The sequence below is a fragment of the Dromiciops gliroides genome, chromosome 4, assembly GCF_019393635.1.
Source record: "Dromiciops gliroides isolate mDroGli1 chromosome 4, mDroGli1.pri, whole genome shotgun sequence".
NCBI classification, from domain to species: domain Eukaryota; kingdom Metazoa; phylum Chordata; class Mammalia; order Microbiotheria; family Microbiotheriidae; genus Dromiciops; species Dromiciops gliroides.
The window spans coordinates 206,055,354-206,127,442 of NC_057864.1; the positions used below are offsets into that span (position 1 = coordinate 206,055,354).

The 72,089-nt window shown below is 37.1% G+C and overlaps 1 protein-coding gene and 1 pseudogene across 2 annotated transcripts; one reads left to right on the plus strand and one right to left on the minus strand.

The window, feature by feature from the left end:
* Positions 1-1,774: 1,774 nt before the first annotated feature.
* On the plus strand, positions 1,775-2,516 carry LOC122756002 (annotated as a pseudogene).
* Positions 2,517-36,308: 33,792 nt separating this feature from the next.
* KCNJ2 (potassium inwardly rectifying channel subfamily J member 2) lies at positions 36,309-47,466 on the minus strand. Of its 2 annotated transcripts, none has more exons than XM_043964048.1 (2): positions 47,304-47,466; positions 36,309-41,709 (listed from the first exon to the last, which is right to left on the minus strand). In XM_043964048.1, exon 2 carries the CDS (start codon positions 41,493-41,495, stop codon positions 40,212-40,214), a length of 1,284 nt encoding a protein of 427 aa, XP_043819983.1. In that variant the 5' UTR covers positions 41,496-41,709; positions 47,304-47,466; the 3' UTR covers positions 36,309-40,211. The 2 variants fall into 2 exon arrangements, with proteins under 2 accessions (XP_043819983.1, XP_043819984.1); XM_043964049.1 differs by lacking the exon at positions 47,304-47,466 and adding an exon at positions 46,646-46,719.
* Positions 47,467-72,089: the final 24,623 nt, after the last annotated feature.

Below are 72,089 nucleotides of genomic sequence, written 5' to 3' on the forward strand. Positions count from 1 at the left end.
TGAATTGGATATAAGTGAGGGAGGGCTATGAAAGGTCACCAATCTCTCTCTTCCAGAACCATCTGGATCTAGTGGCAAGATATATATCAGCATGACTGAAGATGGCCCCAGGTGTTTTAAGGAAATTTGGGTTAAGTGTCTGAGGTGAGATTTAAACTCAGGCCCTTTATACTCCAGTGCCATTGCACCACTTAGCCACTCCATTTTTTTTTTAATAAGAATGCTAAAATGTTCTATATAGTAATATGCCTTTTCCTTTCCAAGATAATATTCATTGTTGAAATGTATAATTTTTTGATGTAATGCTTTATATTTTTCATTTTGAAATATTATATTTCAAGATTTGTTTTTCCTCTCCAGTAGTTGATGAAAAGTCTTGTGTGATTCTGTGGGATTATTGAACTCTTTCTTTCTGACTGTATGCAGTAATTTTTCTTGTTGACTTGGCACCACTAGACTGTGGTTATATCATACCTCAGGGTTTTCACTTAGGGGTTTATTTCAGTAGTAATTGTTGGATTATTTCCATTTTAATGTCCTTTCTAAAAGATCTAGGCAAATTGCTTTCACAGCTTATTGATTTTCATTTAGTGATTTTTTTCTACTACTTGGATAAGGTTTTCAATTATTTGTTTGGCTTTTTTTTTTTTTTACATTTTCAACAGTCATACAAACAACTTTCTATAATATTTCACGGTGAATCAATCAAGATGTTACAATTTCTCTCTTCTCTCTGTCTCTCTCTCTCTGCCTGTTTCCCTCTCTCCTTTTCTTTTTTTTTTGAAAAATATTTTTCCTTTTCCAACATGCCAGACAAGAATACTTTTCTCATATTTTCTTTATTAAAATGTATTATTAATACATTTTGTTCTTATACCAAAATTATTTCAATATGTACTCTTCCCCACAATAATCCCTCCCATTATAAAACCAATAGTAAAAAATAAATTTAAAATATATAAATTAATTAATATTTTAAAAATAAAAATAACAATAATATTTGAGCAAAAATGACAGGTCAAATGGCCTTATCTATATATCTATTTCTATAGCTATCTATCTATTCATTTGATCATCCCAACATCTCTCTGAGGTTTTATTACCATCCCAATCTTATGATGAGGAAACTGAGAGAGGCTAAGTGACTTGTCCAAGGTCATACAACCAAAGAGTGTCTGAGTCAGGATTTAAATTGCAGGCTTCCTAACTCCATGTCTAATCCTCCACTCTCACACCATATGCAATATTTTGTATCTGTAGTCTACCTTTCTTCTACTCAAAGCAGTGAAATGCTCCTTTCTTGGTGTTTTTTTTTTAATCACCTTTTTTCTGGGGGATTTGACTCTCAGTACATGGAGGTTGTGCCACGGCAAGCTCTAATAGGTCCTACCAAGCTGATAAGGTTTTGAGTATAAGTCTGGCAATGGGTTATGTATTTGTCATCTGAAGACTAGCACAGCTGAATTTTACAAAGCTCATCATCAAAAAGTTGGCTACAAGGGGGATGACTTTTTTTTTTCAGGACAAGAACTCATTAAAATACCTGCAAAAATGGGATTTGGTCTGGTAAGTGGAGGCTGTTCCCACTATAATAAAACTATGGATACTTGAAAATTTAAAGAAGCAGGCCAATATCATGGGAACCCTGATTAAAGTCATAAGTATTGGTTGTCTAAGGATATAAGGGAAACATGGTTTATTGAAATTGTGTGTGTTCATGCTCTACTGCTGACCTTCAATCTCCTCCCCAGTCACTGCCCTTTACTGGTGAGCCATGGTGTCAAGGAAGGTCTTCATCGGAGGCAATTGAAAGATGAATGGTGACAAGAAGTGTCCGGGGGAGCTCATCACTTCGATCAGTGGGGCCAAGTTGCCGCCAACAAAGAAGTGGTATGTGGAGCCCCTTCCATCTACCTTGACTTTGTCATAAATGGGATGCAAAAATTGGTGTAGCTGCTCAGAACTGATACAAAGTGGCCAAGGGTGCATTTACTGGGGAGATCAGTCCAGCCATGATTAAGGACTGTGGGGCCAACTGGGTGATCCTGGGACACTCTGAAAGAAGACATATCTTTGGGGAGTCTGATGAGCTCATTGGACAGAAGGTAGCCCCTGCTCTGTCAGAAGGCCTGGGAGTGATCACTTGTATTGGTGAGAAGTTGGATGAGAGGGAAGCTGGAATCACTGAAAAGGTGGTTTTTGATCAGACTAAGGCCATTGCAGATAATGTGAATGACTGGAGCAAATTTGTCCTAGCCTATGAACCAGTCTGGGCTATTGGTACTGGCAAGACAGCCACACCCCAGCAGGCCCAGGAGGTACATGAGAAGTCTCCATGCTGGCTTAAGACCCACATCTCAGAACCTGTATCACAGTCTACCAGGATCATTTGTGGAGGCTCTGTGACAGGAGCCAACTGTAAGGACCTGGCATGCCAGGTTGATGTAGATGGCTTCCTGGTGGGTGGAGCTTCCCTTAAGCCTGAATTCCTGGACATCATCCAAGCCAAAAACTGAGCTCGTTGGGCAGTATTCTCACTCCCTCATGTATAAAGCTCAGACAAGGCTCCACAAGTCCAGTTTACCCTTCCCCCTCATGTGATTGTGATGTGGATTCCCCTCCCACCCTGGTCCCATTCAAGCTACCCCTTTCTCCATTGGGTAGATTGTATCCACCAGTTCTCAGCTCCTCAGCCTTTCTCCAATGGACCAGGCCTTTCTCCATTTACTGTAAATTTGAAGGAAGCAAAAAAAAAATTGTGTGTGTTCAAGCATTTTATTTCTCTTTTTGTCAGTTTTTTAAAAAATTCATTGTTCTTGAGTTGCAATAATATGTAATTTACTAATTCCTAGAATTTTTATGTTGTCTTCAAAAGAGTTCTCCCTTAAATGCATTGTTCCTCTTAAGATTTAAATAAATGTCTGACAATTGTCTAACTATTAAATGAAAACTTATATCAAGAGGAAATAAGGAATAGCAGGGAGAATACCCAAGTATCAAGTAAATGCAAAGGGACTTCACAAATTGAAGTCCAGAGCTTTGGAAGAAAATGAAAAGGAAGCATATTGCTGATTACAGGAATATTAGTACATAAGTTATCATTCAGGTGAGGAAGGACTGTGATAAATGTGACTATAGCATAGCTTGATCTAAAATTATCATAAAGCAAAGAGATACTTTGGAAGCAAGGCAGAAAACCTCATCCCTCTGTTTCTGAGTGTAGGTTAAGTGGAATTCATCTGAAGTGGGCCACCCGAAGGAAGAAGCTCATACATTCTAGGATGATTCTAAACCCATCAGAATTTTAGCACACTAGAACAAAGCCTACTACTATAGATCTGATATTTTACATTACAAACAATGGTCTTATATCAGTGTTGACTCTGCAAAGAAGAGAGATAAAATAGGTTATTAAAAGGTCAAGATCAAATAAAGCAATAAAAAGATTGTTAAAGATTACATAATTTTAGAGTCCCTTATTTCAACATTCAGTTCAAACTACAAAAACAACTAGAATCTAAAGTTTGATTTATTTTTATTTTTATTTTTTTGGTGAGGCAATTGGGGTTAAGTGACTTGCCCAAGGTCACACAGCTAGTAAGTGTTAAGTGTCTGAGGCTGGATTTGCACTCAGGTATTCCCGAATCCAGGGCTGGTGCTCTATCCACTGTGCCATCTAGCTGCCCCTATTTTTTTACTGACCTGTCAGATGTAATAGACTATTTCAAATCCTAGTTGGAGGATAACAGTAAAATAAACTCAGTGATGATTAATTGTCTCTGGATCTTTATAGTTATATAAATGCTGTACTTAGGGGTTGTGTAAAAAATTATTAAGTTCATTTTTACAGTATGTAATACATTAAGGAGAGCTAGAGATGGTCAAAATAATCTTCCTTCCATTGAGTGAATTTCACCATTTCTTGGTATTCCTTTTCAGAAGTGATATTTTATAAAGGTTTGAACAAGTTGCAAGGTTGTCCAGAGAGATGTCAACAATTTAAATTTTCCTGCCATTCTTAAAAAGGAAGACTAAAGTTAACATCAAGGCTGCCAAAAACTGGGCCAATAGCCTTGGAAATTTGGGTTTCTTGCCATAAAAAATATTTTTCTTCTGCTACTTACACTAACTCATGTTCTGATAACCTGAGAGGTGTGGGGGGAAGCCTATTTAGTCAACCACATTTCACTCCGAGGGACCATAAATCCTGACAAATTAGGTACCTTGGACTCACGTACTTTGATTCATGTAAGGTACGACCCTACCTGGAGGGAGGATGCATTGTTAGAAGGCTACTACAGTGGCAAACTTGTATTTATCCACTAATACCTCATTACCTACTAGCTGTCTAAATTGAGGGAGAGATATCAAGTCCTACCCCATCCCAACTTTAGCCAGAAAAAAAAAAATGATACATTGCCAGGCAGGAACACTGGATCAGGAAAATGGTTCCTGGAGTTTCACAGTACAGTGTTTTCCGTATTGCCTTTCGTAAGGGCATTTTAAATAGCACTAGACTTGGGGCATGGGGAGCAAATATGGACTCAGTCACAACCTCTAGAGAATACCCAGAGTGGGTATCTTCTGAACACTTTGAGAGAAGGAAGAAGATATTTTTGTTGGATTCCCTTATTAGGGGCCTTTGGCTAGATTACAAGTAGTAGGAAAGATACAGGTCAAACTTAAGCAAACACTTCCTCTCTTCCTCCTGGGCTATTTGCCAGATCAAGGAAGCAATTGTCAGTTTGAGATCAGAGAAGAAAGGCAGGTGGCCAGTCCTTTAAGGCTCCTTCTTTCTTCCTGTGATCTCTCTGTCTCTCTCTCTGTCTCTCTGTCTCTCTCTGTCTCTGTCTCTCTGTCTCTCTCTCTCTCTCTCTCTCTCTCTCTCTCTCTCTCTCTTTTTCTCTCTCCTCTTTCTCTTTTTTCACATCAATTCTGAGACAGTTAAGTCGCAGCATCATATTTCAACTTAGGGTTAATGGTCTAGGAAACAGTACTATTTTTTTGTTTAGTACATCTTCCCTTTCTAAATTTGCATGTCCGGATGTTTTGGAAGTACTGTTAAAGAAGGTAGTTTCTACTTACAGATCCTATTTTGAGATGAATTTATGTGTTTTATTGAGTTAAAATTTCATCTGTATTCTATTGCTATGTGATTTATAAGGGGCATTTATTTCTCAAGGATATTTGTGTACATTTTAACCTAAAGTTCAGTTCACAAATTGTTACCTATTAAGCAAATGCCAAAAGATCTCAGGAAGAAGTGGACTATAGAAGGAATTAGAGAACAGGGTCCTGAATCATGAATTATGGAATCTTTTAATAATAAAATAGATGGGGGCAGCTAAGTGATCCAGTGGATAAAACACTGGCCCTGCATTCAAATCCAGCCTCAGATACTTGACACTTACTAGCAGTGTGACCCTGGGCAACTCACTTAACCCTCTAATAATAATAATAATAATAATAATAATAATAATAATAATAATAAACTATAGGATCTTAGGGGGAAAGAAGCCAAATCCTTCATTTTACAGATGAGAAAACTGAGACAAAGAGGGGTTAAAGTGACTTGTCAATGGCCAAATACTTAATAAATATCAGAAGCAAGATTTGAATCCAGGTCTTCCTGACTTCAAGTCCAGTGAACTACCCACTACATACTTTTCTAGCACTAATTTCTGTTTATTTCATGATTCTTTAAGCCATCAACTTTAAAGTTCCTAGGGTAAATTGCCTATTATTTACTGACCCTGAATGCTACTAACTATAAGACAGTATACATTTAAACCTTTTGAAATCCTGCTAAAATTTTCAAACAAGTGTTTTCTTTACTCCAAGGGATAGGATATGTGCTACTATGCATAAATGGTGCTTAAATGGATCAACATACATAATAGGAAGAAGAAGGGAATTGGCAACTCTTCATTTCAAAAGCATTGTGGAAAAAATGATTTAAAATTAAGTCCATTTCACTATATATCTAAAGCAAATAATTATGGTAATTGACTAGAACAACTTGACTAAAATGACTATTAATTTCTCAAGGACACCAGTACACATCTCAATCATGGTAGCCACTTTTGACAGTCTCTGAATCATGATATTCAGCAGGTACTAAAAACCACAAGTGCTTCTTGGAAGAAACCCAAGGGCTTAGGGATGCCATGTTTTCCCCCTTTAATCTGAAAAGTCAATGGAAATGGTATAATTCTCTCACAGAGTTTGAAGGCATCACTGTCTAAAAAGACGCCCCAGGTTAGCACACCAAAAGAAACAGGGCAGAAATTCTGCCTGTGTCTTGCTTCTGGATTTAGTCACACCAATGAGATCTCCTGGAGAATTCCTTCTTTCAGATCCTTAAGAAACTAATTGAGTGCATGTGACATTCTATGATCCTTTCCCAAATTATCTCATCTGACTATGAGTTGTATAGTGTATATATTGGTACTATTCATTGGTGAAAAGGGAGGCTATTAAAGGTGTGTTTAAATAAATAAATATTCAGCCAGATGGGGTAGGAAAGTTAATCCTTCCATATAATTTTTAGAATCCATATTCATCATGGAGTCATGAGATCATAATTTTAGAGCTAGAAGGAAAATTTGAGGAAATCTAGTTTGACTCTACTTTTGAGAGGAAGAAACTGAGGCTGAAGAAAGTGAAGTGACTTACCAAAGGTCACATAGAATACATAGTGGACCCAGGTGCTCTGACACAAAATGAAACACTTTTTCCTTAATATAACTTAACCTCATTTAGTCCTCTTCTCACACTTCCTTGAGAATACTTTTCTTCTTTCGATAGACAGAATTTCAAAACTATTTTCCACTGAGCAATGGCAAGTGTAAGTGGTTAAAAAATGAAGTAACTCAAGATTATCTTTGACAACCCCTCTCAATCCGTCACAGCTACACCTTTCAGTACCCTCCCCCACCCCTCCCTACCCGATGCACTTTTTTTGTACTCACTTCCCAAGATCCCACATAGTCAACTTCAAGTCTTCACAGGTCTGCCTTCTTTGAAATTAATTTATATTCTAAGTTCTTCTCACTTTATTCCAAACTCACTGCATCAGAAATTAACTCTACTTTACCTAACTCTTTAAGGCCCTGTTCTCTGCTTTCTGATTTGATATTTAGCTTATATAATTGACTAATGTATCTGACATATCAAATGACACAAATATTTCCCTCGGAGAGTGCCAACTTATGACTTTCTTCCCTTTCCAGAGGACCATTTTGTCAGTGGATTTGAAGGCAATGACAACTTAAAAAGATTGATTCTAATAATAGGAATTTTAGGCACTGTGGCAAGCTGATGGAAAAAATAATGATTTGGCCTGACAGGAGCCTCATAGCTCCTTTCAAATCTCACTGAGTAGTAAATTACCTATTATATCCATTCACAGGCTTGCACCTTCATATTAGAATCATTAATGTTTTGGAAACATAGATAAGGGCCAAGTGGAAAACAACTAGTTTTATCTAATAGCCCTATTGTCAGAAATATCCAACCTGACACACAGTAGGCACTTAATAAATGTTTAGTGAATAACTGAAGGACTGTATCATTCACTCTATGTGTTCATTCAGTGCACACAGTGGAAAATAGAAACCCAAGAAATATTGGAAAATACATTGACTAGGACAAGAACAGACAGTTTTCAGACATAAACTATTTTCAGACCAAAGCTATCTATATGGATATGAAAAAATGCTCTAAATCACTATTGATCAGAGAAATGCAAATTAAAACCACTTTGAGGTATCACTTCACAACCATCAGAGTGGCAAACATAACAAAAAAGGAAAATGTTGGATGTTGGAGGGGATATGGGAAAACTCCATTGTTGGTGGAATTGTGAATTGATACAACCATTATGTAGAGCAATTTGGAACTATATACAAAGGGCTATAAAACTGTGCATACCCTTTAATCCAGCAATACCACTGTTAGGTTTATATCCCAAAGACATCCCTCCCAAAAGAGAAAAAAAACAATTTGTACATTTATAGCAGCTCTTTTTGTAGTGGGTAAGAATTGGAAATCAAAGGAATGCCCAGCAATTAGGGAATGACTAAACAAGTTGCAGTATATGATGGTGATGGAATAGTATTGTGCTATAAGAAATGAAAAGCAAGATGATTTCAGAAAACCCTGGAAAAACTTATATGAACTGATATATAGTGAAGTAAGCAGAACCAGGAAGTTGTTGTACACAGTGAGAACAATGTTGTTAAATTAAGAATTGTGAATGAACTTAAATCTTGTCAGCAATGCAATGATCCAAGACAATCCCACAGGACTAATGATGAAGCATACCATATACCTCCAAACAAAGAACTGATATTGATTAAACACAAAAGGAAGCATGATATTTTTCACTTTCTTTCTTTCATTTTTTTATTCAAGTTTCGTTATACAAAATGGCTAGTATGTTAATGTTTTATGTATTTGCAGATGTACAACCTGTATTCAATTCCTTACTGCCTCAGGGAACAAACGGGGGAGGAAGGGAAGGGGGGATAGAATTTGGAATTTGAACCCTTAAATAAAATGTTTATTATCCAAAAAAAGAAAACAAAAAGAAATCGCCCCCAAACTACAACCCTACTTTTTACATTCTTGTTGCACTTGGTCTCTTTTTATCAGGAAACATCTAATTGTAGAGAAAAGAATACAATATTAGATGTCATAAGATCTGCGTTCTAGTTATGGCACCAATACTGATAAGCTGTATAAACTGAAGCAAGTCAATTCTCTCTGGTCCTTTATTTTCCTTTCTGTAACATGAGGGTATTAAGCTAAACACTTTTTATAGAGAGGGGAAACAAAAAGACAGAGAAGACAATGGCTTTGTTCATGTTGTATTGTCCACTGAAAATATCTGACTACCAAGAGTTGATGTTTTGGCAAATCTGTCCATAAACCATGGACAGTGATTGATTCCTGGCCTGGTATCACTCTTCTGATGCCTCCTGGGAAGGATCCTTAGCAGCTGGAAAAAGATAGATGAACCAAATTTGGCAAACAAGACATTGTAGGTCAAGTTGCTGCAAGAGCTATGGAAAACAGAGGAGAATGAGTCAACATAGGATTAAAACAAAGAATGCAATTCATGGGAAACTCTGGAGTATACATGTTGGGATGTGCTGAGGAATCAATGTGCATGGATTTGTAACATCATAAGAGCATCATTTACATGAGTGAACTAAAACCCAAAAAACAAATATGACTTGCAGATTTTCAACTCTGAAAGGGTTGGAAAAGTCCCATAAATTCAGATCTGTTTGCTAAAGAAATTCCTCTCTATTATTGAATATGGAAGGAACACCAACAATGTACTTAAATACTATATAGGTGAATGAGGGATGAGCACTATACTTACATGTTGAATCATTTAAAAGTTAAACATACCCATGTGGGAAATGATGGTAGCACAATGAGAAAGAAGGGAAATAATTTTGATTCAACAGAACATGTAGAGTTCAGGAATCTATAATGAACATTAAGCCTATGGGGAGCTATGCTCCAGAGGTCTGACAGAATTTCCAAAGCTCTCTTTTTTTTCTAACTCAGACTTTTTGCTGTGGTAGCTTCTGGGGCATAGAGGAGCATCATCTATTTTGATCAATAATTGTTTAGTTTGTAATCTTTTATTCTAAATAAATTTATGTCATTATATTTTATGATCCATGAGTGTCTCATTATGCTCAAATCATGAGACTGAGTAACTGGACTAGTCTAAGCTAGGCTTCAACTGGAATACATGATCAAACTTAAGTTTTAGGAAAATCACTGATTGATGTGTGGGGTTAAAATTGGAGAAGGGAAAGACCTGAGGCAGAGACCTTTTAAGGAGTTTATTGTAATTGTCCAGAAAAGAGATAATAAAGACTTGACTAGAGTAGAGGACATATAGGAGAGAAGATACATGCAAGGGTTGATGTGAAGTTAGAACTGAGACATGGCAAGTTACCAGATACTTGAGGGACAGAGAGGAGTTGACAGCTACTTCAAGGATACAAGCCTGGGTGCCTAGAAAGATAGTGACTACAAGTTGGTATCATCTACAAAAAGAAATTTGAAAGAAAGGTGACTTTGAGAAGGAAAGATGATGAATTATTTATTATACCCATAACAGCTATAATGTAATAGAAGAGAAATAAAATGTAGCCACAGAGTCAAATAATTTAAGCTTATCACTTTCAAAATGCCTCATTTTATGGGATGAGTTAAACTGAGGCCTCAATTGATTATGTGACTTTTTCAAGATAACATCATCTATTAATGGCAGAGCCTTGGGAAAATCAGATTAAGTTTTACAGATTGCCTAACTATTGCTTAGGTCAGGATACAATAAGTAGTTTTCCTTGACTACTCAAGAGCACACCTTGAATAATTCTTGTCCTTTCTTTTTCATGATAATAAAATAGTCTCATCTGATTCTTTCTTTATCCCTATTAATTTGGTACAGTAGTAGACCTGTAATTAAAAATAAAGATATGAAAGGACTACTTAGAACCTTTAGTCTTCTAGTAACATAGACTTGGCAAGGACCTTGAGAGCTTATCTATACCAAATCTTTGCCTTAGGGCAGGTGATTTCTAAACCAAACAGATAGTTGTTTGAGCCTGTTTTTGATGGCTTATTCCAGGAAATTGGTGTAACATATGATAATTTATTACTTTACTTCAGTGTGACATGGAAGACAAAAAAAAAAAATAGCTATCACAATCCTATGCTGTGTTAAAACAAAAAGAGACGCCAAGATGAGGGATGCGATGGTCTAGCTGTACTCTGACCTGGTCAAACCACATTTAGATTGCTGTTTTTAGTTGCAGGTGTCATATTTTAGGAAATATATTGATAAGCGGTAGAGTATGCAGAGTAGGTTGGCCAGGATGCCAAAAGACCTTGAGTTTATGTCATAGGGGTATCAGTTGAAGGAACTAAGGATGTTTAGCCTGGAGCAGAGCAGGAGGGTGTGGTGGGAATATGATAGCTCTCTGATATTTGACATCTGGAAGAAGAATAGTCCTTATTCTGCATGGACCCATGACGAGAAGCAATGGCGGGGGGGGGGGGGGGGGAGTTGCAAAGAAATACTTGAAGCAAGGGATATGTTCCTAGTGGAACAATCATCAAGCAGACTGTCTCAACAGGTAGCTCACACATTCTTACTGGAAGTCTTCAAGCAAAGCCTGAATTCAGGGTATATTTTAGATGATCTTTTTCTGGTATAAATTCAACAAGATGATACCCCATCCATCTCTGTGGTTCTGTGATGTGATAGCTGTGTCAAGTGTTTGAAAGATTATGAGGAAGAATAATTACATCAATTTTTCTAAGCCTTAGAATTTGCAAATAGGAATAATGGGTCACCAATGCAATGATGTAGATTTCAGCTCAATAAAGTAAAACATTTATTATTATGATTGTTCAAAAGTAGAATTTTGACTCCTCAGTTTCTCATATGGAAGTGGATGAACTGGAGATGGTGAATGAACTGGAGTTGGATGAACACTTTTGAGGGATGTTGTATAGGGAATTCCTAAATAAATATGGGATGGACTAGAAGATATCCAGTCCTTCCACAAAGTCTGTGTAGTTTCAAGGACAGAGCTTCGGACTTAATACCAGGAAACTTGGGTTCATGACCTACCTCAGACACTTACTGGTTGCCAGTTTATCAGAGATTATATATATATACACACACACACACACACACAGAGTGCATCAAAAGTGCTTATGGCATACTTAAAGAATGTAAAAAAGGTGGTTGGAAATGTGGATCACAGAGAAGAAGTCAGGACTAGAGAACTAGATTTAGATAAGGATGGCAAAGATTTAATTATGCCAAGGGAGAGAATTTAGGGTGAGAAGATGAAATAAAGACAGATTATTGATGAGTGTTATGGAGTAAAGGATAGGATAAGAATTCAGGAAAGATGATAGAGGAGTAGTTATATAGGTAGAGACCCATATGAGAAGGGTGTATATGAGGGCAAGGGATAAAACGCAAAAACATCTGGTAAATGTGTATAGACAAAATTGTCAAAGGTTACAAAGTCAAGAAATATAGGGACTAAAACACTACTGAATTTTGAGACCAAGAGGGCAATTATGATTTATGAGAGGAAAGTTTCATTAGCAAATATCAGAGTAGAATCTAAATAGAAAAGGAGAGTGGGTTGTGAGAAAATGAAAGCATTGGGTGTAGCCCATGGTATGAAACTCAAATAGAAACATATCCCTGAAGCCATATATTGACTTAAGAAACCACAAATTAGCATCATCTATATTTGATTTTTATGTATTTTGTGAAACATTTTCCAATTACATTTTAGCATGATTCAGCTGGAGGTGGCTACCTGCAGGTTGAGAGTTTGATACTTCTCATTTAAACAAAATATTTGTCAAAAATTTTAAAGGTAAAGTATAAGTGTAGTGCTACACAGGGTGATGATGAATGGAAAGTCTTTTAAAGATGATATGGGAAGATGTTTATAGTTTTTTGTTTTGTTTTGTATTGTTTTGTTTAAGAAAGAGCCAATGGACAGGCAAAGTCTGAAGAGAAAATGAGTATCGAAGCAAAGTCTTAACAATAACAATAGCTAGAATTACTAATAGTACTTTAAGGTTTGAAAAGCACTTTACAATATTCTATCATTTGATCCTTACAATACCTTCAGGTGGTAAATGTTATTATTCTGTTTTGCATATGAGGAAACTGAGGTGGACAGAGCTTAAGTGACAGATAAGGTCACAGAGCTAACAAGTTTCTGAGGCAAACCACTCCAGTATCTTTGCTTTAAAGAAACCAAAATAGGTTCATGAAGAGTCAGACACAATTGAAAAATGATACAACAAAACAAAAATCAGCATAATTGACCATATCAATTATAAAACCAACAGAAATCATACAATCATCTTTACAAAAGCAGAAAAAGCTTTTGACAAAATGCATCACCCATTCCTTTTAAAAACACTAGAATGGGGGGCAGCTAGGTGGCACAGTAGATAGATCACCAGCCCTGGATTCAGGAGGACCTGAGTTCAAATCTGACCTCAGACACTTAACAATTACTAGCTGTGTGACCCTGGGCAAGTCACTTAACCCCAATTGCCTCACTAAAAAATAAAAATAAATAAATAAATAAATAAAAATAATATGAATAAAGGGAGTGTTCCTTAAAATGATAGGTAGTATATATCTAAAACCATCAGCAAGCATTATCTGTCATGGGGACAAAATAAAAGCCTTCCCAATAAAATCAGGGGTGAATCAAGGATGACAATTATTGCCACTGTTATTCAATATAGTACTAGAACAGTTATCCAAAGCAATAAAACAAGAAAAAGAAATCAAAGGAATTAGAATAAGCAATGAGGAAACAAAAGTATCCCTCCTTACAGATAATATGATGGTATATTTCGAGAACCCTAGAGATCAATTAAAAAATTAATTGAAATAATTAAGAACTTCAGCAAAGTTGCAAGAGATTACACACACACACATATATATATTATATATATGTTGCAGGATATAAAATGAAGCCACATAAATCATTAGCATTTCTACATACTACCAAAAAAGTCCAACATCATGAGGTAGAAAGAGAAATTCCATTTAAAATGACTGCAAACAATATAAGATACTTGGGAGTCTACCTGCTAAGACAAGCATAGGAACTATATGAACACAATTACAAAATACTTTTCACAGAAACAAAGTCAGATCTAAACAATTGGGAAAATACTAACTTCTTCTGGGTAAGCTATAATATAATAAAAATGTGAATTCTACCTTAACTAATTAATTAATTAATTCCGTGTGATACCAATCAAATTTCCAAACGAACCTCCACTACTTTATAGAGCGATAAAGTATAGTAGCAAAATTCATCTAGAAGAACAAAAGGTCAAGAATATCAAGGGAATCAATGAAAAATAAAATATAAAGGGAGGTGGCCTAGCAGTATGAGATCTCAAACTCTATTACAAAGTGGTAATATTCAAAACAATCTGGGTCTGGCTAAGAAATAGAAGGATAGATCAGTGGAATAGATAAGGTATATAATATACATTAGAAAATAACTATAGTAATCTAGTGTTTGATGAATGTAAAGATCCAATATTTTGGTACAAGAACTCACTATTTGACAAAAATTGCTGGGGAAACTGGAAAGCAGTTTGGCTAGGTATAGACCAACATCTCACACCATATACCAAGATAAGGTCCAAATGGTTATGTGATTCAGACAGAAAGGGTGATACAATAAGCAAATTAGGGAGCATGGCAATATTTTACCTGTCAGATTAAAATAGATAATTTTGATTACATCAAATTAAAAAGTTTTTTACACAAGCAAAACCAATGCAGCCAAGTTTAGAAAAAGTGGAAAAATGGGCAGGGGGGCGGCAGATTTATACCAAGTTTTTCTGATGAAGCCCTCATTTCTCAAACCTAGACAACTGAGTCAAATTTATGAGAGTACGAGTTATTCCCCAATAGATAAATGGTGGATTGATATGAACAGGCAGTTTTAAGAAGAAATAATCAGAGTCATCAAAGATGCATGAAAAAAATACTCTAAATCACTATTGATTAGAGAAAGGCAAATTAAAACAACTCTGAGGTATGACTTAAGATTTATCAGACTAGCTAATATGACAGAAAATAAAAATGACTAATACCCTGTTGATGGGGTTATGAACTGATCCAACGATTTTATAGAATAATTTGCAACTATGTCCAAAGGGCTGTAAAAGTTCATACCCTTTGCCTAAGCAATATCACTACTAGGTTTGTATCTAAAAGAGGTCAAAGAATAGGGGAAATTACCTACATGTACAAAATTATTCATAGCAGCTCTTTTTGTGGAAGCAAAGAATTAGAATTTGAGAGGATACCCATCAATTGGGGAATATGATTGTGATAGAATAAGAAGTGACAAGCAGGATGGTTTCAGAAAAACCTTGTAAGATTTATATGAACTAATTAGAAGTGACCCAAGAGACCCCTTTATATGGTAACAGCAATATTGTACAATGATCAATTGTAAACAATTTAATTATTATCTGCAATAGAATGATCCAAGACAATGCTGAAGGACTTATGGGGAAAAAATGCAATTCACCTCCCCAGAATGAACTAATGAGTCTGAATTTAGATTGAATCTTACTTTTTATTGTCTTTATTTTACTTGAGTTTTTGTCTGTTTTCTTTTGCATTATGGCTAATATGGAAATATATTTTACATGACTATACATTTATAATCACTATCTAATTGGTTGCAGTCCCAAGGAGGGAGGAAGCAAGAGACTTTGGGGCTCAAAATTTTAAAAAATGAAAGTTAAAATTGTTTTTACATGTCATTTAAAAAAAATAAGATACTAACTGAAAAAAATATATTTTTGGACTTCCAGGGTGGAGCCAAGATGGGGGAGGAAAGACAGTGAGTTCCCAAACTCATGACATGATCGCTCCAAAAAACATCCAAATAAGGTCATAGGAAAATGCCCAGAGCAGCAAAACTCACAGAAGAATGTGCTGAAATCATCTTCTAACCAAGAACGGCTTGGAAGGTAAGAAGGAGGGAGCTGTTGTGCTGATACAGGAGTCAGACCCAACCCCACAGTCACCCTGACACAGATCCAGTCTCAGGAAGTCCTCACCAGAGAAGGAGACCCCCAGAGCCTCTGAATCAGCTGAAGCACCAGTGTTGTCTGGAACTAAGCTCACAGTCTGGTGAGTGGGCTGAGCCCTGGGCAGGGGAGAGACTACAGGGGTCTATGCTGGTGCTAAGGCAGAACTTGGATTTTACACCCCTGCTGAGAACCAGGTAGTAGGCCCGAGTAGAAGTGGCCCAGGTGGGGGAGGGGCACAGGCTCATTGGAGCTAACAACCACAACACACAAAGCTGGTCTAGGGTCATCTAGGACCAGAAAACAGGCTGGGCGAGGGAAGAACCTGATTCTCTTTAAATCATACCACCTGGGACTTCTTAAGCTCGGGATACTGCTTTCTAGAAATAGTGCCCCACTTTAAAGAGCTAAAAGTCTAGTAAAAGAAAGGCAAGATGAGCCAATAGAGAAAGGTGAGGACCATAGAAAGTTTCTTCAGTAACAAGGAAGACCAAGGGGCACCCTCAGAGGAAGATGTCAACATCAGGGCCCCTATATCTAAAGCTTCCAAGAAAAATACAAATTGGTCTCAGGTCATAGAAGTGCTCAAAAAGGACTTTGAAGATAAAATTAGAGAGGTAGAGGAAAAGATGGAAAGAGAAATGAGGGTGATGCAGGAAAGACGTGAGAAAAAATCAACAGCTTGAAAAGTCAAATGGAAAAGGAGGTACAAAAGCTCTCTAATGAAAATAATTGCCTAAGAATTAGGATTGAACAAATGGAAGCCAGTGATTTTATGAGAAACCAAGATACAATAAGGGAAATCCACATGAATAAAAAAATAGAGGACAATGTGAAATATCTTCTGGGAAAAACTGCCGACCTGGAAAATAGGTCCAGGAGAGATAATTTAAAAATTATTGGTCTCCCTGAAAACCATGATCAAGGAAAGAGCTTAGACACCATCTTCCAAGATATTCTCAGGGAAAATTGCCCTGAAATTCTAGAAGAAGAAGCTAAAATAGAAATTGAAAGAATCCACCAATCACCTCCAGAAAGAGATCCCAAAAGGAAAACTCCTAAGAATATTATAGCCAAATTCCAGAGCTCTCAGGTCAATGAGAAAATATTGCAAGCTGCCAAAAAGAAAGAATTCAAGTACTGTGGAGCCCCAGAAGATCTAGCAGGTTCTACATTAAAGGACTGGAGGGCATGGAATATGATATTCCAAAGGGCAAAGGAAATGGGATTACAACCAAGAATCAGCTACCCAGCAAAACTCAGCATTATCTTTCTGCAGAAACAATGGGACTTTAATGAAAAAGAAGACTTTCAAATATTTGTGATGAAAAGACCTGAACTGAATGGCAAATTTGACTTTCAAATACAAGACCCTAGAGAATCATAAAAAAAAAAAATTGGAGCTGGGGGACATACCTGGGGTCGTACAGTAGGCGACTGTCTTGTGTCTGAGGCCATGTTTTGGCTGGAATCCCCCTGGGTCCAGGGGTGATGATTTGTCCACTGTGTCACTTAGAGCTAGATGATAACATCTTTAGGGTTAAATTGAGGGGTGAGGGGAATTCATTTGGGGAGGGGCAAGGGCAGAAGTGAAATCCTACATGAAAGAAACAGGAAAAGGCTTATGCAGTGGGGGAAGAGATGGGAGGGTATCAGGGCGGTAAATGAATTTTACATTCATCAGAAAAGGCTCAAAGATCTTAAACTCATCAGAGCTGCCTCAAGGAGGGACTAACTGGGTGGAGTAATCTATTTAATCTGGGCAGTAAATGAGCCTAACACTCATCAAAATTGGCTCAAAGACCTCAATCTCATTAGAATTGGTTTAAGGAGGGAATAATGTACACACTCAATTGTTTGGAGTAATCTCTATAACCCTGCAGGAAAATAGAAGGGGAAAAGGATAAAGAGAGAGGGGCAAAAGAAGGAAGGGCAGAGTGGGGGAGGGGACAGACAGAAGCAAATCCATTTTGAAGAGTGATAGGATGAAAGAAGATGGATAATAGAATAGATATCATGGGGAATGGAATAGGATGGAAGGGAAATAGTTAACAACAGTAATCTTAAAAAAGAGAAAAGGGGGAAAATTGTACAAAAAAATATAGCAACTGGGAGACAGGAATCATATACTTATATTGTTAAAGGGATCACCAACATTACAACTTAAGACCCCAAAGGATGATAACAGTTAATCAGGTGGAGAAACCAGACATAAAGATTTTGAGAAAAGCTAGGTAGATGACCACTCCCACTTACCCACTCCCCCATCCACCCCCACCCCCCTCACACAGACACCTTATAATTGTGGGGAAGGGTAAGTGGCTTCTGGTGGTGAGGTTTATAAGAAAGGAGATTACTAAGCTCTCCTCTCTTGGCTTCCATGACACTGTGGTTTTTTATTTGGTTTTGCTTCTACTATGATGATTAGTAAGTCTCTGATTTGCTCATTCCTTATCCTGTTCCTACCCCTTAAGAATAGATACCCCTAAATTACATCCCATGCTCTTTCTTCATCCAATCTCAACATACTCTCAGTTGTTAAGTCCTTTCATGTCTGTCTCTACATATCTCTTAAATCCTGTCTTTCCTCTTCACTTTAGTCTAAGCCTTCACATATTCTCTCTTGGATTAGTAGTTTTTGATGAACTAAACTTCATTAATTATTTGTCTCCATCAGTTGAAAAATAATGACCAAGTAACTTGATAAATGTTTACTTATATGTTTACATACACACTCTCTCTCTCTATGTGTGTGTGTGTATGTGTGTATATATATGTATACATATATATATATGTATGTATGTATATCTGTATATATATATATATATATATATATATATATATATATATATATATATATATATATATATATATATATATATATATATGCAAGTAGTGGTTTTCAAAATGTGGTCTGGAGACCTCCCCCCACCTCCTACAGAGGTCTGCAAGAAAAAAATCAGTTTCATAATAATACTAACAAAATTGTTGGCCTATTATGATTTTCCTCCTTTTCCAAAGTACATTTCTTTATGAGCGTGTTTTCTTTCATATTCCTTAACAAAAGTAATATATCTCAATAGTTGGAAAACAGTAGTATATAGGAGTATTAAGTTGGTTGATCACATACCTCTTTAATAGTTTTTTTAATTTTTTCCAATTACATGTAAAGGTAATTTCTAACATTTAAAAAATTAGGAACAATTTTTCTCCCTCCCTTCCTCCTCTCTCCCCTCTCTAAGATGGTAAGCAATTTGATATAGTTTATATATGTACAATCATGTAAAACATATTTCCCTATTAGTTATGTTGTGAAAGAAGAAACAAATCAAAAGAAAAAAACATACACACAAAATAAAGTGAGTGTTTCAGACCCCATTAGTTTGTTTTTCCCCCCTCTGGATGTGGATAACATTTTCCTTCTTGAGTCCCTTGGAATTGTCTTGGATCATTGGATTGCTGAGTCAAGACATGGGCCAAGAACTATCATTGCAAAACCATGGTGACGTTAATAAAGTATATTTGACAATCCCCAGAACTTTTTTATGTTTGATGAGATTTAAGTATTAACTTCCTAAGGGAGAATAACTATAATAATTGTCACTTGGTGAAGTTTATTTGTGTTGAATGTGAATTTGCGTCTTTTTGTGTTAAGCATCTCTTTGAGCATAGGAAAAAAAATCCGTCCCACACTGGATTCATATTGAACAGAGTACTCTTATAACCCACATTTTTGGAAACTTGTACCTGCATAATTATATTATATATTAATATGTTTATACAAAAGTATATGTATGTCTATAAATTCTTCTTACAAAAGAATCAGATAAACTTCTATAAATTTCCCATAGCCGTTTAACTAGGTCTCCTTTCTGCCTATGCATTCTAGTTGTTATTATGGATTTTTAAATAATAGCTAGCATTTGTAATATTTATGAAATACTTTCCAAATATTATTTTATTTTATTTTCACAATATCCCTGGGATGCAGGTGCTATGTTATCTCGATTTCACAGATGAGGAACCTAAGTCTCTGAGCATTTAAATGATTTGTCCAAGCATCTGAGGCTGGGTTTGAATTCTGTTCTTCCTGACTTCATGGCCACTGCTCTATTCATTGTTATATGTTACATCTTACATCTATAACCTGTGTACATGTTGTAACTCCCAATTAGACTGGAAGAAGCTGAGAAGTAGATCATTGAAAAGCTCAGTGAGGGATTCAGCAGGAGGTAAGTTTCTGTTTTGACAAAAATCTATAAGTACTGCAATAGTCACTTGTTGAATATCTTGATCATATTATGTCTTCAGGTTGACCTAGCTCTTGCCACTTGTTATAACAGTTGTCTTCTGATATGACTTCATCATATTTTCACAGCCTAAACAAGAAATAAAATAGAAGCATGGAGATCAGAAATGAGGGATGGGGAGGAATTACATTTTATAGATATATCCAAAAGTTTTAGCGAATAAAGAATAAAAAATACAAATGTTTTATTCTGTATCCTCAATTTTCTGATTATAATCAACTAGAGTTCTGGGATAATTCCCAATCATACTATTATTATTTCATTTTACTGCTTGTGCACGTGGATAAAATGGCTGATGTTTTTGTAATAAAATAAAAGCATTGCAATGTCAGCTTATCATCTGTAGAATTGCAAGAGGCAACTAAGTGATCCAGTGGATAGCGCACTAGATACAAGTTCAAAATAGTCTTCAGACAGTTATTAGCTGTGCACCCATAGACAAGTCACTTAAACCTCTTTGCTTTTATTACCTCAACTGTCAAAAGGGGATAACAGAAGCACCTACTTCTCATGGTTGTTGTGAGTTTAGATGAATTAATATTTGGAAAGTGCCTAGCAAAATACCCGGCACATAGTAGGAACTTTGTAACTGGTTATTTTCTCCTTCCTTCTTTCCCTGAAAATATCTTTGAGACAGAGAGGTGAAATGTACCCATGTTCCCACATGGTTTCTACTTCTTCTTCTGGCTGACCATATTTTGAAAGCTTTTAATTTCATATTGTTTGGAGCATATGAATACTGATTATAATGATGTGATTAAAATGCTCTTAACTTTTTATAGAACAATGTTATGTCTGAGCAATTGTGAGCAATGGCTTTTCCTCCTCTAATCATGTTCTAATTATTTCTATTACATTACAATTTACTTGTTGCATTCTTAAATATAATTAATTATTAGTAGTAGCATTAGTTATAATTAATAATTGTTATTATTATTGTTGTAGGACCTGAACAATTATTTTCTTGGTAGGAGTGGCCATTGTTGTTGTTGTTATTATCACCAGTATTTCATTCTTCTTATCTTTCTGACATAATTAATTTAGAACTAGGCTAAGTACAAGGTGCTATTTTGCTATGATTCTTGTACAGTTAATGTTCTGCTAACTACTAAACAAATGAATAGAATGTTTTCCTTTTATAATTCAGTAAGAGTATTGGGGTGCAAGCATAATATCTGTTTACTCCCTGAAAATTTCTCCAGGGTAAATCAAGTAGCTGACAGGATGACCAAGATGATGTGTATGTTTGTCCCATTCTCACATGGCTTTCATTTTTCTACCAAGTCTTTATTTTGAAAACTTTTATTGCATGTGATTTTAGTGAGTATATTACAATATCTATTAAAAATATCATCCTGAAAAGTTTTATGGATCAACATTGCGTTCAGACACTTGTGAAAAGCAATTCTTTCTGTACTGATCCTGTGGTTCCAGGTTTAAATTTCAAGGACAAGGTGTGCATTTTCATTTGTTATTTGGGAACTTGTCACTTATTAGTTTATAAAGGAGAGCAATCAGCTATAGAAATAAGAAAAAGAAATTGAAGGAATTGGAGTAGGCAATGAGGAAACAAAACTATCACTCATCACAGATGATATGATGTTATACTTAGAGAATCTGAGAGATCAACTAAAAAAATAGTTGAAATAATTAACAACTCCAGTCAAGTTGCAAGATATAATATGAACCCACATAAAATATCAACATTTCTATATAGTATCAACAAAGTCTAGCATCATGAGATAGAGAAATAAAATGATTACAAAAAATATAAAATATTTGGACTCTACCTGCCAAGACAGTCATAGGAACTATGTGAATGCATTTACAAAACAGAAATAAAGTCAGACATAAACAATTGGAAAATATTCATTCCTCTTAGGTAGGCTGAGACAATATGATAAAATGATAATTCTACCTCAATTAATTTACTTATTCAGTGTCAAACCAATAAAATTACCCAAATATTGTATAAAGCTAGAAAAAGAACATAAGAAAATTCATCTGGAATAACAAAATATCAAGAATATCGAGAGAATTAATAAAAAAAATGTAAAGGAAGATGGCTTATAAATACCAGATCTCAAAGTGTATTGCAAAATGGTAATAATATGGTAATGCTTAAATAATAAAAGGATTGATCAGTGGAATAGATTAGGTATACAATACATATTAGCAAATGGCCATAGCAATCTGGTGTTTGATAAATTCAAAGATCCAAGATTTTGGGACAAGAACTCACTATTTGACAAATAAAAATGCTGGGAAAAATGGAAATCAGTTTAACACAAACCAGATATAGACTAACATCTCATACTACATGCCAAAATAAGATCAAAATGGGTAAATGATGTAGACATAAAGGATGATACCATAACCAAATTAGGAGAGCATGGAATATATTACCTTCCAGATTTATCAATAAGGGAGGAATTTGTAAGTAAATAAAACATAGAGTACTGTAGGATGTAAAATAGATAATTTTGATAACATCAAATTTAAAATGTTCTGTACAATCAAAACCAATGCAGCCAAGATTAGAAGAAAAACAGGATGCTGAGGGGAAAATTATACTGTTTTTCTCTGATAAAGGCATCATTTCTCAAATATATAGAGAACTGAGTCAAATTTATAAGAATACAAGCCATTCCCAAATTGATAAATGGTCAAAGGATATCAACAGGTAGTTTTCAGAAGAAAAAAATCAAAGTTTCTCAGTCATATGAAAAAAAATGCTTCAAAACACTATTGATTAGAGAAATAGAAATTTAAACAACTCTGAAGTACCACATAACAACTATTATGTTGTTTAATGTGACAGAAAAGGGACATGACAAGTGTTGGACAGGATATGGAAAAAAATGAAACACTAATACACTATTGATGAAGGTATAGACTTATCCACCCATTCTGGAGAGGAGTTTGGAACTATGACCAAAAGGTTATAAAACTGACCTTTTTTGTTGTTTGTCCTTCATTCTCAAAGAGGACCATGACATTCTGTGATGCCATGAGTTGCAGTGAATTAGATTTAAATGAGGGAGGGTTATGAAAGGTCACCAACCTCACCCTCTCCTTCAGAGTCAGCTGGGTCCAATAGCAAGATATTTATCGGGTGAACAGTAAGTTTTCAGACAGAAATCAAAGCTGTCTATAGTCATATGAAAAAATTACCTAAATCACTATTGATCAGAGAAATGCAAATTAAAACAACTTTGAGGCATCACCTCACACCTATCTGAGTGTCAAATATAACAAAAAAAGGAAAAGGTTGGATGTTAGAAGGGATGTGGGAAAACTCCATTGTTGGTGGAGTTGTGAATTGATCCAACCATTCTTGGGACCAATTGAAAACTATACCCAAAGTGCTAGAAAACTATGTATACCCTTTTGTCCAGCAATACCACTGCTAGTTTTATATCCCCAAAACATCACCAAAAAGAGAAAAAGACCAATTTGTACAAAAATTTTATAGCAGCTCATTTTGTGGTGTGTAAGAACTGGAAATCACAGGAATGACCATGAATTGGGGAATGGATAAAAAAGCTGTGGTATATGATGGTGATAGAATATTATTGTGCTATAATAAATGACAAGCAGAATGATTTCAGAAAGGCCTGGAAATACTTATATGAAGTGATGCATAGTGCAGTAAGAAGAATAAGAAGAATGTTGTGCACAGTGACAGGAATATTGTTTGATGAAGAAGTGTGAATGAATAAACTATTCTCAGCAATACAATGATCCAAGGCAATCTCAAAAGACTAAGGATGAAGTATACTATCCATCTCCAAAGAAAGAACTGATATTGATTGAACACAGACTGAAGCATGGCATTTTTACTTTATTTCTTTCATTTTTCTTTTATTCAAGTTTTCTTATACAAAATGACTAATAAGTAATTGGTTTACATAATAACACATGTATAACCTGTATCTGATTGCTTACTGCCTCAGAGAGAAAGGAGGGAAGGGAGGGAAGGAGAGATAGAATATGGAACTGAAAACTTTAAATAAAAATATTTACTAATATTAAGAAAAGCTTAATATGTGGATGACTAGAGATGGCCCCAAATGTTTGAAGCAAGTGGGCTGAAGTGACTTGCCCAGAGTCACACAGCTAGAGTAAGCATCTGAGGTCAAGTTTGAACTCAGCTCTTCCCAACTTTAGAGTCAGTGTTATCTACTGTACCACCTCACTACCCCAAAACTAAGCAGACCCTTTCACCCAGCAATACCACTACAAAGTCTGCTTACCAAAGAGATTAAAGAAAAGGGGAAAGGGCCTAAACATAGAAAAATATTTATAGCAACTCTTTGTGGTGGCCAAAAAAAATTGGAAACTGAAGGGATGTTTATTAATTGGGGAATAGTTGAGCAATTTGTGTTGTGTGAAAGTGATGGATTACTATTATGCTATAAGAAATGACAAGCAGGATGATTTAAACAAAACCTGGGAAGACTTATATGAACTGATACAAAGTTAAATGAGCACAACCAGGAGAACACTGTAAACAGTAACAACTATATTGTACAATGATCAGCTGTGGATGATTTAGCTATTCTCCACAATAAAGTAATCTAAAACAATCTGAAAGAACTTATGATGAAAAAAGCTATCCACCTCTAGAGAAAGAAATGATGGAGTCTGAATGCAGATTGAACCATACTTTAAAATTTTTCTTTATTACTCTTTTTTGTCTGTGTTGTCTTTTGCAATGTGGCTAAAATGGAAATGTTTCACATAACTGCACATGTAAAATATATATCAAATTGTTTGCCTTCTCAATGGGGTGGGAAGGCAGTGAAGGATAGAATTTAAAGCTAAAACTGTTTAAAAAATAAATATTAAAAAGTTTTTATTCTTATGTAATTGTTTTTTTTTGTTTTTTTGTTTTTTGCAGGGCAATGGGTGTTAAGTGACTTGCCTAGAGTCACACAGCTAGTAAGTGTCAAGTGTCTGAGGCTGGATTTGAACTCAGGTCTTTCTGAATCCAGGGCCAGTGCTTTATACACTGCACCACCTAGCTGCCCCCATATGTAATTGTTAAAAATGAATATCTCTTACCTTAAAAATAAAATTAAGGATAGCTCTCTTTGACATGAAGTTATAGCTACCTGATTATGTCTTTCTAAGTAGCGAAGGGAGTACACATTTGTATAGTGTTTGCTGCATGCCAAGAATTATCTCATTTGATCTTCACAACATCGTTGGGAGGTAGGTGCTGTTATTATCCCCATTTTACAATTGTATTTATTTTGTAAAAACATATATAAGGCATTCAACCCCTTGTAATTAAGGAAAACATTTTTTTTAATAGGACCAAGTCATTATTGAAGAACTGAGTGAAAGACATTAAGGAAATAAACAAAGGCAAGATAAAAGTTGTGATGTTATGAGGAAGCTTAAGGGTCACACAGCTAGTAAGTGTTAAGTGTCTGAGGCTGGATTTGAACTCAGGTACTCCTGACTCCAGGGCTGGTGCTTTATCCACTGCACCACCTAGCTGCCCCACTCAATGCTAATTTTTAAGCAAGGATTTTATTCAGAAAGCTTTTTTACCTCCTCTTCCATTTGGCCAATTTGGCTTTTCAAGCTGTTGACTTTTTTCCATATAGCTTTGGATTCTTCATCAGAAAACTGCCTGTTCATATCCTTTGACCATTTCTCAATTGGGGAGTGACTTGGATTCTTATAAATTTGATTTAGTTCCCTATATATTTTAGAGATGAGGCCTTTATCAGAGGTACTGGCCTCAAAAATTGTTTCCCAGCTTTCTGCCTCCCTTCTAATTCTGGATGCATTGCTTCTGTTTATACAGAAATTTTTTAATTTAATATAATCAAAATCATCCATTTTGCATTTTATAATATACTCTATCTCTTGTTTGGTCAAAAACTGTTTTCCTTTCCAAAGATCTGATAGGTAGACTATTCCTTTCTCTCCTAATTTACCTATGGTATCACCTCTTATGTCTAAATTGTGCATCCATTTTGACCTTATTTTAGTATAAGGTGTAAGATGTTGGTCTATGCCTAATTTTTGCCATACTATCTTCCAGGGGTACTACCATTTGTAAGCATTTAGGGGCCTGGACTGTTTCTATTAGGGTCTTTGGCTAGTAGCTACATGATGCCTTCTTTTAAGAAAGATAAGACTTGGGGCAGCTAGGTGGTGCAGTGGATAGAGCACTGGCCCTGGAGTCAGGAGTACCTGAGTTCAAATCTGGCCTCAGACACTTAACAATTATTGGCTGTGTGACCCTAGGCAAGTCACTTAACCCCGATTGCCTCACTAAAAAAAATTTTTTTTAAATTAAAAAAAAAAAAGAAAGATAAGACTTTACCAGAGAGGAAGCTTGTAAACCCAAATAATTCATGCATCACTATGAAACACACGAGCTAAAGATTTTGGACCTTATCTGTCTTCAACACTTTCTAGTTTTGCAGAGAAGCTCATTTCTGTCACTCTTTTTAACATATTAATTCTGTCATTCAGAATTTCTGTTGGGTATGATCTAACCATTCCTATGAAATTATATCTTATTTCTATGTAGTTATTTGCATGCTGTCTCCCCTACTAGAACATGTCCTTGAGAAGAGCGCTTATGGGTGGAGCCAAGATGGCAGAGGAAAGATATTAAACACACAGAGCTCCTGATACAATACCCCCAAAACAGCAATAAAAGAACCCCTGGAGCATAAAAACCCACAAAAATAAGGCCTGAGATTATTTTCCAGCTATAGATAGATTAAAGGGGGCCATGCTGGTAGTCCAACCCCGTGATTGCACTGACAGAGACCCCAGGCACGCTGTACCAAAGGAACTTAAACCTCAAGCCTCCTAATCAGCTGTAGCACCAGTGTCTTCTGGAACAGAGCTTGTGGTCTGGTTCATTCAACTAAACCATAAAATTAATTATTGCAATTTTAAAAAAAGAGAGAAGAGTGCTTATGGTTTTGCTATCCTTTGCTAACCCAGTGCTTAACAAGGTGCTTAGAACACAATGAAAATCTTTCACTCAGCTGCCTATATAATTTTCCTAAAACACATTAGTAATGCTCATTGACTAATGGAATAATCCTCAATTTCTGCCTATCTATTGGTTCCTTCCCCACTGCCTTAAAACATGGTGATCATGGTGACTTTTAAAAAGAGAAAAGAAAAAAAAAATCACCAAAGACTATGATCTTCTCAAGCAATCGTCCTATTTGTCCTATTTGTCTCCTATTTTTCTCAGTTCAACTAAAAAAAAAATCCCTGTCTATATTGCTAGGTTCATGGCATCCACTTTTCTAATCATTCATTCCTTAACTGGTATCTAATCTCATTGCTCAATTGAGATATTTCCAAAAGTGGAAATGGCTCTCTTAATTACCCAAAGTGATGTTCTTTTCTTAGTCTTCATCCTTCTCTGTCTGCTGTGTTTGACAATACTGATCACCTTCTTTGCCTGCATATGCTCTCCTTTTTAGATATTTGTATGTCTTCATTCTCCTGTTTCCCTTTTTACCCTTGGACTGCAGTTTCTCAGTCTCTTTTGTTGGCTCATCATCAATATCATACCTTTTAACTATGTATGTTCCCTGGGATGTTTTCTCAGCCCTCTTCTCTTTACATATTTTCTCTTGACTCTCTCATAAAGTCCTATGGATTTCATTATAATCTCTATGGAGATGAATCATAGAATGAATGATTAATCATATACCTGTCTAGCCCTAATCTTTGTCCTGAGTTTCATTCCCACATCATCAGTCACCTATTAGACAAACTGTATATTTGAGAGACATCTCAAAATCAACATGTCTAAAACAGAACTCATTATCTTTTTCCAAAATACACTTTTTTAAAATTTCTCTATTTTTTTGTTAAAAGCACCACTATTCAATTTTTTGTTCAGTCATTTCAGTCATGTCTGATTCTTTGTGATCTCATTCAGGGCTTTGTTGGAAAAGATACTATAGTGGTTTGTTCTTTCCTAATTCAGCTCATTTTACAGATGAGAAACTGAAGAAAACAGTGGCTTTCCCAGGATCACACATCTAGTAAATGTCTGAGGCCAGATTTTTAACTCAGAAGAATTAGTCTTCCTTATTTTAAGCATTATACAATAGCCCAGTTCCATAATTTTAGCAATATAGTCTACTCCTCCCTTTCCTTCTTCACAAATACCAAATTTGTTGCCAAATCTTGCTATTTAAACTTCAACATTTTTGCAGTCTGACCCCTCATCTCTATTTGTATACTCAAAACCTAAAATCAAGCCCTCGTTGCCCTTCATCTAGATAGCTTCCTAATTGTACTTTGCGACTCAAGTCTGTCCCCACTTCAGTCCATTTTCCATACAGATGCCAAAGAGATTTTCTTTTGGTGTAGAACTGGCCATGTCACTCCTAGAGTCAATTAATCCCAGGTCACTCCTCATTGCCTTAAAGTTAAAATATGGAACAGGACCATTTGGCTTTGACTTTTAATTGCTACCTCTGGGATGTGTGCTTGTACCAAAGATATTTTTACAGGTATTTGACACATTAATATTGTGCTTTTAGAATGTCTGTCAATTCTATTCTTTTTTTTTTTTTGGTATAGAAATGTGCATCTTTCTGTGGTTGTCTTAGTGTGATGAGTCTTAGGTTTTGTCAAAATTGTACAGGGATTTGTTATTATAACAACATCAATTATAGTCACATGTAGCCTAAAATTACTCTTGCTGCCTATCATTCAATCATTTTCCTTATTCATTCTTATCCCAGGTTTCTAGGAGACTCAGTTTCTCATAGAATTTTCTTGGTATAACAAGCTTTAGTGTCATTAGCCATCATATGTAGCCGAAACAAGGTGATTATCCTTCACTCTTCTTGCTATTTGCCCATTTATCACACTCATTTTTATCTCATTAATCAGATATTTTATGTTTTACAAAAACCTTTTCCTTTGTTTAGTGATATAATCAAATGATGTTATTTTTTTTATTAATATGGTCTAATATATTTATAGTTTTCCTAATACTAAACCAACCAATTCCTGGTATAAATCCAAAATGGTACAGTGGATAATCTTTTTAAATTTTTATTTAATTTTTATTTAATTATATTTTGGTGGTGGATAATCTTTTAAAGATCTTATGAACTATAGCCTTCATAATGATATTAAATGTCATTTGCATTGATACATATTAGGAATAGTGGACTATATTTTTCTTTCTCTATTTTGTCTTGTCCTTGTTTAGTTAATAATATTATATTTGTCTCATAGAAGAATGTTGGTAAGATCCCCAATTTCCCTATGTTTAAAAATATGTAATATTAATTGTTCCTTGAATGCTGATAGAATTTACTTGTAAATCTATCTGGTGTCATTAATGTGTTATTTCTCTTACTTTTAGATAAAGGATTTAATGACAGAAAATTTCTTCCAGTTAGTACTTTGGTTATATCTGAATAGATTTTATATATTGTTTTATTTTCACTTTCTTTTGTAAGAATATTTATTTTTTATTTTATTTCTTTATGCACATTTACTCTATTATTAAAGTAATTTAAACTTCATTTAAGTTTTAATACTTTCTTGAAAGGCCTTTTATTGATTATAACCTTTATTGTGTTGTGGTAAGTCAAACATGAATTTAATAATTCTGCTTTACATGCTTTTACATTTTATTTACATGCTTTCGTGATGCTTGTAGGCCCTAATAGAATAGTCAGTTCTTGCAATTGTATCATAAATGATTAAGAAATGTTTATATTTTTGATTTCCACTTATTAATTGCCATAGATCTACTATGTTTAAATTTATTTTTATATTTTTTTCAGGTTCTTAATTTCTTTATTTCTTATATTTTTGTTAGATCTTTCCTAAGTTTTGAAAAGTCAACTATTTTCAGTTGTGTTTTAGAGGCAAGCTGATAGTTTAGTGGATTGAGCAGTGGGTCTGCAATCAGGAGAGATATAAATTCAAATCTGGCTTCAGACACTTCCTAGTTGTGTGACCCTGGGCAAGTCACTTAACACTATTTGCTTCAGTAGCTTCAACATTTAAATGGGGGTAATAATAGCACCTAACTTGTAGCATTGTAGTGTTACTTAAGATAATATTTAGAAAAATTCTTCCCACAATATCTAGCAAATAGTTGGTGCTATATAAATGCTTACTCCTTGTTCATACTTCCATAACTTTCCCTTAAATTATCAATGAGTATATATTTATATTGATACTATTTGACCATCTCTGATTCCTTTAAGAATAATATAGTTTATCTGCTTATTTCTTTTAATTGTGTTTATTTGTATGTTTTTCTTTTTTGCATTTGCCTGAAGTGTAATATATTTGTCTTTACCCCCTTATTTTAACTAAATGTGAATCTTTATGTTTCAAGTACATTTCTTTTAAACAGTAATGTTAGAGTCTGCTTTCTAATTCATTCTGCTATCTTCCTTTTATGGGTGAATTCATTCCATTAATTAGCATGGTTATGATTGTTATTTATCTAAAATTTCTCTCCATCATAACTTATTAAACTTTTTCATCTTCCCTTTCTCCACCTTCATCATCCTTTGGCAAATAAGAATATAGCAAAAGGGGGGAAATATACTCAATACTAGTTGAAGTGATCTGCATTAACTTCACTAACTTCTCTCTTCTTGCCACCCAAACCCTGATAATTGATTCTAGCCTTTATTTTCTTTAGTATTAATCTTTTATTTATGTTCTGCTCTCCAAAGTTGAAGATTATTTTGCTTATAATTTTTATTCTATAACTTTATACTCCCTTGCTAATCTCTCTCTCCTTTCTCCCTATCACTGTTTTCCAGTTGTTTGATATATTTCTAAATGAAACTCTGGGTGTGTGACACACAAATAAAATTTATTTATACATCTTTTGTCTGGTTCAGATAAGAATGAGATTAATGTGATTGCTGCTCCTTTTCCCTCTTTTTCCTTGTTTGTATAACCTTCTTATAAACCACAATTATGAGAGTGTGCTCCCAAAAGTCAGAATAAAATATTTTTCATTTCTTTATTTCTATACCTTTGCAGTAAACATCCCTTTGCAAAAGCTAATTGATGTTACTTGGGTAAATTGAACCAGTGTGCTCATCACTGGTGTTTAGCATTGGGAAAAAACAAACTAGAATGGGGCTTGAATCAACAGTAGTAGAAATTCACTGCTGATTCTTTAACAGTCAGAACCAATTAGTTAGCCTTGTTTTAGGAGACAATGCTATCTCATTACTAAAGTTTGTCAAAGTGTGTGTGTGTGTGTGTGTGTGTGTGTGTGCGCGCGTGTGTGCGCGCGCGCGCATCTGTATCTGTGTGCCTATGTGTGGTGAGAAAGATTTTGAAATCTTTCCACTAGGAAGCCAGAATTTTAACAAATTGTGTTAATTTATTAAGGCAAATAATTTACATTTCTTACATCACAAGGAATCTTCAAGGATACTTAAAATTCTTTGGAAGTTTTGTTCCATTATATTTTTCACATGTGTGGATCATTGAGTGTATAAAATCTCTTTGGATAAACTCATCTTGTTTGTATGGTATTTGTTTAAAAGATATTTGAGCTATACACCTTTGTACCCAATATTGCTGGACTAGTTTTATAAAGCATGGGTTGAGGCTATTCCTTTGTTTTGTTTTCTATTGCTAGAAACAAAGAGCTGTCTATAGAATATATACTCTTAAAATAATAAATTTCCTTCATTGGATATTTCCAAAGCTCAGTGTTTCTATTCTGTAGGGACAAGTTTGACTGGATACTTGAGTGTCAAGATATGTCAGGTTATTAATAGACTTGAACATGACCCCTTCAGTGCTGTAACATTCTGGATCTTTATGCAGCCAGTTCTTAAAGTGAAGAAAGATCCTTGTACTTTACTCATTTAAGGATTTAATTTCCCTCCTACTAAAATATTACTAGTCAATATAAAAATAGGATGCCAAAACCACGGTAAATTGATTTTTGAGATACAGTCTTGAAAAATAAAGTGACCAACAAGGGAAAATCAAGGGAAAACAAACTTTTGCCTGTAAAAGTCCACATGGAAGAGTCTCAAAAAAAAAAAAAATTCTGTCCATCAGGTTCACCTTGTGCATTTGTATTTTCCTATGTAAATTAATACGGCATAGTACATTACCTCATGGAAATTAACCATGAAGAATTTTAAAAATCAAGTATAGACTCATTATAGGATCATTGATTTAGATCTAGAAGGGACCTTAGGGATAATCTTGTTGGGATCTCTTAAACTTTGTGCCATGGACCCCTTTAGTAGGTAATGAAGTCCATGGACCTTTTATCAGAATAATGTTTTTAAATTCTTACAATGCAAAAGATTTTGAAGGAAATGAATCATATTGAAATACACCTTTCAAAATATATATTAAAATATTTACAGATTCTAGATTAAGAACCCCTTCTCTAATCTATACATCCCCACTTTCCAAATGAGAAAACTGAGTCCCAGACAAGGGATTTACTTCATCTATTGTCACACTGCTATTTATTGCCAGTACTGGCATCCAAATTCAAGTTATCAGATACAAAATCAAACTTATTTCACTGCACAACCCATCTCTCACATCACATTGTCATTCTGGACTCTTCCATTATATTCTGTCACTAAATCCTAAGAAAAGGTAAATTGTTATTTTTCAAAAACTAAGCAAGGGTGGTGCAGTGGATAAAGCACCAGTCCTAGATTCAGGAGTACCTGAGTTCAAATCTGGCCTCAGACACTTGACATGTACTAGCTGTATGACATTTGGCAAGTCATTTAAGGCTCATTGCCCCAGGGGGTGGGGTGGGGCAGGGCTAATTTGAGAGAGTGATGAGACTTTCCATCATCTTAAAATACAGCCAGTATAGCAAGGCTTTGGCAAAGCTGAACCATTTTACTCCAGATAAAAAGTGCCATTATTGAACAATTTTGTGTCTCTTCATCCCACCCCCTTAATTTATGTAGGAGTATTTCAATTACAGAACAAAAATATTTTACTGACTTCCTCTTATAATTGCTTCGTGGGGCTTTCTTCTGACCCTTAAATATCTCAAAGAATCATTGTAAACTCACAAAAAGTTTTAGAGCATCCAGTGCTTAAATATAGGCCAATTTCAGTAGCTCACAATGAACCCATGTGGCCAGATATATAGTCATTTACTTAAAACCAAACATTCCCCATTAAGCTTTCAGAAGTCAGCCAAGATGGGATTAGAAAGGTGAGCCTGAACAACAGAACTTAATGATAAAATAGTAGCAGCAATAACTCACATTTATATGGTTCTTGGAAGTTTACAAAGCACTTTCCTTTACAACAGCACTGGGAGATCTCGGTCAAATTGAGTAGCACCTCAGGGCCCAAACTGAGAGGTGTCCTAAGAAAGTCCCAGGTTTATAGATTGAATTATAGAGGTGCTAAAATGTTGGGAGGCAGAAAGGAATGGTGGAAAGGGCACTGGCTCTGGAATCAGAAAACCTGGCTTGAAATCCCTCCTATAACACTATCTGTGTAATCTCTGCAAGACAGTTAACCTCACTTGTCTTTTGCTTTCTCATCTAAAAAAGGAAGGGGTTGGATTACATGGCCTCTGAGAGCTCTTCCAGATAGATCTACATCATTTATCCTACAAGATTGTAAGAGACAAAAACACTCATATAAGTTATTTAAAAGAAGAATTTATAATTGACACACAATTCTTTAGATAATTTCCTCCCTGGACACCTCTTTTTGTAATTGTTGTTCTTCAATAAAGTGGCTCAGATGAAATTAAAGATTTTACAGACATTGATGCTTCTGCTGGTTTCTATGGCAACCCTCGGGAGGTCTTATTTGGCTGCCAACAGGACTGAATGTTGCCAAGAGATGCCTGCTGAAACTTTCATCCAACCTTGGAAAAGTTTGTATAGGGGAGGTGAAGTAGAAGGCAGGAGAAGGCAATAAGGCTTTGCTGACCATACAGGCCCTCAGGAGCATCTGAGCAAATAGGAGAAAACACCTGGCATGTATGTTATAGTTTGTCCAACACCCAGATCTTTTTCTTTCAGAGGTAATGTTTGTCATCTGATATCTCTGTTGCCAAGGGCTAAGGGGCTGTCAGAGTGTTGCCTTTGGGATGTGTACATGCCTGCCTAAAATAAAAACAGATGCTTTGTTTGTAAACAGCATGTTTTAACAAGTCTATGTCTAGTTATATGAGGCAGCAAGGGATAGATAGAGACCTGGTCTCCCACATGGGAAGATGAGGGTTCAAGTCCTATCTCTGACACACAATTGGCTATATGATCCTGTATGACTCACTTGTGTACTCAGGGACCTGGACAACTCCACAACTCTCTAAGGCTACAATTTGCAGAGAAGGTGTTGGCCTGCATTGCTGGAGGGTGTTTCCTCACCTTGGGGTAACCCATAGCAACAAAATCACAAGCCCAATCCCAATGAATCATTCCTATGCCAAGCTACAGGACCTGGTGTTTTGTGTTAATGTGGATAGGGAATCCTGGTACGGATCCTTCATTATGTGAGAATGCTCCCCACAGGGCACTTGTACCAAGGCTTTTCCGGCATTTTTATTTCATTGTGTTCAGGGTCAAATAGAAGACCTTCCTAAATATATCCTAAACTGGGGAAGTGATTAGAAAAACACCCCTGGGGCAGCTAGATGGCACAGTGGATAGAGCACTGGCCTTGGAGTCAGGAGTACCTGAGTTCAAATCCGGCCTCAGACACTTAACAGGTACTAGCTGTGTGACCCTGGGCAAGTCACTTAACCCCAATTGCCTCACTAAAAAAGAAAAACACCAGTGAGAAGACTTGGGTCCAGGTTCTATCTCTGACACATACTGTGATCCTGGTCAGATCATTCAGTCTTTTTCTAAAGAGGCAGCTCCCCAGGGCTATAATTTGTGGGGCAGCTGTACATGTCAAGAGAAGAACAAAGAACCCAGAGGGAGGTAAGGTTTTGTCAATGAGTTGGGAGTTTTAAACCCCAAATTATTGCATCACAAATTAAGATTAGATTTGTCTCATTACCTCCAGGATCAAATATGCAAACCTCCGTTTGGATTTCTAAATCTGCCATAATCTGACCCTTTCCTATCTTTCCAGTCTTTTTAAATGTTACTCCCTTGCATCTACTCCTTGACCCCAGTGACACTAGCTTCCTTGTGATTCCTCCCACAGGACTCTCCATCTCTGGACTCTGAGCATTTATACTGGTTTTGCCGCCTGCCTGGAACACTATCCCTCCTCCTCTGGGCCTCCTAGCTTCTCTGGCTTCCTTCAATTCTCAGAAAAATTGTGTTTCCTGGTCTTTCTTAATCCCTGCGCCTTCCCTCTGAAACTACCCCAACCCCCAATCATCCTATCTGTGTGATGCTTGTACAGTACATAGTTGTTTCCATGTCCCACCTCCCCCCATTACGATGGAATCTTCTTGAGAGCAACAACTGTTTTTTTTTTGTTTTCTTTTGTTTTCTTTTTTGTCTTTGCTTTTGTTGTTGTTGGTGGTTTTTTGTTTGTTTGGTTTGTTGGGGTTTTTTGCATTTCTGTTTTCTGTTTCCCCAGAATTTAGCACACCATCCGGTAAATGCTATTTGACTGACTGACAAAAGTTTGGATATCAGTCCACTTGAAAAATGTTTTTTTGAGACACATCGTCCAGAAAATCAAGTGACCAGGAAAAAGACTTCCTTTTCTTCAAAGCCACATCAAAGAAAACATAGAATGCTTAGGGATAGGGAATGCATTGACCCACGCATCAGCTCCCATTTACTTCTGCTGCGGTGTTCCCTGGCTTTTCAAGATTCATCTCAAATCTCACCTTTTAGAGGAGAGCTTTTCTGATGCATTACCTTTCCCAGGGTCAGAGAGTCAGTATGTATAAGAGGAAGAACTGTATCTGATGGCTCCTTGGCTCTGAGACTAGCTTTCTATCCACAAGAACCATGCTTCCCCTGAAAATAGAATACTTAGAAAAAGGGGAAATATGCCTTGTTGTAAAAGCTTCCCAAATCCTTCCAAGCTCTTCTCAGCCTTGTATGTAAAACACTCCTCTCCTGGCCATGACACCTGAGCAATGTTCTTTGGTTTTATTTTTTTGGCACTGGACTATGGAGGAAGGTAAAGACCTCCTTTTACATTAGATTAGGCTAATTTGCTATTGCACTGCACCTGCCTCTTCAAAACATTTCCATTTACCCATTCATCCCAGGCTTCAAGAATTATATCCCATTGTGCAGGAGGGTTTACATTGTGTCCTCTCTATTATCCATTCATTAGTGGTGCATTTTCAAAAGGAAGTACAAAAATCTTTATGAAAAGGGTTTTTTTATATTTTGGATTTTTATTTAGAAATAATAAAATAAGACATAATATATAAAAATATGTACAATCCATGATTTGTGCAGGGCAATAGGAAGACTTTGATACAAAAAAAGATGGCAAACAGGAACATAGTAATGTACAACGATTGTCAAATGCCTAGATTGTTCATCTTGCCAGAGCTGAAAGCCAGTTATAGGAAAACAGATTTAGTTGGTAAAGGAATGGTGGGCATTGTGTAACACTCTTTATCTTTAATAAGAAAACAACCAGCAAGAATCTGAAAGATTCTACAGTATAGAATTTCTGTTTTCTGCCTTCTAATTTCAACATGAAAACCAGAACTTAATCCAACAAAACTCAGCAGATCCTGTCTTTACTGACAGAGGGGGAAAGTTGTGTATCAGTGGAATTAATTTGAATAGATCAAATTAAGCAAAATAAGCATTCAGTCCTTTCTATTCAGATGAAGAGAATAAGGAGATGGAGATGATGGTGGTGGTGATGGTGGTAGTGGAGGTGGTGGTGGTGGTGGTGGTGGTGGTGGTGAATAAGAACCAAGGATGAGATAAGGAAAAAAATAATTTCAGAATTTGGAAATGGCTGCAGTGTTATTTTTATGACATCCTTAAAATGTCTCATTCAAGTATTATCTTTGAAGGATAGAAAACTTCTTGTCCCACTTAGCAAAATATAGTCATTATGTCTGAGTCTTTTCTTCCCCTGTTAACAAAAATATAAATATATAACAAGAAACCCAGGGGAAAAAATTCCCATCCATGTCTCTGAACCATACCATCTTTGAAAGGGGTTAAAGCGGTATCAAGAGGAACAATTCTAAGTAAGGCCAACGGTAGTTGTGCTTGCAAATAGAGAAGCCACACTTGAGGAACAGGGAAGGCTCTAAGATTTGTATTTGTCACTTTCACAGTGGCTCCCACCTGCACCCAAGTGTCAGATTTGCAAGTTCTGTGAGGAAAAGTCTAAGATCCAGTCAGTAAGTACAAAGGGTTCAAAGCAAAGAAAAAAGAAGAAAAAAAACAAACAAATCCAGCAAGGAGAGCAGTGCATTGTCTAAGTCTCCATTGTTGACAAATTAGCCATCTGAAAGCTTGTTTAAATGCCTGTAACTAGAAAATATTTTCAAATCAAAAGTCCATGCTTAAATAAATAACAGAAGCCCATAGCATTTAGAGCCCTATAAGGTTATCAAATATTTGCTAAAACCATGCTAACCAGTAGCATACAGGTACTAGCTAACAAAATTTGTTGCACTGAAATTTATACTTCCTATGGTGTTTTTTTTCTTTACAGACATCTATTTACATTTGGCTTTAAATATGAAAATATCTGATAAACTGTATAAAATGTACACTTTAAAAATGTATTTTTCTGCAAAACTTTTTTTGTGAAAAAAGGAAACCCCAAACCTGTGCAGCAGATATTTTAATTATTTTTCTTTTAGAAATAAACTTAAATATGCCACTCTCAGTCCTTATTCTTCCCACCCTAATCCCTTTCTGCCTATCTCAAACTTCCTAAGTGGCATCTCTGTGCATTTTGGGGACAAGGGAGAGAAGAACCTCCACTGAGCTATCCACTTCTCTTTAGTTGTTTTACATGTCACTGAATACTCTTTGGTTTGGTTGCTGTCATACTTTGCAAGGACGTTCCCATCTAGCAGCACTTAAAGCAGTCTTTTGTCTTCATTCATTGTCAAGGACCATCCATTTATCTGTGTCCTCAATACCTAAGCCCTACTCATTCCCTTCTCCTTTTTAAAAGCCTCTCCTTCTCCCCATACCTCCCTCTGCAATATCTTCCATCCTTTTTCTTATCTAGATTTGCTCTTCCAATGCAACTGTTTCCCCAGTTTTAGAACCATGGTGGTGGCAGATGCCCCAGGTTGCTGCAGGCATTTCCTTCAGGTAGGGATGTTCAGTGAGCAGAGATCCTCACAGATGTCCATTTAGGAAATCTATGACATCAGAACAAGCTATTTTTAATGGCATACAGTGATCTAATACCATAAGAGCTGACTTGGAGACTTAGATTAAGTTGGGGGTGGAGTGGGGTTGGGGAGTCAGTAACCACAAGACTCAGATGAGGGACTTCTAAGCAACATCTAAGTCTCTTTATGGAGCTAGTATGGCAGGAGGTTTTAAAGCAAGTAAGGCAGAAGAATAGCCTTGAGAGTAACCAGCATATCATTTCAAAATATATATGTATATATGCTTTAGGGCTCCATGGGAGACAATGACCAACACTGAGTGTGCACTCAACTGAGTATGCAAAAAGGAAGGGGAAAACAACTCTGTGGCAGAATTATCCCCTTCACTCCTGATTTTGCTTATTGTTTCAATGTATTTTTTTTTCTTTTGACCCTAGAAAATGATTACATTTTGTCACTCTTCCCTTGGCCAAAAATAATAATAATAACAATAATAATAATAATAATAATAATAAATAAAGCAACCTTCCCCCCCTTCTTCCTGTGCTGCATCAGAGTGGCACATCCACACCTTTCCCTGATTTACCATCCTGTCATTTACAGTCTTGTGTGACATGTACAGACCCTTCCCCGATGCCCTTAGGAAGAGAGAGTGACCCAAAATGTACAGTCCAGTGCCTTGGCTGAGCCTGGCTTGAATGTAACTGGAACCGAATTGACAGTTAAGGGGGTTCAGTCATGGCCTCTTCTTCCTGCTGGATGGCTCAGTTTTCAGAATGCAGACTCAGCTAGACCAGGACACTACCTCTTGGAAGCAGTTTCGGAATGTGCAAAATAACCCCAACCTAAACCAAAACAACCCACTTGACCTTCTGAAGCAGCCTTGCTTGATGTTACCTAGCAGGCAGAGAACAGATGTTGGTTTGTGTCATTTTCCCCCTTTGTGTATCTTTTGAAATTTCACTTCCTTTTTCCTTCTCCCCTAAAAATAACAGAGTTTCATGAAGGGGGGAAATGTTGCACTTTCCTGGGCTCTATGTCTCACGCTCTGTCTTCTGAATAAGGTGCAAATTGATGGGGCAGTTCCAGTCTACTGAGGCTCAAGATCTTAAGTTCCTCTTTTGTTTTTTCCTAAGCAGCCAGTTTTTGTTGTTGTTGTTGTTTGTTGTTATTGTTGCTGTTGACTTTTAGTTTTCCTTTTAAAAGTAAGCTCAACTGTGCAAAATTATGCATTATCTTTGGTATTCTTTTTTAGGTAGTTTAACTTACAATTTGAGATAACTCATTAAAAATCATGGAGAAGAGATCCTTGGAAGCTACCGTTTGGCTTGCGTTACATAATGCCCCTTATGTAACCAGGGAGAGAAAAAAATCCATTCTAGAGGAAAAAAAAAAAAACAAAAAAACAAAAAACTACTGGCCTCAGAAGTTCCGGCTCTTGGTTTGGCATCTGCTAGCCAAGTATTTGCCACTTTGAAGAGTATCGTGAGCTTTCACCAAAGTTCCAACACTGATTTTTAAATTATACAAAATAAAAACTACACTACAACAAAAATATATTTTTTGTTCATGTAGTTAGCAGCAGCTTTTTTTTTCAAAAAAATTAAGGCAGAGTCTTGCCTTTGTTATGCCATTAAAAACATTCTTGTTCCCTAGAGAAGTATTCTGGAAAAGTTGCAAACCCTACCAACACTTGCCTGCAAGTTCAAGTTTTATCTCAAAAATAATTTATTCTACAACATATATGTGCCATCTGATCATGCGTAGACATGTTAGTGCTTTATATTAATGCTCCAACTCTGCAATCTTCCCTTTGAAACCCTTCAACCAGCCTTCATCCCCTGCGGCTGCTTGCCTTGATTTATCTCTTCACCAGTACCGTCATCTGCAAACTGTTTGGGCCAAGTTTCAGCCTAATGTGCCTTTGACCAACAACAGACTGTGTTTTAAAGTCACATCCTGAAAGAGAAGCCAGTTAGTCATATCTCTGATTCTCGCCTTAGCGGTCTGGGCTCTAGGGGCACCCCAGCCTGATTGTGATGGTCTATGTCAGGGGGGGTGTCTGTGCTAGTACTCTCAGGCACTCCATTCTCACTGTCATCTTCCTCTTTGCTTGTGAGTGCAACCTCATTTTCATAGCAAAAAGAATTAGCATTTGAGAGGATGTATTTCTTTTCTGCTAAGTCTCTGGCACTACAAAGTGGTGTGTTGGGCACTTCATATGTTTTGTGAAATCTTGAATAGTCCACTTTGTAGTAGTGTTTCTCCTCAAAGAGGACAGGCTCATAGCGGTGGCCCCAAAGTATTTCATTTGCCAAATAAGAGCTACGACATTGTGTTGTCATAGCAGTGGCTTCTACCATCCCTTCTAGTATTACAACAATTTCAAAGTCTGCATTGTCCATGTCCTGTTTATTCAAGTCATACAAAGGACTATCTTCATCTATTTCATGGACTATTGTAATTGGAGAGACTAAAAATATACGGTCGATTCCACTGTCAAACCCCACATTGATATCTATTTGATCAAGTGGAATGTATTCTCCTTCAGATGTAATTCTGGATTTGAGGAGCTGTGCTCGCACATGAGCTTCCACCAAGTGGCTTTTCCGGAGGTTCCCCACACGCCACATTAAGCACAGTTTTCCATCCCTCATGGCGACCACAGCATTGTGGCTGAAGACAAGAGTCTCATTCCTCTTTTTTGGCTTTGCCATCTTAGCCATTACTGCACCAATGATAAAGGCATCGATGATGCAACCCACAATGGATTGGAACACTACCATGAAAACCGCAATGGGACATTCATCAGTGACACACCTGAAGCCATAGCCTATTGTTGTCTGAGTTTCAATGGAAAAAAGGAAAGCAGCAGTAAAACTGCTGACCTGAGATACACATGCTTTGTTGTTATCAGGTGCATCCAAGTCTCCATGAAGTAGTGCTATCAACCAAAACACACAGCCAAAGAACAGCCACGAGAGAACAAAAGCCAGACAGAAGATGACCAGCATCCACCGCCAACGTATGTCCACACAAGTGGTAAAAATGTCTGCCAGGTACCTCTGTCCCTTCTCACCCACATTGATGAACTGGACATTGCAGTGACCATCTTTCTTGACAAAGCGGCTTCGGCACTGCTGTCGAGTATGGACTTTACTCTTCCCATTCCCAAAGCCATTTGCAACCGCCATGGTGGCCAATTTCATGCCATCTTCTTCTGAAGAGACAATGCTATAGCGGTTGGTTCGTACACTGCCCATCGCTTCTGCTGTGGACTGAAGTGATTCTGCTTTAGAAAACAGTCTGAGTTTCTGCAGAACCCTTTGGAGAAACAGTTTTGAATGCTGAGGAAGAACACACACACAAAAAAAATGGTAGAGATGGGAGTCTCTCGGTGCCTTGCGTTTACCAAGTATTGTCTACTGACATGCAGATGTTACCTTAGCAACTTGGATGGCATCCTAAGAATATGTTCTGCAAAACAAAAAAAAAAGAGATTGGGAATTAGAAAAAAAAGAACTATGCATAATCTTGTCAAGTATAGCTACTGTCAAAAATCAGTTTTTATATTTCCTGAAAAGTTTTAACATAAAAAATATTACCTTAAGATGTAATGCATATTTGTCGTGTCCTTTCTCCCCTAATATTTGGTCCTTCTGATTATCTCTCTCATGCCTTATTAGATTTTGATGTGTGAAATTATAAGCATAGATTAGTGATCAGTTACACGGTCTTCTAATTAGAACTTCTGATTCCTAGCACTGTCAATGATCTCGAGTAAGCAATTTCCTACTGCTGTGCCTCAATGTTGGTATAGTATTCTAATTTATTCTACTTGTCAATCTAGGAAGGTTGTTGTGAAGCTAAAATTTCATTAAAAAGAAAAAAAAACTAAAAGATATATAGGTAGCATCATATATGTTAAAAGTAAAAGTTGATATTTACATAGCACTTTAAGGATCATAAATTGCTTTACATACATCATCACATTTGATTCCCATGATAATTCTATAAAGCTAAGAATGAGGTAATTATTACAATCCTCTTCTTACCGAGGAAACTGAGGTTAAGAGTGACTTTCACAAGGTGACACAATCAGGAAGAATTCTTAGCAAGAAGTGAACCCAGATCTCCCTAACACTAAGGCCAGCACTCTCTCCACTCACTAGGCTTCTTTGCCTAGGGTAACAATGGAATTGTGGATCTAACATGAGAGTAAACAAGATCAATTACCATCTGGCCGAACTTAAAAACCAGAGTTCATTTTATATACATGAGCAAACATAACTGATGATAGTGATAGGGGACAGACCAGTGATTTCATTTGTATAAAGGGCTTCTGGGTGAGGAAACTCCTCCTACAAAGATAGATTGGCACCTTTTCAGTAACTTCTTAAAGAGCTGCCTAGAAGCATTAAGAGGTTAAGTGACTTGCCTAAAGTCACTAAGCCAATATGTATCAAAGATGGAAAGATATGCCTGACTTGTAGGCTAGCCCTCTTTCCACTTCATCTCACTAGATTCCAATTTTTCAATAGTAGTTCTGGCTTGCTAGATCTCTCAATAACCAGCCACCATGCAAAAAGGACAGATAAGAGCTCTATGGCACAACTGATTCCGACTGAAAGGCAATTTGCTCTAGGGAATAAGGAATGATTCTGTTGCCTAGCAATAGGAGTTTTGAGTTTCTCCTGAGATGAAGCTGCCATTTTCAACAAAGAGCTTGGAGTTCAACATTGTGGTGCTGGAGCATGAACTGATAGCTCAACTAATTTCATGTTGCTCCAACTTTGTGCACTCCCATACAGAAAAAAAAAGTTAGCCATGGTAGATCATTAATGATTCTTTCTCTCAAAGTGCTGTTGTTTGCTATTTGTTCCTATGGAGAAGCCACTCAGCTTTATTTAATATTATAATCAAACAGCTTCTACCTTTTATGTTATTCTCCCCTAGATAAAAGCAACTTATTTCAATGTTTCATCTCAACTACATGTCACCCATTTCTCCTTAATAAATCACCTGAAACCTGATAGTCCAAGATATTTTCCTTTTCAGAATTATTGAAACAACCATATTAACTTGATCTGGTGCCAAAAATAGATTGTCTGGGGCTTTTTTGTTTGCTTTTTTATAGTCAAATTAGTCTTTTATATTTAAGGTAGTCTGGTGCATGTGATAGAGTACATAAAGGCATTTTGCAAACTTTAAAACACTAACATATACATCCACCATCATGAACACAAATGTACAGATCTTCTGATGAGAAGGCTGAGATTTTTTTTTTAATTCTTCAAACTACACACAATGCTACCTGATAATATCTACTATACTACTTTAACTGCTTAGATTACAACTCATCCAAGTAAGTGCTTATTTTGTTATTATTTTATTCCCATTCATTTAAAAAACAAAGACAAGGTTATCTTTCTCCTAAATACACACATACATGCTTTATTATACTTTTCTGTCTCCCCTGTTCCTTCTCCCAAATTATTATGCAAGAATGTGCCCTAACACATATTTCCTGAGATTAGTCATCTGTGAAAATTCCGATGCGTGTTACATTTTTTGGCAGCTTTTGACACCTAAATGATGCCCAATTTGAGTAGGGCTTCAAGTTACTTTATGAAAAGCATTTGCATTTGTACTACTAGCCTTCCACCTGCTTCAATATTTTGTCTACTTCTGGGTGAAGTTTTCACTTTGGACAAAAGAATACATTCCCCCATTCCTGAGGGTATAGAATCCTTTAGAGCAAGGGAATGTTTTTCCACAGTAATTTCCAAGTTATGTGGCTGGCTCAAAAGTGCATCAAGAGAGACATTCGGAACTTCAGAAAGAGAAATATGTAACATGACCAGATAGACTCCTTAGTTTATTTCTTTATTCTTATGCTATTTCCAGGTTAACCCTTCCTGGTACACCCTCTCCTTCCCTTCCCCAACCAACCATAGGAAATCCACTAACTGACATGGGACTCTCCAGAAAGCTTAACCCTGGGACATTTGTTTGAATTCCTCAAAGCACACAATACCCGCTTCCTATGAATAGCTTTCTGTATTTAGACCCTTGAAAAGAGCTTGCACTGAGTGACTATTATTGTTCTATTTCCACTGGTAGAATTTGTTCCATATGCAAAGGATCCATTAAAAAATGTTATAACTTCAAATGTTTCAGACTTGGAAGCAAAAATCCAAACCAAAACAAAAACACCTAGTTTGAGAAATTATACCTTTCAAAATCTAAGGAAGATGTTCGTAAGCTTTAGTCATGTATGTAGATATGGATGGCTTCTTGGAATTGATTATATAATGATATTCTAGGACATGTGTCAAAGTTTGATATGATAATTAACTTCATATTTCACTGTACAGACTGACATGCTTGACAGTGTGCCTGGGTATTATGGAGTGACGAGAACACTGGAAACAAGATCTAAGAAACATGCAACTAATGAAAAACTTCATGAGATAAGGCTAATGTCTTAATAACCATGAATAATCAGGCACAAAGTTAAATGAACTTCTGGAAAAAGAAAGGGAAGGGATGTGAGATGAGGTGAGATGAGGTGAGAACACCAAAAACCCATCGATCTCCTTGATCTCTAGAACTCAATGGTTGATGAACAATCAAACCATAACATCTCTTTCCTGTCAAAGAGGTTTGTGGGATTCCAGTATCAGCCCATTATTTCATGTCAGTCCATGATAAGCAAAGCAAAAAGCTGCACTGGGAAACTGAGAGACTACATGTGGCATTGTTCACGTCAATTCTATTTATAGGCTAGAGACAAAATTAAGTGTAAGGGATAGGGGGGAAAACCTCCCTACACTTTAATTTTAGAGAGATGTGGGAATGAGATATATAAAGTCTATGAAGGGTGAAGCAGGGGAGAAGAGGAAAATAAAAGAACTTTGAAGTAATCCCCCCACTGCAAGAATTGGTGGTAGTGAGAGTGTATCTATCAGTTTATCAGAATAGAAAAAGATATTTCAAAGGGACCCCTGATTTTTCTCACATGGTAATGATTCTCAATGAAAACGTCAGAAATACAGTATGCAAGAATTTCTCATTTCTAGGAGGGAAAGATAAGTCTACTGGGCTGTGAGGGAGAGCTGCTAATGAGCGTTTAGAGCAGATATTCCCCAGCTGACGCCATATAGACCAGTCCCGAGTATGCTCTGGGCACATGTTGCTATGTAAGCACAAGTGCTAGCAAGGCAACCTCTTCACAGCTCTGTAAACAGGAGAAGAGGAGCAGGAGGAGGAGGAGGAGGAGGAGGAGGAGGAGGAGGAGGAGGAGGAGGAGGAGGAGGAGGAGGAGGAGGAGGAGGAAATCCTGGGTAGGCATTTCTCAATTTGAAAATGATCTGAACAATTCTGATGTACTGAAATGTATGTGTATCCAACACAAGCCCGTGTAATGAAGCAGATATACCCAGTTAGCATGAAAACATCCACTTTGTTAAAATATTTAAAACTTTAAATAATTTGCTCAGGTAAAGGTATGGAGAACTTCAACCAGTCTTATTGTTGTTTGCAAGGTGTTCATCAGCTTTATATATGACCTGTGCTTGTAGACAGGCTCAAAGCTTTTTCAAAACAAAAATCTATCCTGTGAATGTTTAGAATAGACTTTTGATTGACACCAACTTGGACACAAAAAAAGGAAGAAAGAAAAGCCAATATAATATGAAAAAATAAAATGAAGCAAAGGAAAATGCACCCCCTCTTTCACCACCCTTCCCCCCAACATAAACTCCCCTAGCTCTACAATAACATTTTGCTTCTTTGAAGCATCCATTTTTCTAGATGATGGTAAAATAAATTAGATACTCATGGGAGTGTGGAGGGGAATGATGTTGAAATGTTTGCAGTTAGGGTGGAAAAGCAAACAAGTGTAAAGGTAAGGTACAGAATGCATAACACAATAGTAAGCTAGAGGAAGCCTGACAGCCAGTTTATTAAAGATGTGGAAGAAAAAATAATAAAGGATGCATGAGACATGCATCCTTTGCATACGCAAAAAGGGTTTTCAGATAACACTCAGCTGGCCTCATCATTTACACAACAGGTAAATTGAGTTTTCTGGAAATCTGTAAATTTGCAGCCAGAGATAAGCTGGTTTACACACGACTGAAATGAACAACCATAAAAAGTCTGCTATTTCCAATCTCTCTCCCTTTTAAAAAATTGTCATGATAAACCAGTATTATGATGCAATCTTTCCTCAGAACAGTCATTCCACCACAATGTCCTTCCCTGATATTACACTTTTTCCAAACGATGCATTATCAATATTAATAAGAATAGTTTACATTGCATAGCAGAATGAAAGGCAACTTATGACAGGAAAGTTTAATGGGCTTTTTTCAGGTTGAAGTTCACTGAAAGCTAGGTTCCCACTTACCTACCCATCCACCAAAGCAACTTTGGAACGCTCATTCTGCTCAGAGACTTCTCTAAGCTACGCTAGAAACTACTAGAAAAATAAATAAATAAATAAAGCACCAGAGACTGAACGATAGAACTATTCAGATTTGGGATCAATTCCCTGGTCCCCCTCTTCCTTGGAGAGGACATGCTCGCGCGTGCCCACACTCACACACACACACACACACACACACAGAACACACACACACACACACACACACACAGAACACACACACACACACACACACACAGAACACACACACACACACACACACACACGCACACGCACACCCTTACCCCCTGCTCCCAACTCGGTATCTCTCTACAGCTGGTGCAGTGGAAGTTATGAGCACAAACAGATGCTGCAGAGAAATCTGTTTTTATTGCTCAACTGTTCCAAGCATGTCTGTATTTTTAGCTCTGGGGATGTTCCTGGGCACACACAAACTACAGGCATTACAGGCATGATATGGGATTCCGGCGCGTGGGGGAGCACCACACCGGAATGACAGTTGCGGACCTCTGTAAGCAGAGGGGCTGAGAAAAGGAGAGTTGGCGGACTGCTCAGATCTGCTCCCCTAGGAGAGAGATACTGCAAGAGGGAAGGAAGGAAGAAAATACACAGTAGCCCTTACCTGTTGCTGGCTCAGGAGCATGGGGACATAGAGTGGAAGTGGGGAAAGGAGAGGCATGTAAGATCCAGTGGTGTTTTTTTTTAAAAGCGAGTGAGCAAAATGCAATCCCAAATTCTCAAAGGCACAGTCCGCTAGCGGAGGTGACGGCTGCTGCTACACTGGCCCAGGGTTCTTCTGCGCTCTGCAATATACTCAGCTCTTTTAGAGGCTTTCCATGTGATACCGGCCTGAGTTGGCCCCGCCCTACGAAGCTTGTGCCCACCAATAGCAGCAAAGAGCTGCAGGAGCCGGCCCTAGGAAGATGAGGGGGTGGGGGGTGGTCAGAGGGAGGGAGTGGAAGGGAAAGGGAACTGAGGGGAGGGGTGGGGAAGGGAGGGGGAGGATGCTCTTGGCCACTACTGCCTCTGCCACTACCCGAGAACCTGCTGCTTCTGTGGTGGCAGTGACAGAGTGGCCCTGGCGGTGCCTGGGGCTCTTCCTCCCCAGGCCCCGGGAACTGGACTGGAAGAATGGAGCTGGAGCGATGTCCGGAGGTTCTAGGGGAAGGAAGTGGCTTGGAAGTCTCTCCCCGGCTGCAGGGAGAGACTGCAGCAGGTGGGAAAAGAGGCAAGCGCAAGGTTAAAGCTTGTCTTGGCTCCAACTGGTTTGGGGTTCGAGCTTTCCACTCCTCTCCAGCGCCCACACTTTCTTTCTTTTTTTCCTTCTAGGACTATGGCTCTCTTCGCGATCCTCGATCAACCCTGCCCAGGGCTGGTTTCACTGAGGAAAGATTGCAATCCTGGATCATTTTCTCCCTTTCCCTCTGACCAGTTCCCTCACAACAGCTCCAGTGTAGGAAAAGGGTAAATTGGCCAAGAGAAAGAGAAAATGAAAAGAGAAGGGACTTGAGAAAAAACGGAACTCATGTGGGGAATGCATTTATACACGTACCTTCATAACTTTGCCATAGCTCACTTGCTGACAATGTATTCGTTTCTATTTTACTTGCTAAGAATCTTGATTTAGAGACCTCTGGACTTGTCCTCCTGTCGATTTGTATCTGCCTCTGTCTCTCCCTGCCTTTCTTCCCTCTCACCTTGTCCTCTCTCCACTTTTCCTCCCCCATCCTGGGTTGTTGCCAAAACGGAATTTTCATGATATTATCCTGGATCTGGGATCTATACAAAAGCTCAGAACTCCCTTGCTGAGTCACCATTCCCAAGGCCCTTATCCCTGTGCCAGACAAGAGACAGTATGGTAGATTCTTTTCAGCGACTAGCTTTCTTTCAGTGACTAGTTTTTCTATCAATGACAATTTTCCTTCCCTTGTGACACCCCCTTGCACCCAGGACTTTCCTTGTATATTTGGTTTTTGGTACATTTGTGACCTTAGTAGGACTGAAAAGAGAAGGTAGTAAGACATTTAGGATTTTTTACTTCCCATTCAGGGTAAATATTATATTCTCTTTAGACATCAGTGGCCCCTGGGGGCACATGTTATTTAAATCTACCTAGGCCTCATTCAGTCTTCTAGGTGTCATTCCAAGCAGTAAGCTCCCTAAATGGCTTAGCTAGCTATTCTGTGTAGTGTGGGAAAGGAAAACAGTTATATTCAAAGGAAAAGATCTCACTGCCTGTAACTGAACCTGACTAATCCACCTCCTCCCCGCTGTTCTGAACACCCTCATATCCTTACAAAGCCTACAGAAGTTGCTGATGACATCTGTAGATATTTTTCATAAACATACCTGGTCTTGTTCTGTCCCATCACCCTTCTTCCTTGTCCTGGACTAGATATTTAATGTATAACTATGTGATATGGCCAGGGGACACTTTATATTCTTATAACACAACCCTCCCCCCCCTTCCTTTTGCTCAGATTATGCATGGCAGGAAACCACTCAAAGCTCTGTTACTTGTCAGTTACTCTATTGGCCTTACATAAGAAAGCATTAATGGCTACCATATATGAATGATACCACATTCAAGGAGTATTCTCTGCCCAGCTTAGCTGAAGCCAATCCACGGATAAGGATTTGAAACTGAAAAATACCACAATACCGACCTAAAATGCAATAATAAAAACTTTACTTAGAATAAAGTGGAAAAAATACAATTCTTAGTAGATAAAATGCTATTATTCCCCTTCCATATTCACCACAGAAATGACAGTGCCAGATCATAAAGGTATCCCCATAGGGTAGTGGAAAGTCTGCCACAGAACTTTTTATATCCCCATTCCTCCGGACCAACCAAGTCCAGAGGATGTCCTTCTTGCATCCTTAAAGGAAACCACCCCCAGCCAATATAAAAGAAAAGGGAAAAAAATGTTCTTACCACATCCCACCTCTTAGTGGCCAGGTCCCAAAAATCCTCCAGGGAAACTTCTACCACTTAAATGGCCTTAAAGTAATTCTCATCTCAGAAAGAAGCCTAGCATAGGCAACACTAGAGGAGAAACTCAATACAAATAATGAGAAAAAAATAAGTACAAAACCAAAAGTCTTTTATAAAGTAAAATCTCAGCAGTGGGGGTGATAATCAGATGCAGTTTTCAGGACCCTGATAGCTTAGGTAAGTTTACTGAACTAACATTACTGTATTAATAACACTAACGTTCCATTGTATATACCTCCCTAATAGCATGTGGAGCCATGTGTGAAGCAGGCAAAATGACGTTCCTCAATACTTAAATCCCTGTAGTTAGATCATTGAGCAATCATTCTTAGCTCAGGAAAAGACACATCTTACCAGTGAAAGGTACAAACACTCAAGAGATAATCTTGAATATTCAATTTCCTCTTAACAAGGGAAATGGCCTTGACCATCTTGTAAGAAGGAATATCTTGTATCACTCAGCTTTTAATGAACAAATCAAGACACAGGGTGATGGTATAACCTTGTGTTATCTATTCAGTAGTAACCAGGGCCTAACAACAGGCTAGTAACTGCTTTTCAAAACTGATCATAAATATCAACTACCTCGGAGACCTTATAGCTCTAATAACCTAACATTGGGTACCTGATAAATGTTCTCCCCACAGATCTTTATGAAAGAAACATAGGCCCCTTAGGATCACAAGGACCCAGAGAGAGATTGCTTGACCAATTGTTTTAGGTCTTAACCAGGTCTAACTTAGAAAAGGCAGACTTATGAGTGACTCAATAAAGGGGATCAGCAAAATTAGGAATGTGGGTTCTCCAAAACCCAAATAATTCAATAAGTTTTTGAGTTTCCTATTTAGATTTTGGGAAAGCAAGTGTCAGTAGCCTATTATGGACAACATCTCGAATCATTAGGTTCTTCCCATCTGGTATATTTCAAAAATTTAATGAAGAAGGTTGAAACTTTATCCTTATGATCACGTGTTTTGCCTATTATGAGTCACACCACCTAATCTCTAGCCTCTGCCACTGTGTCCCTGTCGGGACCAGTCAATATTACATCATCAATATAGTGGTAGAAGTAGAAATTCTTTTAGGTGTCTATTAACCAAACTGGAAAAATGAAAAAAAAAATCAAGTAATTCTGTGCATGAATACTAAGAATATACTTATTTACTTACTAGGTGAAAGCTAATTCCTCTTATCTAGTCTCAGCCATGGGAATACAGAAAAAAGGGCATTGGTGAAATCAATAACTCCATGCCACTAACTTTGGGCCTGGGATACCAGGTGTGCCACATTGACAAGGTCAAGAATCGCTAAAGGAATCATTATTAACAGTTTTATTAAGTTCTTAATAATCTATCACCCAGTACCATATACCTTCTTTACCAGTTACATAAGGTTTATATAAGGGGATTTTGTTTAGTACTGCAGCCTTCTTCATCGAGAAGTTATGTGGAATACTAGAAAGAGAGTTGGACTTATAGTCAGAAAAAGCTGGGTTCTTATTAGCTTTGTGAATCAGAACAATTCACTTAAATTCTGTGCATTTCAGTTTCCTGATCTGTAAGATGAGGCAGTTGGATTCAATGGTCTCTACAGCCCCTTCCAGCTTAAAATCTATAATCTAGAGATTTTCATTACTAGGGAAGAGATATGTTGAACCATTTCGGGGATCCATTTTTTTTTGTGTTTTAATATTAACTACTCAAAAATGGTTATCTCTAAGGTCCTCTTTTGGCTTTACACACAATAATCAGAATGCAAATTCCATAAACACTCTCATCATAGGCATGGATATTGAGTTCTTGGAAATCATTAATATCCTTGCCCAAAATACATTAACCCTGACTGACCCAGATGGAGGATCAGGGAGAGCAGGTTTCTACCTACTTTTCCCTGATTAGGATTGTTACTTCCCTCAGGAGTCTTCTTCTTAAATACCCATGGAAACTGAAGTATTCCATGGATCCACTGATAAATTTCCAATATTGTAATAACTTGGTTGTCAGTTCCAGATAGATAGATAAATATATATATATATATGTATATGTATACAGAGAGAGAGAGAGACAGAGAGAGAGAGCTGTAGATATATGTAAATATATAGTGACCCTCTCAATTTCTAGACCACCATGATTTAGGCATATGGCAGCCAGTGCACTCATGATCCTGCAGTTATCACAGCTGGAGCCTCAGGAGAACCTAGGCCCTTTCCTAAGGGCAATCTTCCCAATAATCCCTCACATCTGGCTACAAAGACTTGGCTGGCTTGGAAGAAACAGTTTGGGGAATGATTTCAGAAGTATCTCAAGTTGGAAAGGGATAGTCGGACCATTATTGCCTTACTCCTAGAAGTGTTAATACAATTTAATTAATAGTTCCAAAGTCAGATAATCCTCATCTGTAAACGCTTCAGCTGATTTTGTAAAAGTAAATCATCTGTAAACACCTTAAACCAATGGAGCTGAAAGAATCTGCTCATTAGCTCTGTTAGATCTCACCTTTGTTAATAAGTCTAAAGACTCTTCAGGGCAGGTAGGTGGCTCTGTGGATAGAGAACTGGCCCTGGATTCAGGAGGACCTGAGTTCAAATCTGGCCTCACACACAACACTTGCTAGCTGTGTGACCCTGGGCAAGTCACTTAACCCTTATCGCCCTGCCAATAAATAAATAAATAAGTCTAAAGACTCTTTGTCTCCTCAGTTCCTTGGTGGTGAAACCCTGCTTCCTCCTCTGACTCCCCAGTAGAGTAAGTAGTTCCCCAATGGGATATAGCCAAGGCTTTATCCTCATTGGTGGCAGTTCCCAAACCTCATTTTCAATCCAGCTCCCATTATCTTCCCATTTAACCCAGAAATAACCATGGTTTAACACATTTTTGAACAGGATTTTTTTTTTCAGGCCAATTAGGATTAAGTGACTTGCCCAGGGTCACACAGCTAGTAAGCATCAAGTGTCTGCAACCAGACTTTTACTCAGGTCCTCCTGAATCCAGGGCCAGTGCTTTATCCTCTGTGCCATCTAGCTGCCCCTACATTTTTTAACAGAAACAGTGACTCAGAAGGTATACTACCTACTAATCAGTAGGCTGTTGTTCCTACCTCAATCGGTATTGCCATATATTTCCTCAACTGCTATTAAGGCTACTATTATTCTGCCTTCAAAGTCTGATCCTTAAAAAACAAAATAACATATACATATATACACATATGTATATAATTTCTGATTGTACAAATACAATTTATTTTTATATTTTCTTATATTGGAGAGCTAACTTTTCTAAAACCATCAGCTTAGAGCCAGGAGATGGTGGTATTCATTATATTTTTACTTTCTCAGCCAAGTTACTAAAATATCCATCAAGTTAATACTTCATGGTCAGTGCAACACTTCTCCCTATCCCATTAAGAGTGATGCTACATCTGGGGAGGCTAGTTGGCATAGTGGATAAAGCACCGGCCCTGGACTCAGGAGTTCCTGAGTTCAAATCCGGCCTCAGACACTTGACACTTACTAGCTGTGTGACCTTGGGCCAGTCACTTAACCCCAATTGCCCTGAAAAAACAAAACAAAACAAAAGAGTGATGCTATATCTATCCCTAATAGTGCTCCAGTCACTAGATACCTGGGTCTTCTGTCTTGCCATCCAAACATTCAAGATTTTCATTTTTCTGCAATTTTTCTTCCCCAACTTCAACAACAAAATGAACCACTAAGTCATTGCCATCCACTGCCACCTGATGCCAAATATTTTGGGTTCGGCCTACGTTAGGCCAATATAGTGATTCGAGTTCAAAATTTGAATGTAATTCAATACTTGTGAACTACAAGATGCAATAATTAGTACAATAAAGCACTTTACTTACAAGAAAATTTTAAGAGGATACAATTCTGAAAGGATGAAATCGAAAGCTACTACTTTTTGTATTCACTATAGCAATAGTGACATTAAAGCAAAGGGTATTCCCATAGGGCAATGGAAATTCTAATAAGCCACCAGATAATTGGCTCCATTTAGCCAGAACATTTTTTATATCTTTAGTCCACCAAACCAACCAAGTCTCAACCTGCCTTACCTCCTTGAAGAGAAATAATCCAGCATTTATAAAACAAATACTGTTCCTACTACAAGGTTCTACTTTAACATTTATTGAGTTATGCATTATTTATAAACAGCACAAATAAACTCTGCAGAATATAGGGAGTTATACAAAATAGAGTCCCAGCCCTTTGGCATAAGTAGCAGGAAGGCACAAAAGGAATCAAGCCCTAACATGTGAGCAAAGGGCACATAAAGGGTGGCAGCTTATCCTGGCTTGGTGTTATTCTGAGGAAAAAGTATTTCCTTATGTAGCACTTCTAAGAAACAGAGAGAGAAAAGATCCTCATTAATGTCTATTAGATTTAATCTGAAACAGGAAATTAATCAAATTAAAATATAGTATTATTTCCCCCTACCTTTATTATGATTAAGTTAGGGTCTCTGCTTTTTGCCAAGGTACAATGATTATCTCTGATAGGCAACAATTTCATTTCTTGTTACTGAATCTTTTTAAAAATCATTTACTCTTAAAGAATACGGCTGACCAAGACATAGCAGATCCTGGGAAGTGGATTAAAATATACTTAATGATTTTTATAATCTTTAAAGAACATACAATAGACACAATTTCACATCATTATTTCATACCTGTTTTAGAAATGAAGGAAAACTAATACTACTATAGTTAGGTTTTTAAAAGAATTTAATTTGGAGGGAAAAGACATTTGACTTTCTCCCTTATTAACTAATTCTATTCACATTATTACTGGGTCATCATAGAGCCCATTCATATAAATCACACCTTTAGTCCAACCCACATAATTTACACAGTGTTTTGTTTTGTTTTGTTTTAATAGCACTTTAAGGTTTATACAGTACTTTCCATACTCACTTTGTGAGATAAATTGGATCACAGATCTAGAGCAGGAAAGGATTTCATAGATCATCAACAACCCCCTCATTTTACAAATGAAGAAACTGAGTCCCAGAATGTTTAAGTGATGTGTCCAAGGACCCAATAGTGATGTCAGAGGTGAGATTTGAACCCAGGTTATAGGATTCTTTATCTAGATTCATAAGGAACCTCAGAGGCCATCTTAGTCCAAGACCCTTATTTTATATATGAGGAAACCAAGGTCCTTGGAGGTTATGTGACTTTTTCAAAGTCACACAGCAAATGTCATCCATGTCCTTTAACTCTAAAGTCAAGAATCTTTCCAATCTGACGCATAGTCCAAGTCTTGTTGTTGCCATTTTGCAGTTAGGGAAACTGAAGCTTAGTGAGGTAAAGTGATTTGTCAAAGGTTTTACATTAAGTAACCTAACTGGGATTCAAATCCAAGTCTTTTGACCCTGAAGTTAGATATTAGCCAATGAATTTTGTATAGCCAATCAAGCTGATGGTGTAAGAACTTTCTTGTCAATTATCAACATTCATTTAAAAACAAAATTCTCAGGATTTGCTACTGAAGTATTTTTTTCTATTTAAATTATATAGATAATCAAAACTGTATAGACCTGTATTAAACTGAGTAACAGCATGGCTGGATTTTGCAAACTAGACTAATTAGTAAATGGCTTCTCATCATATCCACATCCAATTTAATTCAGGAATTATTTATTAAATGCCTCCTGGATTTCAACAGAATTCCAAAGAAATTGGACTTTGGATTAATTTGGCCTTTAAGGGTATGGTACAAACAGTTCTAACATATTGAGTCAGCTTCTCTGTTTAGCCTATTCAGCTCATATACAGAAAAAATGATTAATAGATTAATGAGATCCAATACAATTGGATGGTTGCAGCTATCTTAGGACTGAATTTTTCCAAGGAAATGCCAGTTCTTCTATGATTAAGCCCCTCTGGATAACCATCTATAAGAAGTAAGTAAAATATATAACTCATTATTCACATTAGGGTCCAGATTGTCCATGTGTCTATGATGCGTATGGAGCTTGTCCTATTAGATACAAATCTTTCCCTTTGTATTCAATAAACTGAGCCTAATAAAAGTCAAGATCCCTTGTAATGACCACCATTTTTCAGACCTTCGTTTATAAGGGGTGCTGTGTAATTTCTGAGCCATGTGACATTGAAAAGCTCCTGCACTTATTTAATATAGGCATTATAACTTGCTTATTCATTTTCGAAGTACCTATTTGTCTTTATTATTCAAATAAATAAAACACAGATTGGTTTGAAAGGCAGACTGGGTGAGGTTATAATCTACTGTCCTGAAGAAAATTCATTTCTTTATCTATTGTTTTAAGGAGAAGGGAAGGGAATAAGCATTTACTAAGTGGCTACTATAAAGCAGGCACTCTGCTAAGTACTTTAAAATACTTCAACAGCCCTGGGGGGTAAGCATCATTATGACCGCTATTTTACAGTTGAGGAAACTGAGGTGGGCAGAGGTTAAGTTACTTATCTAGGATCACATGACTGGCAGGAAATGAACTCAGGTCCTTCCTTATTCCAGACCTAGTTCTCTATCCACTGTACTACCTAGCTCCTTCTAGGTGGTCTCTCATTACTTGGGAAAGAGTTTTGCTTTAGGACAGGGATTCTTAAACTTTTTCCACTCATGACCACTTTTTGCCCAAATTTTTATACAACCCTGGGTATATAGGTATATTAAATAGGTACACATAACCTTTATTGTTGCCAAATTTTTCATGAACCCCACATTCAGCTATGCTACACCATAGAGGGATCATAGATCTAGAGCAGGAAAGGATTTCGTAGATCATCTAGACCCAAAGTTTAAAAAGTTTTGCTTTAAGAAATAGACACCATTCTTCAACACATTAGACAAAAAGGCAACTGACGATATTTAATCAATATATCAATAAGAATTTATTATGTATAACTAGGTTGGGCAGCTGGATGGGAAGTAGACAGCCTCTAGAAGCCCCGAATTCATATCTGACACCAGACACTTATTAACTGGGTGACTCCAAGCAAATCACTTAATCTCTGTCTCATTGTCTTTAACTGCAAAATGGTGAATTGTTATAGGGATTAAATAAGATTATATTTGAAATGAGTTTAAGACAGTAACTGACACATAGCAGGAGCTTAATAAATCCTTATTTCCCTCCTTCTTACCATGTGTCCAGGTGTTTAAGATTCAAATACAAAGAATTTAACAATCCCTACTCTCAATGTATTTATATTCTCACAGAGAATACAACAAATGCACATGCTGCTACATATAGAATAAATTTAAAGGTTGTTAACTATAAGGTTGTTAGGAAGAGAGGTCAGAAGCAGTAGAGGGGAGCAACAATAACAACCACCACCACCACCACCCCCTTCATTTTATGATACTTCTTGAAGGAAGAGAGCTGTAAGGTTTTATTTGATTCCAACAATTATCCCACTCATTTAAAAGTATTCATTTTAGGTAAGAATAATTCTTTATTCAGTCAATCAGAACTGAATGTGAACCTGGCCTGTACTCTCCTAAAATTACTCAAAAACACTGTATGAAAGACTTGGCCATTCCTAAAGAATATGTATTAAATAGGAGAGTTTATTTCAGAACAAAATAGAGACTAGAGGGTCTGGAAGCAGAGAGGAATAAGCAGATTAAACAGAGCAGCTCCAACACATCCAGGACAAACAGTGAAAGGATATAGAGAATGTAGGACTGGGCTGAGGCAGAGAAGAAAGTTATCAAGAAGGGTCACTGGCTGTTCGGGAACTTTGGAGTAGAAGAACCAGGTTGATGTCACCAGTGTACCCACCTACTCAAGGACTGAGGGATATCCCAACAGAAGATCTGCTCTTTTCTCAACTTCACTTCTAGGTGCCTCTCTTTCCAAAGACACTATAATATAATCCTGTTTCATTACTCAAACATTTCTAGTATCGTAAATTTTGCTTTAAACACAAAGAGGCCGGGGTTAACTTGAGATAGATATAAATGTTATTTTAGGAAGAGATCCCAACCTCTGCCTAAATGTTAGGAATTTTCCTAACATTTGGAAGTTTGGAATAACTGTCATTCAACCCAGAACTTTCCATCTAAAATAAGCTCCCTAAAACCACAGAGTAGGGTACCACATTGACTTTAAAGATGATTTTATTACCTAAGGGCTTAAAATAAGCTAATTATTATAATGAGCACCCATATACTGAATACATTGGATCATACTGCACCATGGTAACATGGGGTGTTGAAGGAAGATTTAGGAGATGGAGTTGAAGAGCTAGTGCATTCAATGCACAGGGACCAAACCAGGGAGATACGAGATGAGTGGTCTAGGTGAGAAACAGAGGAGGCAGTTTGGCTGTATGTCAGTGTGAGAGGGGGAATAATATACATTGATACTGGAATAATAGGTTGTAAAGGACATTAAATGCTACACAAACAGGGGGCAGCTAGGTGGTGCAGTGGATAAAGTACCGGTCCTGAATTCAGGAGAACCTGAGTTCAAACCTGGCCTCAGACACTTAACACTTACTAGCTGCATAACCCTGGGCAAGTCACTTAATCCTCATTGCCCTGAAAAAAGAAAAAAAAATGGTACACAGAGGAGTTATGTTTGATCCTAGAAACAATAGATCACTGCTGGATTTTATTGAATAGGACTTTTACAAATATTATCTAATTTGAACATCACAATAAGACTGGGAAATAGAGGCTTTCATCATTTCCATTTCACACAAGAGAAAATGGAGGCACAATTGAAATGATTTGCCCAGTCACATAGTAAGTGCCAAGACCAAATTTGAACTTAGGTCTTCCTGAGTACTGGCACCAATACTTATCCCATGTACCTTGTTTTTGTTTGTTTGTTTTTGTTTGTTTGTTTTTGTTTGTTTGTTTGTTTTGTTTTGTTTTGTTTTCAGGGCAATGAGGGTTAAGTGACTTGGCCAGGGTCATTCTGCTAGTAAGTGTCAAGTGTTTGTGGCTAGATTTGAAATCAGATCCTCCTGAATCCAGGGTCAGTGCTTTATCCACTACGCCACCTAGCTGCCCCCTATCCAATATACATGGCACATATAATTTTTTAAAATGAAAGATGGTGACTATGCTACAGGAGTTCATAAAAGGGAGAAATAATTATGGAATGGAGAAGATTTCATGGAGGCAATGAGTATTAAATATTGCCATATACCATATAACATTTAATGATAATAATACTGGCTAGTAGCTAGCATTGAAGGTTTGCAATGCACTTTACAGATAAAATCTCATTTTATCCTAACATCAACTCTGGGAGGTGGGTACTATTATCATCCTCATTTTACAGATAAGGAAATTCTGTCAGGCAGGGCTTAGGTGATTTGCCCGTGGTCATACAGGTAGCAAATGTCTGAGGCCAGATTTGAACTTAGGTGCTTCTGACTCCAGGTATAGTGCTCTATCCACTGTGCTACTTACCTACCACAACACACACACACACACACACACACACACACACACACACACACACACACATACAGAGAGAGGGAGACAGAGAGACAGAGACAGAGAAATATACTCTTTTCTTTTTTTGTGATGCAATGAGGGTTAAGTGACTTGCCCAGGGTCACACAGCAAATAAATGTTAAGTGTCTGAGGCTAGATTTGAACTCAGGTCCTCGTGAATCCAGGGCCATTCTCTATCCACTGTGCCACCTAACTGCCCCAAAGGAACACCTATATTTCCTTCCTTCCTTCCTTCCTTCCTTCCTTCCTTCCTTCCTTCCTTCCTTCCTTCCTTCCTTCCTTCCTTCCTTCCTTCCTTCCTTCCTTCCTTCCTTCCTTTCTTCCTTCCTTCCTTCCTTCCTTTCCTTCCTTCTTTCTTTCTTTCTTTCTTTCTTTCTTTCTTTCTTTCTTTCTTTCTTTCTTTCTTTCTTTCTTTCTTTCTTTCTTTCTTTCTTTCTTTCTTTCTTTCTTTCTTTCTTTCTTTCTTTCTTTCTTCCTTCCTTCCTTTCTTTCTTTTTTTGTTTTTTGGTGAGGCAATTGGGGTTAAGTGACTTGCCCAAGGTCACACAGCTAGTAAGTGTTAAGTGTCTGAGGCTGGATTTGAACTCAGGTCCTCCCGACTCCTGGGCCACTTCTTTATCCACTGCGCCACCTAGCTGCCCCGAGAAATATTCTCTTAAAACAATTTTGCTTTCACATTTCATATTACAATTATCTTATTATTATTATTTCAGTCATGCCCAATCCTTGGTTACCCCTTTTAGGGGGTTTTCTTGGCAAAGGTATTGGACTGGTTTGCCATTTCCTTCTCCATCTCATTTTACAGATGAGGAAACTGAAGCAAAAAGGGTTAAGTAACTTGGCTAGGGTCACACAGCCAATAAGTGTCTGATTCTGGATTTGAACTCAGGTCTTCCTGATTCAAGGCCTGACACTCTATCCATTGAACTATTTATGTTTCCAGTTATCCTATTACTTATTAATAATTATTTTCTTACTTCAAATCATAGTGGTACATCAATAGACTACATGGTCTTAGAGTACAAGGACTTTCCTATTCTTATCTTAGTATGTCCAACACTTAGCACAGTACCTTGGATTATTGTTCAGTTCTTCTGGGCCTTTCACGTTGGAATATCCCATTCTCTTTCAGCCTCTTCCTCCTGTTGCTGAGTTCTTCACAGAAACTCCATGTTGAAAAATAGCACAGTACAGTCATCTTTCATTTTTCTCCTAGATTTGCTCTACTCTCTGAATTTCACTACTATGTTCTAGCTACTTTCTTACTCTGGAGAGTTTCTCATTGCCTAAGTCCTTTTTGCCCTGAAATGTCCACCTGTTTCTGTGGCCACCTCCTCCCTTTGGTGCGTTTTGTGCAGAACCTCTATTTTGAGAAAAGGCCCAGGCCAGCCATCCCCTGGATGGTTAATTGGGCCCCCATGGCCTCTCCTCAGATACAATCCCATCTCCTTCTGGTGTTGTCTCCCTCCCAAATTCAATATAATCTCCTTGAGAGTAAAGGCCGTCTTTCTTTTTGCTTGTATTTATATCTTTAGAGCTTTGCACAGTACCTAGCACATAGTAAATCATTAATAAATTCTTGTTTACTGACTACCTGGCTCCCCATCTCCTCTCTTTTTTAAAATTTATTCTAGACTTGTGATTTCATCAATGAAGGAAACTCCTAGTGAAGAAACATGCTCTAACAATGGAGATCTACAATTTATATACTTAGAAAGTACCTGGAGGTTTAACTTATAGTTTAAAAAAATTAACCTACAGCAGAAGTACTCAAAGTAAGACCTTGAGACCACTAATGGTCTCTAAAAACCTGTTGTAGGTCCATGAGATGAAAAAGATAATAATAATATCAAGATGTTTTAATTTCTAACAAAGCAAATGTAAAGAAATTCAACAAATATAAACAAAAGTTCTTTGAGGTTTTCAATAATTTTTAAGAGTGCAAAGAATTGCTGATACCAAAAATTTTGAGAGCCACTGGCCTAAGTTTACACAGTTAGGATATGTAATACTCAAGAGCTGAACAAAAACTGCCCCTTTATCAACTACCCTTGCTTCTTTTTGCCTTGCACACAGTGGAAACTCAATAAATGATTGCTGAATTGAATTGAATCTATTCAGAATTACTGAAGGAGGCGGTGCTCTACATTAGGGAATTATCCATAGAAGTGAAACATAAGCCTCAAATCTTTTAAGAAATGTCCTGAATGGAAAACTTGTATTGTGTACTTTCTTCTTTTCTTATGAAATATTTCTGAACATATCATATGCCCCTTGGAAACTGTATAGTACTGAGCACCCTAACCCAGAGATACAGTGAGGGTCTATAGAGATGTTCAGGACTATTTTCATTTATACTACGTGACCGTATGCTTATAAAAATCTTGCTATATTCTGCCATGACCAGACCACAGCTGAAGTATTTTGTTCAGTTCTGGATGGCATGTTTTAGGAAGGTTATTGATAATACCACCTTTTCCTTCTCTCTCATGAATGGTTAATTAATTCATTCAGCATCTAGATGGGGCGCCCCCTATGGTGAGAGACTGGAAACCACATCATAATAAAGTTAGAAGGAACTAGGGTATTTGTCCCCATAGAATGGAAGGTTTGATAGCTGTCTACACAATGGAATATAGAAGAGGGGTTAGGATTGTACTGCTTCACCTCAAAGGAGCAATGGGAAGGGGTTGCAAATTAATAGATTTGTGTTAATTATGAAGAAAAGCTTCTTGATAACAAGAGCTGCCCACAAATGACATGAGCTGTCTCAGAAAGCTGAGTTCCCTGTTGAGGGAACAAATTTACTTAGAAGAAGGTGGCTAAACACTGGCCAAGGATATAGAGGTGATTCCCACTTGAGTATGGGCTGAATTGGCTGATCTCTGTGATTTCTTCTAACTCATATTCTATGATTCTAGAATGTTGAGTTGTAAATATTTTGTAGTCTGCTCCCCCCTGCTACTCTTACTATTTATTTTAACTTCTTACTCTTAGTCTGTGTGGCAGTATGGCCTACTGGAAAAACCACTGAATTTGGAATTCAGGAATTCACTCCATGTGAGACCTTGAAGAATCTTTTAACCTATTTCTGTGTTTTAGCTTCCTCATCTGGAAACTAAAGGGATAAGATTAGATGATTTTGGACCCGATAGTCTATGTGATTCAAAATCTCACAGGACAGTGTTTAACCTTCTGACTTCTAATTTTTGTTGCTATGAGTTGAAGAATCAGATACACATAAAAATTAAAATTGTATATAAAATATATTATATATACATAATTCTAAATAATGATTAAATAATAAAAACTATTTTATTTGTGGAATTTGTCATATCAATTTGTCTGCTCAAAGGGTTTTTAAATTTTTTTTCTTGACTTGATTCCTAATAAGTGAGGTTTGACAACTCTTTGCATAGCTGACTGTATGTACATAAGTAAACATACTGCAGTATAATTACCCAGGCCAAAAGCATGAATAAAGAGTTTTAAACAATTTAATTTGTTTCTAAGTATAACACTCTTTAAAATTGTGACTTCAGCATATAATAATGGCACTTCACAAATATTTACTGAAATATTTGTATTATCTTAGACATTAATATATTTATTTTCCATTATATTTATACATTATTAGAATAAATAATGAAATAGATCTTCAGTGAACTCACTGTCTTAGGGTAGTAAGCATGGTGTGTGTATGTATGTATGTGCATGCATTTGCATATGTGTGCATATACATACATACACATACATGAATATACACATGCACACATATGTATGTGTATGCATGTGCACTCAATAGACCCCTTAGACAGTCTTATGAAGCAGAGGGACCATTACTTAGGTGTTTTTAAAAGTATAAACTCAAATACATGGGATTAAAAAGAAAACAAATAATGCCGAAATAAAAGTCAAAATACTTAACAAAATATTTAAACAAAAATTTAATGGACCCCAGGTTAAAGGATCATCCCTGAAGGCCAAAAACATTAAATGACTTCCTCATCATCATAAGAATAGTAAATGGAAGAGTTCTTGGCCTTTATTACCTCATTTATGAAATGAAGAGATTGGATCATTCCCAAGATATACAAGGAATTAATTCAAATTTACAAGCTTGAGAACTATTCTCAAATAGATAAATGGTAAAAGGATATGAACAGACAGTTTTCTAAGGAAGAAATTCAAGCTATCAACAACCAAATCCCTAATAATTAGGAAAATAAAAACTAAAGAAACTGAAGTTCTACTTTACGTCCATGGGGTATCAGTGGGTCAAGAGGTAATGATTTTTAGGCAACACAACCACTTCTAGACTCTCCCATTTCACTATTCCACATCCAAGATCTATTGCTTTAACCTCCAAATGAAAATATCACTAGTTAGGGCTCTCAAGTTCACCAATGAAAAAAATGCTCCTCTAACCACATACTTCTATCAGTGTGTCAGCTATCTTGTTCCCATCTGGGAAATCCAGTATGTTCCAAATTTATAACCATGCTATCTATATATTTTCATATAAATAACTGTTTTAGGACTTGATTTGCAAGGGAAAACAAAAATTACCTTTGTAAATTTTTATTTTCCAAATTACATGTAAAAGCAAATTTTGACGTGATTTAAAAAAAACACTCTGTGTTCCAACTTCTCTTCCTCTCTCCCCTCCCACACCCACCCCAAGAACTCAAACAATTCAACATAAATTATACGTGAGTAGTCATGGAAGACAATTCTACATTATCTAGGTTGTGAGAGAAAACAGATACAAACAAAACTTCAGATTAAGGAATTGTTAAAAAAAAAATGTGTTTCAGTCTGTTTTCAGATACCATCAGTTCTTTCTCTGTAGATGGACTGCAATTTTCATAAGTTCTTCAAAGTTATATTTGAACATTGCCTTGCTGAAGATAACCACAGCAGATCATCTTACACTAATGCTCTTATTTTGTATACAGCACATTTCTCTCTGCTTCAGTTCATGTGGGTCTTTCCAGGTTTTTCTGATAGCATCCTGTTCATCATAATTTTTACATAGTACCTTGAACTTAGCAGAGAATTTTCTTCACAATAGCCCAGCAGAGTAGGTACCATACATTTTGACATTGCAGTCAATCATCATAACTATTTCCCTCCATCCCATTCCCTTCCAGTGATATTTACTCTGTCGTCTATCTTATTTTGCCCTAATCCTCCTCAAAAGTGTTTTGCTACTGACTGCCCCTTCCCTGTCCCTTCATTCCTCCTTCCCTCTTGATGCTCTTCCCCTCCTACTTTCCTGTGGGGTTAAATAGATTACTCTTCCCAATTGGGTGTGTGTATTATTCCCTCCTTCAGCCCACTCTAATGAGGTTAAGGCCTTTGATATAATTCTGTTTTCTAAATTTTTCTTCCACCCTACCTCCTCAACTCTCCCTATGAAATCAAGCAATTCAATATATGTCATACATGTGGTGTTATGCAGAACATCTTTACCTCCTCAAAAGTGTTTTTGCTTTTTACAGATCCCTCCCCCAAACTTCCCTTCCCTCCTTCCCCTCTTCTCCCCACCCCACCCCCATCTCCTTCTCCTCCCACTTTTCCTCAGGGAAAAATATATTACTATACCTGCTTGAGTATGTATGTTATTCCCTCTTTGAGCCAATTCTGATGATAGTGAAGTTTACTCCCTCCCCCTCTCCTTCCCCGACTTCCCCTCCCCTCCATAGGCTTTTATCTTGTTTCCTTCATGTGAACTACCTCTCCCCATTCCACCTCACCCCCTCCCCCAGTCTATTCCTCCTACCCCTCACCCCTAATTTAAAGATGTTGTCATGGATTAGCTAGGTGGAACAGTGGACAAAGCACCAGCCTGGGCCCAGGAGGCCCAGAGCCCATATTGGGCCCCAGACACCAGACAACCCAACCTTGTTTGCTCCACAAAGGACCAGGATAACCAAAAAATAAATGTTTTACAAATACCATCTGTCAAAGGACTAAAATTCTAGCTAGCCTGTCTAAAATCTAATTATAAGCGTTAGCAAGAGTTAGACTTTTAAGCATTTATTAAGGAGAATACGAATTTGGTAAAGAGAGAGAGAAAGGCCTACATTCATCTATCTATTAAAGGGAGAGCACATTTCTAGCTCCCTTCTCCACTAGAGTCCTCAGGAAAAAGAGTGAGACAGAGCAGCAGGCTCCCCCTTCTTCCTCCCACAAGCAAACGTCACTTCCTGACGCCAAAGAGAAGACTCCTGGTCTTGCCCTCAAAGACCTTCACTTTATGGCGGAGCTTTTCTACAGTAAGTCTCCAGCAGGTGGCATCATTCCAATCATTACACCAGCCCTTCATATTCAGTCCATACCTCTGTCCTCTGTGTATTCTTTTTTTTTTTTTAATTAATTAATTAATTTATTTTTTGCAGGGCAATGGGGGTTAAGTGACTTGCCCAGGGTCACACAGCTGGTAAGTGTCATGTGTATGAGGCCGGATTTGAACTCAGGTACTCCTGAATCCAGGGCCGGTGCTTTATCCATTGCGCCACCTAGCCGCCCCCCTGCTCTGTGTATTCTTTACTGAAAAAGTTCTTATGAGTTGGAAGTGTTATTTTCTCATGTATGACTGTATAGAGTTTAACCTTTTAATGTTCCATGTGATTTCTTTTCCCTGTTTACCTTTTTATGATTCTCCAGGGTCTTGTATTTGAAAGTCAAATTTTCTATTCAGTTCAGGTCTTTTCATCACAAATGCCTGAAAATCCTCTTCATCACCAAAGTTCATTTTTTCCTCTGAAAAATTGTACACAATTTTGCTGGGTATGTGATTTTTGGCTATAGTCCCAGTTCCTTTGCCCTCTAGAATATCATACTCCATGTCCTCCAGTCCTTTAATGTAGAAGCTTCTAGATCTTGTTTAACCTTATTGGAGCTCCACAGTATTTGAATTCCTTTTTTCTAGCTGCTTGCAATATTTTTTCCTTGACCTGGGAGTTCTGGAATTTGGTAAAATATTTCTGAAAGTTTTCTTTTGGAGATTTCTTTCAGGAGGTGATTGGTAGATTCTTTCAATTTTTATTTTAGCTTCTGTTTCTAGAATATCAGGGCAGCAATTTTCCCTCACAATCTCTTTGAGGATGGTGTCTAAGGTTTTGTTTTGGTCATAGTTTTCAGGTAGGCCAATGATTTTCAAATTATCTCTCCTGGATTTATTTTCCAGGTCAGCTATTTTTCCAAGGAGATATTTCACATTGCCATCTATTTTTTCATCCAATTGTATTTGCTTTACTCTGTCTTGGTTTCTCATAAGGTAACTAGTTTCCATTTGTTCAATTCTAATTCTTAGGCAATTATTTTCATTAGACAGTTTTTTAATCTCCTTTTCCATTTGGTTTTTCAAGCTATTGACTTTTTCTCATGACTGCTGCATCACTCTCATTTCTCTTTCCATTCTTTCCTCCCTCTCTCCACATCTTCCTTCTATCTCTCCTACTTTCTCTTCAAAGTCCCTTTTGTGAGTTTCCATGGCCTGAGACTAGTTCATATTTTTCTTGGAAACTTTGGATGTAGGGGCCCTGTGGTTGATTTCCTCATCTGATGGTGCCCCTTGATCTTCCTTGTCACTGAAGAAACTTTCTATAATTCTGAACTTTCTTAGCTTGCTCATCTTTTACTTGACTTTAACTCTCCCCTGGGGGTCCCTGTTTTTCTGTTATACTACTGTTCCCAGCTTCAGAGGGTCCCAGGTGCTTTGGTTTGAGGGAGGGCAGGTTTTACTCTCACCTGGCCTGTTCTCTGGTCTAAAGATAACCTCAAGCCTACTTACTAAACAACCAACCAGCAAAGCTTTCTGAGGTGTGGTTCTTAGCTTCAAGGAGCCTGTTCCCCTCCCCCACCTGTGTTTCCTGCCACTCAGGATTTCTTCCTGGTTCCCTGGTCGGGAGAGACAGCTGAATTCCTCCCTATGTCCCCCTGGTACCCCTGCACTTCCCTGCCCCTGCCCCAGTCAGCCATTGAGCCCTTTCACCTGACCACACACTCAGTTCTGGAAGACACTGGTGCTGTAGCTGATTCAGAGGCTCTGGGATAAATTCCTCTGGTGGGGTGGATGGGGTCACTGTCGGTAGGATCCCAGCAGTGGACTTTACTCATGGCCCCCTGTAATCTATCTATAGCTGGAGAATAATCTCAGTCAGTATTTTTCTGCTCCAGGGGGTCTTTTATTGCTCTTTTTGGGGATGATTGTATCAGGAGCTCTGTGCATTTAATGTCTTTACACCACTGTCTTGGCTCCGCCCCCCTGTAATTTTAGTGAGGATACTATCACCCTTCTAGATACCTGTCTTCCAAGTATCATCAACTCCTCACTGTTCCTCACCCTCCAACTCACATATCCACTCAATTGCTGCCTTATTGATTTTTTCTCCACAAAATCTCTTACCAATATCCCATTTTCTTTATTCATATGGTATCATTGGAACAGTATCTTTCCCACAAAGGCTAGACTAGTATTTCCTTGACATGTTTGAAACCATCCCAGAGACTTAATTTGTCCAGGTAACTAAGGTTTGAATCATAGATGTAGCTTTCTGATAACCTAAGTCACATGAGGAGTCAAGTAATCTCCCTTCAAGTTTGACACATGTTTTGGGTTTTTTTTTGTTTGTTTTTTTCTGTGGGGCAGTGGGGGTTAAGTGACTTGCCCATGGTCACATAGCTAGTTTGTGTCAAGTGTCTGAGGCCGGATTTGAATTCCGGTCCTCCTGAATCCAGGGCCGGTGCTTTATCCACTGTGCCACCTAACTGCCCCCGACACATGTTTTTGACTAGAGCAATCATAACACATGTGGAGACAGGACATTTTGCCCAAATGGATCAGCTTTCTATCCTTGCTATATATCCTTTATTTGCTATTGCTAGGTAAATGTCCTTTTATTAATTATTAAGTAATCTACAATTGTCTCATTTTGTCCCATTTACACCTTTGTACCATTAGAATGGCTTGAGTCAGTCCTGATCTAGAATATTTGCTGAAACATAGTAGTCAATCTTGACTTCCTTATTACTGATCTACCCCCACTTCAATCATGAGGTAATGGAAAGGTCATTCCAATGCAATGCTGCCATCTAATAGCTATTCATCAAACATACACTCCATCTCCAAGGCTAGGAATATGCTTCCCCCTCACTTTGACTTTTTAAAACTCCTAGTTTCTTTCAAAGCTCAGCTCAAGGATCACTTCAGGCCTTTCCTAATTCCCCTAACTGCTACTACCTCCTCACCCCAGAAATACCTTGAGTAATTTGACTTTAATATCATCTTCCATGGAGAATTAAGCAAGAACTTTCCCTGAGTTCATAGACATCCTGGCTAGAGTGATTTTTCATGGGTCATAGAGAATTCAAGGGCACAAGTATTCTGAAGCAATGGGCAGTTATGGACTGAGGAAAACTTTCCCCTCAAGATTACAGTTTTTATAAGTAGGATAGCAGAGAGACATGAGCAGAAGACACATGAGTCTCGAATGTAGAAAATAGAGGAAGAATATAGAAAACAGTCTGTGGCAGAAGTAGAAGGGATCTGAGAGTAGGCTAAACCAGCCCTTGTTGCGGCTGATGAAGAAATCCCAATTGACAATTTACTCTTTCCCTTGTTTTCCCAAAGCACAGAGGTGACTCAGGCTGCAATCCCCAGCACAGAACATGCATCATTTAAATGTTTGTCTGTTTCTTTATTATTTTATACCTTTAATAACTATCCTGGCCTATAATAGTGATACTTGTTTGTGTCTAGGAGCTTAGGATTTGGGAGTGAGATAGGTTGATATCTTATAGGTAAAAGAGTTTACTCCAGGTAATACCTTTTCTAAGGTATAATTAGGGCTCAAACTCCTTATTTAGGGAGTTTTGTAATATTGGTAATTTCTGAATGAATTCTATGGCATTCCCTTTGATTGCTTTTTGAATATGGAGAGATAAAAAATTAATGGACAAAAAATCAAAGGACAAAACAACCCAGCTATGAAAAAAAAAACTAAACCTTATACATAATTTTGTGAGACTGCTGAACAGAGACTTCATATTCAGATCTGCTCTTTCCAAATAGTTTATCAGGTCTGTCTTTCCTGACCGCACATTACATGGCTCAGATGAAAGCTAAATATTGAGGTGATCAACTCTATGAGAATACCATGGTGGGCCTTCCCTTCCTCTGGTCAGCTGATACTTGAACTCCAAACTTAGATATCAATCAATGAACTCATGGTTAAGGTTAAAAATATTTATTTTCTAGGATCAATGATTTCTGACTTGTGAAGAGATTGCTGACAGAAAAGAGAACAAAAAGGTAGAAAAAAGCAACTAAGTACTCAAGGTCCACCTGAAGTTTCCATGTTCTTCATCTGCAATCTGTCACTGGCACTGGGGGTGGAAGTCCAAAGAAAACAAATTATGTACCAAAGGACAGAGATCCAAAAGGATGAATACAAAAGCATTTCTATAGCTCTTATATCTCATTTCCTGAAAGAAGTGGTTAATCATCTTCAACACAGGCCTCCAGTCATTGCAAACCAATTAAGACCTCACTGCATCTTCTCAGAAAGTTTTGTGTCCCATTCTAACAGATTAGGGGTTCACCGGACCACACCTGCTATTTTTGTATGCATATTGTCTCCCCAACAGAATATACTTTTTGAGGGCTGACCTCTTTTTCATTTTGCTTTTGCATTTTACATACTTAACACATTTCCTGCTATGTAGTAATTACTTAATAAATGTTTTTTTTATTGATTGAATTCAGAAAGAGAAATTGTTCACCAACTAATCATGACATTTTTCACCATACCGTGTTTTAATTCTCTATATTGAAAGAAATAATGGTATAAAAATTAACTTTTTTCTTAAAAAAAATTTTCATGAGTTGTGGCTAAAAAGTAGAGAGACTGACTTGGGAATTCTCTCTATCTTTATCTCTCATACACACACACACACAGTAACATTATTTTCAGCTATACATTTTTAAACTAGAAATGGTATTACCAAATTGATCACCAGCATTCATTTCTAATCATGACTTGATATAATTTTTGGATATTTCTAAAAATCAAATAAGAAAATGAGAATATATATTTGCTATCTCTAAGAATACTACTCCCTTTCCTTTCCCCCCCTCATCATAATGGTTTGCAGGCTATAGTTCTCAAAGAGGTATTCCAAATGTGTTTGGAAAACTGAGAGTACTATTGGAATAAAACATATATACGATTACCCACATTGACTATTTAGAAGAGTAAAAACAACCTCATTTGAATAGATAAGTTGTATTTTAAAATCAGTCAGCCTATAGTCATAACAAACCCAGATAATATTCCAATGTAATTGATTCCAAGGCACTGCCCAGATTATTTTGTTCTCTGGAGTTTTGATTACTAAATATTGTTTGGAGCCAGTAAGAGATACAACATAAACATTCATGAATGTAGGAGAGGTATCTGATATAGTGCTCCAGGGACCTATGCTTGAATTCACATAAGCTTAACTGGTTTGGCAAAGGTATCCATGAGTATTAAAAAGACAAAAAACAACAACAACAAAACAAACACAAAATCAAGCACACAAGAACCATGGAGAGCTAAGAACCCCTACTCTAATCATATCTCTCCTTCAAAATTTTCTAGTTCTATTGAGGCCTCCACAACTCTTTCAACTTAGTTGGCCAAGTTCAAAATATCAGTCATCCTCATTGTTTCTCTCTCCTGCATCTTAAATAATAAATCATATGCAAAATCTTGCTGATTCTGCTTCCACAACATCTCTGATATTCACTTCCTCTTAAATCTTGATTCTTTGCTATTCCACCCATATGATCTGGGGACAATCCCACCTCAAATACTTATTAGTCTTTCTACCATAGGTAAATCATATAATCTCTCAGAACCTTTTTTTAAAATAATAATAAACATTTTTATTTAAAGTTTTGAGTTCCAAATTCTATTCCTTGTTCTCTCCCTCCCCTTTCCCCCTCCTTGAGGTGATAAGCAATCAAATATGTTATACATATGCAATTATGTAAGATATTACCATATTAGTAATTTTTATAAGGAAATTTGAATAAAATAATAAAAAATGAAAGAAAGTGGAAAAAGCATGTTTCAGTCTGTGTTCAATCAATATCAGTTCTTTTTTTGAAGGTTGATAGTATGCTTCATCATTAGTCCTTTGGAATTTTCTTAGATCATTGTATTGCTGAGAATTTTTTTTTTCAATTTGGTAAAAGAATAAGCAAGTAAGTCACATGGTTGTTATGAGGATTAGATAAAAGAATGTGCGTGAGATGTTTGGCAAATCTTAAAGTAATATACAATGTTAGCTATTAATAATAATAATAAGAAGAAAATGAACTAAAAATAGACCTAAGAGAAAGCGCACTGAAAGCCTGATTATTAACACAGTTCATTTTTCAAGTTCTCACTTAGATATTTTACAAGTGGCAAGTAGGGTCAAAATTGTTATCTTGTCTTGTTTAATTATTTTTATCACTCAAATAAAAGGTCACTGAACATAAGTGTTTTGGAAAATTGTTTATGTAATTTGGCATTAGAACAACTGTGAAGTTTTTGTTTGTTTTGTTTTGGGGTTTTTTTGGTGAGGCAATTGGGGTTAAGTGACTTGTCCAGGGTCACACAGTTAGTAAGTGTCTGATGCTGGATTTGAACTCAGGTCATCCTGACTCCAGAGCCAGTGCTCTATCCACTGTACAACCTATTGCCCCACAACTGTGAAGTTTTAATGCTGTATTTCTGAATTTGCTAAATATATATTTTGTTTCCAAACCTTTTTAGTTGTGGGAAAACAACTCATTTCAAAACTTTGTATTTAAATCTATTTTTCTCATTTGCATATCTGACTGAGGTGTGGTGAAGCAGGAATTGAAATTCTAAAATATCCATTTCATCCTG

What these genes read in the sequence shown, in the direction of transcription:
- KCNJ2 (XM_043964048.1), bottom strand. Translation starts at nt 41,495, where the DNA reads ATGGGCAGTGTACGAACCAACCGCTATAGCATTGTCTCTTCAGAAGAA.